Source organism: Aythya marila, assembly GCF_965140915.1.
Source record: "Aythya marila genome assembly, chromosome: 11".
Classification (NCBI taxonomy): Eukaryota; Metazoa; Chordata; class Aves; order Anseriformes; family Anatidae; genus Aythya; species Aythya marila.
This window is the reverse complement of record NC_139052.1, coordinates 13,610,760-13,671,707: the sequence shown is the minus strand read 5'-3', so window position 1 is coordinate 13,671,707 and position 60,948 is coordinate 13,610,760. Positions and strand designations below refer to the sequence as shown.

The 60,948-nt window shown below is 49.1% G+C and overlaps 4 protein-coding genes across 5 annotated transcripts; 2 read left to right on the top strand and 2 right to left on the bottom strand.

The window, feature by feature from the left end:
* The first annotated feature begins 231 nt into the window (after positions 1-231).
* On the top strand, positions 232-3,050 carry LOC309882420 (ras-related and estrogen-regulated growth inhibitor-like protein). Of its 2 annotated transcripts, XM_082769506.1 has the most exons (4): positions 232-485; positions 947-1,000; positions 1,449-1,525; positions 2,036-3,050. In XM_082769506.1, the coding sequence occupies exons 1-4, from the start codon at positions 353-355 to the stop codon at positions 2,459-2,461; spliced, it is 690 nt and encodes a 229-aa protein (XP_082625632.1). In that variant the 5' UTR covers positions 232-352; the 3' UTR covers positions 2,462-3,050. The 2 variants fall into 2 exon arrangements, with proteins under 2 accessions (XP_082625632.1, XP_082625633.1); XM_082769507.1 differs by lacking the exon at positions 947-1,000.
* A 309-nt stretch (positions 3,051-3,359) lies between these two features.
* Positions 3,360-9,089, bottom strand: PLIN1 (perilipin 1). The gene is made up of 9 exons (XM_082768756.1): positions 9,001-9,089; positions 8,272-8,326; positions 7,512-7,710; positions 7,274-7,356; positions 6,679-6,931; positions 6,219-6,463; positions 5,579-5,731; positions 4,768-5,001; positions 3,360-4,311 (listed from the first exon to the last, which is right to left on the bottom strand). Exons 2-9 carry the CDS (start codon positions 8,314-8,316, stop codon positions 3,937-3,939), a joined length of 1,587 nt encoding a protein of 528 aa, XP_082624882.1. The 5' UTR covers positions 8,317-8,326; positions 9,001-9,089; the 3' UTR covers positions 3,360-3,936.
* A 2,240-nt stretch (positions 9,090-11,329) lies between these two features.
* Positions 11,330-16,318, bottom strand: PEX11A (peroxisomal biogenesis factor 11 alpha). Its single transcript, XM_082769002.1, has 3 exons — positions 16,213-16,318; positions 16,014-16,129; positions 11,330-14,553 (listed from the first exon to the last, which is right to left on the bottom strand). The coding sequence occupies exons 1-3, from the start codon at positions 16,266-16,268 to the stop codon at positions 13,988-13,990; spliced, it is 738 nt and encodes a 245-aa protein (XP_082625128.1). The 5' UTR covers positions 16,269-16,318; the 3' UTR covers positions 11,330-13,987.
* A 527-nt stretch (positions 16,319-16,845) lies between these two features.
* Positions 16,846-27,556, top strand: WDR93 (WD repeat domain 93; the record flags this gene model as incomplete). The annotated part of the gene is made up of 15 exons (XM_082769162.1): positions 16,846-17,109; positions 17,739-17,934; positions 18,572-18,636; positions 19,230-19,312; positions 20,219-20,342; positions 21,425-21,512; positions 22,114-22,297; positions 22,485-22,555; positions 23,010-23,096; positions 23,399-23,524; positions 24,065-24,281; positions 24,976-25,036; positions 25,796-25,952; positions 26,175-26,352; positions 27,439-27,556. The coding sequence occupies 15 exons, from the start codon at positions 16,846-16,848 to the stop codon at positions 27,554-27,556; spliced, it is 2,019 nt and encodes a 672-aa protein (XP_082625288.1).
* Positions 27,557-60,948: the final 33,392 nt, after the last annotated feature.

The following is a 60,948-nucleotide window of genomic DNA, read 5'->3' as shown; positions in this document are numbered from 1 at the left end:
AAGCCGCTCTGCTGCTCCCCACAAGCCCAGTCGAGTCGGCGGGGAGGTGGCGGGGGACACCGGGGTGCCCGTTGGCAGGCGTGGGCAGGCTGCTGGGCCGCGTGCGGCAGCGCTGCTGCGGGCAGCCCGCCACGCTGCGGGATGACGGGGCCAGCCCGGCGCTGACGTGTGCCGGGATGAGCCGATCGACGGATTACAAAGTTTGGAATCCCTCCGGCTGCAGCCCCGGCCGCAGCTCCCCGGCGGCTGCCGGGAGCGGGGTGGTCCCGGCGGGTCCCCTGGGTGCCGTGGGATTTGCCGACCCCCTCGGACACGCTGCTGGGACCGCCGGCAGGGCACGGCCACGCTCGGCATGGGGCTCCGGCTGCGCAGGAGCGCCAGCTTCACCCCCGACCACCCTGCCCTGCTGGAGGTGCCCGGCCCCGCCGCCCTGAAAGCAGAAGCGAATGTGCTCGTGATGGGAGCCGACAGCGTGGGGAAATCAGGTAGGAAACGACCGCGAGCGGAGAGCTGAAACTTGCCAGGCACGGAGAAGCCTTTCTACTGAAAAATAAAAAAAAAAAGACGGAGAGCTGCAGCAGAGTTTGGAGATTAAGCTGCGGAGAGCAACCCCGCTGTGCTCTGGGACAGAGGGGGGGATGGGGCTGTGCTTTTGGGTACCAGGGAGGGGAAGCTGAACACGACCTTGCAGGCAGCAGGGGAGGGATGGGGAAGGTGTTTTCCACTGAGCTGCAGTCTGCTGGTGTGCCGCTTTGTGCCGTGCCTCTCCGCTGTTTGCAGCCCCATGGCTGGAAGGGAGGGAATCCGAGATCGGTCCCTGTAGCGGGAGGTTACAGGGGGATCACTGCCTGAGTGTGATCAGGGGCTGCGCTGACCTTGGTCTGGGTTTAAGCATGAATCCGGGAGGTTTAGGATTATTTTATGACTCTTATTCTCCCCTCTGCAGCCCTGACTGTGCGTTTCCTCACCAGGCGCTTTATCGGGGAGTACGGAGACATGGGTGAGTGCTGGGCCAGGGCCGGTCCCACTAAACACCCACTGGGGACTGGAAGGTCAGAAAGTGAGCCTGATCCCCATCCTGCTGCAGGGTTCGGTTCCTTCCCATCCTCTCCTGTGCTTCCCTAGAGCCTCTGCCTGCTCCTGGGACACTTGAAGGTCGTGTCTGTTCAGTGAGCCCTTTTTTCACTTCAGAACCATTTCTTTGGGGTGCCAAAGGCTCAGGTGGCAAAAGTGTGTATGGGCTGAGTGTGGGGTACTCATGGCAGAGGCAAATCTGCCCCACAGCCCCCGCTGCTGCTGTACAGAGAGCCTGAGGGCTGTGCCTCGGGGCTTGCAGTCTCTCAGGGTGGACACTAAAGGCTTTTAGGGGAGAAGACCTGGTGCAAGGGAACTGTCTCTGGGGTCTGTGTGGGCAAGCGTCTTTGTTCCCTCTCTTTTTTTTTTGTCAGAATTCATCTACAGCCACACCCTGACCGTGGACGGTCGGGAGATTCTCTTCCACATCTGGGACGTCCCCACCTCCCAGGTGAGAGGGCTGCACTCCTCACTCATTTTCACCCCCAGGATGAAAACCCAGCCTTTGCTAAAAGCAGCACCCACGGGCTGGGAGCCCCAGCTACACAAAGCTCTCGCTTCAGGCTCGCTCAGCAGATGGTTTGTAGGATCTGAGTCCTTTTTGCCTGCTGAGTACAGGGCAGCTGTGCTGTTTGTGGTAATAGTCATCGCAGCACGCAGTTTTCTGACCGGGGAGGACAGTGAGGCACTGATATTGTGCCTCTGGACTGAGCACAAGGTATTAATGCAGTGGGAGTGCCCCACGGAGGACCCCACGCTGTTATTACCTGTGCCAATTCCCGTCTGTATGGGAAGGGGAGGGCTCTGACTCCAGTATCCCTGTCTGGTCACCTCTGTACTGCTCACTGCCATTCCTGTCCCGATGGGCTCGGGATCTCTGCACCCTGCACTAGCAGGCTGGCATGGAGAGAGTGAGCTGGGTAAAGAAACCTTCAGAAACCCTCCTTATCTCTTTCCCTAGGACCAGGCAGATGATGGCTCCTCGGAGGAGAAGCGAATCCAGTGGGCAGACAGCTTCGTCCTGGTCTACAGCATCTGTGACCGCGCCAGCTTTGACATCCTGCCCCCCAAAATCCAGTTCATCAAGGCGGCCAAGGAGGGGCAGAGCCAGGAGAAGGTGCCCATCGTCATCGTGGGCAACAAGCGGGACCTGCACCACCAACGGGAGGTGTCCAGCGAGGAGGGACGGCTCCTGGCCCTCTCCCTGGACTGTGGGTTCTACGAGGTCTCTGCGGCCGAGGCGTATCACGGGGCCCTCATGGTCTTCCACGGACTGGCCGAGCGCATCCCCGACACCAAACTGGCCCTGAAAAAGGGTACGGGCATCCGGGGCATCGTCAAGACCATGTCAGCGGTGTTTGCCCGCAAACGAACGGACTCCCTCTGAGCCGTGGCCTGGGTGTTGCTTCTCCCCGTGCTGCCCGACTGGATGGAGCCTCCTCGGGGTGCCTGTGGAGATGGGGCACATTTCCACCAGCACGGTGGTTTCCTGCAGGAACATACAGCTCCTTCTCTGGGAAGCTGCCCCTGTGAGCAGGGAGGACACGCCACCTCCGCCCCGTTCCGTGTCCCCAATCTGTCACCTTGGCATCCTGCTGCTGACCCCGCAGGATATCAGGCCGGGTCCTTGACCCTCCCGTCCCACCCTCCTTCTCTCCGTGACTCCAGGCGGAGCCGTGCTGGTGACCTGCTCCTCCCGCCCGCAGCCCTTTGGTGGCTGTGGCCATTTCCCTTGTGCGAGTGGCGCGCGGGCTGTGCATGGGAAAGTCAGGCGCCGGGCTCGTTCCCAGGATGTGGGACTGCACCGTGCGTCTCGTAAACCCAGACCTCTGTGAGCCGGCGGGTCCCCGGGGAGGAAGGGAGGTGGGGAGGAGGGCTTGGAGGCTTTTCCCCTTCCCTGGTGTGCCTGGGAAAGCAGCGTGTAGGAAGGGGGTGGTGTGCGCGGTACAGACAGTGAGTTCTCCGCTCTGTTCTCCTCTAAAACGGAATAAATCTTCTTTGGCAGGAAGCCCCTGGCTCCTCGTGGCTGTGAATTTGTACTCCAGGCATGGGAAGAGGCACGTATGGTGCTGGGCACTGCCCGAGCATGGTGAAAGGCAGGGGCCCTCCTTCCCGCGGTGTTCCCAGCCCTTTGTGGCTCACCACATAGACCCAGCTAGCGCAGCCTCTGCAGGCACGCTCGGGGTCCCCTTGTCCCTGCTTGGGTGCCCAGGGCCTGTTTCCCCTTCCTCAACCCATCCTGCTGCTGGGCTAGCTCTGGGAAAGCAAACTGTGCCGGGGGCAGGTAGAGAAGGTTTATTACTGCAGCAGATACAACCAAAAGTAGCGGGAAGTGGGGCAGAACTGCAGAAGGGGGTCCAGGCACTCCACCCACTGTCACCGGCCTCGTTTCCGACCCTCAACAAGGACCAGGGTGGCCCAGAGCTGGTCCCTTTCTTCTTCTTCTCTTCTCCAGTCCCCTCTGCTCTCTCCTCCACCTACTTCTCCCTCCAACAGCAGCACTTTTGGCTGCCTTTGCTCTCCCCCTCCTGGCCCCAGCGCACTCCCCAGGGAAGAGCCACCCCTGGGGCAGAGCGAGGACCCTCCTGTGTCTGCGGGGGGGGGGCGTGCGTGGCGGGGACAACCACAGGGCAAAGCACCCACGGGTTCCCTATGATCTGCTTGGGCTCCAGCTTGGGGATGGGGGCTGACACGCCATCAGGACACAACCATGGATGCAACTCATGAGCATGGAGACACCCCCTGGGTGGGAGGGACGTCCCTGCTCGTTGGCACACCGATGTCTGTGTCCGTGTGGGGACGCGGGTAGTGGCGGGGCGAAGCGTGCTGTGGGGTGCCGAGCCGTGTGCCCCCACCACCTCCTCAGTCCTTCTTGAAGGCCGGGCTGTAGAGGTTGGCGTAGTAGGCCCGGCTGTACATGGCCTCGGGCCCAAAGCGGTAGGAGCCCTCGCTCACACGCCGGTTGTAGGGGGCGAAGGCGGATTTCCGCGGCAGGGGGCACTCGGGCTCGAAGGCCGGGCTGCGGTAGAGGTTGTGGCGCATGAATAGGGGGTCCTCCAGGCCCAGGAAGGACAGCGGGTGGTGGCCGCGGTACAGCCGCCAGTCGCCCCTCAGCTGGGACTTCTCCTCGGCGGGGGCGGCGGCAGGCTTGCCGTCCTCCTCCTCCTTCTGCTCCGTCTCAGGGCTGGCCTTGCTGCCCCCAGCCGCCGCCTCGTCCTTCACCGACTGCCTGCGGAGCTGAGAGCCGGCGTGAGCGGCGGCCCCGAGGGAGACCTCGTGGGGCAGAGAGCTCAGGACAGGACATTTTATCCCCACGGGGGTCCCCAGAGGAGGAGGGAGTGGGCAGCCGCAGGACATGAGGTCCCTGGGGAGGGAAGGGAGGCGGAGGAGCAGGAGGGGGGGACGTGGGCTCGGACTGAACTTTGGCATCCCTGGGAATTTGCGGTCCCGTCCTGGAGCACACGCAGGGTGAACGGTGTCCTGACAGGGACAGGAGGGCACGTGTGGCATGGTGGCTTCAGGGCTTGGTGTCACTGGGGTGTGCTCTGCCTGGGGGGTGTCATGGGGACTCCCCATCACAGGTTTTGGTGACTCTCTGGCCCTACGTGGTGCCGTGGGGGGGGCTCATGGGGAGAGCTTGGACCTAAAAGGCTTTGCAGGAGGTGGACGGGACCTGATCCGTGATAAACTCACCGGCACGTAGCTGTACAGGGTGCCCAGCAGATGCTTGGGGGCGCTGACGAGGGTCCCCCCCAGCGCATCCACCGTCTCCATGGCCCTGGACAGCCTGCGGGGGGTGAACAGGATCAAGCCCTCGGCCGCGTCCCAGGCCACGGCGGGGACCTTCTTCACGCTGGAGATGCCGGAGGCGCAGGCGCTCTGCAGGTTGTGGGCCACGCTGCCCACCAGCCCGGGACCATCCCCTGCCTGGAGAGAGAAGACACCACAGCCACTCGTGCTGGCCACCACCACCTCCCTCCTTCCAGACCCTCGCAGCCCCCTGGGATCCCACATTTCCGCTGCAGGCAGAGGCAAAGGGCACCGACCCCGACCTGCAGCTTCCTGTCCGCGTGTCCCAGCAGAGCTGCTGCCAGCGGGGAAAGTTCCCAGCCCCCGCTCTCTGTGCTGGCAGCAGGGCCCCCCCAAACCTCAATACCCCCCATCCAGGGTCCTTCTGCCCTTTTTTCACTGCTGGGACCGTGCAGTGGGGGGACACTCGGTGCCGAGACCCCAAAGCAACAACTGGGAGCTTGGTGCCGGGTTGGGGAATTGGGGCACCTGCATCGTGCCTGGCACATAGCTGTCGGATTTGGGGGGTTCAGGATTTCTTTCCCCAAGGAATAAGCCAGGGAAAGTCAATCCTCTGGCTCGTACCCAGCCCCTGGGAAGGTGTCAGAAAAGGAGTGCATTTATTTATCTTTTTGGAGAGGAGAGGGAGGATGTGTTGGGGCCAGGAGGATGCTTTGGGATGACCCCGTCTCACCGCCCTCCTGTTTCTCCGTACCTCACTGGCGTGGCTGTCCTCCTTCTTCCCCGCTTTCTCCTGCTTCTGCTCCGGCACCTTGCTCTGCCGCCGGCTCAGCCAGCCGCCCGCAGTGCCCTGCCCCTCACCGTGGCTTTGTGGTGCCTGGGGTGCGCTCGGCTTGGCCAGGCTGCCCTGCGGGGGCAAAAAACAGAGCTCGGGGCAGCCCTGGGGCTTTGGGACCGGCTGGGAAGGGGCTCTCACCGCAGCATGGGGTGGGAGAGGCGAGGCACCCCCTGTCCTGATGGTATCTGGTCCTCCCACGGGGCGTTTGGTGCGGGGAGGATGTTATGGCAAGGCCATAAATCAGCCATCTAGATTGGGAGGCAGCTGGAAATAACTCGTCCTGCTAACGTGCTGCAGGCTGTGTGAATGTGCTGATGGCACGGAGACCGCTGGCCCCGGCTCCCACTGCTGAGCAGGGGAAAGCTGGCAGCGACTGCCCCCACTGCCTATTGTGCTCTCTGGGAACATGGGAAAAGGGCTCTCGGGTTTTACCACGGGAAAAGGCGACGGAAATCCCAGCCCAGCCTTCGGTAGGAATCCCAACATTTCAGGTCCGGCCTCATTCCCGTAGCCCCCGTTTTGCTGGGGGTCTCTGGGGGGGACTTGAGGCACTCACCACAATGGGGATCCAGGTGACCAGCTCCTGCCCCTTGGTTTTGGCGCGCTGGAGGCTCTGGGTGGTTTGCTGGTAAGCGCGGTGGGAGACGGTGCTGACCAGGGCTCCGATCCGGCCCAGGGTGCTGGGGGCACTGGGAGTGCTGGGAGCACTGGGAGCACTGGGAGCGCTGGGAGCTCTGGGAGCACTGGGCTTCCTCTGGGAGATCTTTGCTGCTGGCCCACGAGTCTCTTTGGGCTTCTTATCTAAAAGCAGAGCAGCCCAGGGCTGGGTGGGGGACCTGCACCAGAAGCCTCTGGTGGCCAAGGGCCAAGCGTCCTCCCTCCACCTGCACCCCATAAACGAGCTGCCACCTCTTATAGGGCCAGGATCAGGGGGTCTCCTCCATCCCAGCCCCCCCCTGCCCTGCAGGGACGCCCCTCTGCACACCCCTTGGTGATGATTTGGGCATCGGGACTACCTGCTTCCTCGTCCTCTTCTGGCAGCAGGTACTCCATCAGCTTCTCCAGCCCGCCCAGCGCCGTGTCGACACCGGCAGCCGCCATCTGGCTCACCGAGTTGCTCCTCGTGTACCTGGCTGTGGTCTCCACGGTGCTCTTGGTCGCCTCATAGCCCTCCGCCGCCAGCTCCAGGATCTTGTCCACGGAGTTGCCGATGGTGCTTTTGGCGCTTTGGAGCGGGGTGGAGATGGTGTCCTTCAGTTCAGAGGCAAGCTGCGGGTGGAGAGATGCAGAAGAGCCCCGCTGGCCTGCTCCAGGTGGCAGGGGACAGACAGAGGGACAACGGAGACCCCACCCGTGGCCGCACCCAGGAGGGGCATGACAATTTCCTACGGCCTGGGCTGGAGGCAGCTGGTGGGGATGGCACACGGGACACTACTGACATATATCTGGGAGCTATCCAAACCTCGTGGCCAACTCCCTGCTTTGGGGTGCCCCGGAGCAGCCCCTCACCTCCAGCAATGAGCAGAGGCAGCGTGCCCCATAGGAGAAGCCCTGTGTGCTCCACAGAGGGGCTGTAGGGTCCCAGAGGCTGCTGTCCCACCCGTGACCTACCTTCTCGACGGGGTACTGCAGGGCAGGGATCTTCTCCTCCAGGTGGTCCAAGCCCCGGCAGGCCAAGTTGTTGGCTACAGTGACTGCCTCGGGCAAAAACACGAGAGCGGGCTGGTGAGAAAGGCTGGGGGCTGCGCTGGGGGTGCTGTGTGCCTGTGCCAGCACCACGGGAGGCTTCCCCTGCCATGTCCCCCCCCGTCCCCTCCCCACGGGCAGCGTTGGAGGACTCAGGACTCACACTGGGGCTCCAGCCTGCGCACCACAGGCTCCACGCTCCACAAGGCCAAGGCGCCGGCGCCCTGCACGCCCCGCTCGTAGACCTCACACACGGAGGCCATGAGCGGGTGGGCCTCCTTGGTGCTGGTGTAGGTCCGCTGCAGGCTTTCGCAGGTCGAGCTGACCACCGGCAGGTGCAGGACCCGCTGCAGCACATTCTCCTGAGCATCACAGAGGGATGGTTAGGGGCCAGCCAGCTCCCCAAAAACATCCCGTCACCTACGGGCATCGGGCACATCGCTGTGCCCACCCGGGAGCTCAGCTCCCACTGGAGGAGGAGATGTCCCCAAGCCCTATTTTGCTGCTTTCCAGTGGCAGCTCAGCAAGCAGCTGCTCAGGAAGCTGAGGGCCAGGAGGTGGCACAAGTGAGAGTCTCCCAGCCTCCTTTCCTGTGGCTCAGCTGTGCAAAACCAGCCTGGCTGCTGCTGCCGGAGGAACAGCGACCCTACAAATGACCCCACAAACACCCTTGGAGCGCTGATGGTCCCCACCTGCCCCATCTCCCAAGCATGACTGTTCTCCTTCCAGCTCGGGGTTAACTCCTGATTCCCAACTTGATAACTTCAAGCACGCCAAACGTTATCCTTTGCTCTGTTTTATTGCAGGTAAGGATAACCCACGGGGCAGCACAAGGTGCAACTAGCATCCACCTAGCACAGCCTGTATGAGCTGCCTGGCACTATCCACGCTCTGCCCTTTCCTCTCCCTCTTCCCACGCTCACCTTGGCACTTCCATCCTGCAGGGTCTGATTCTTCTTGGCCGTCATCGCGACACGTCTGCGGGCAAAGCGAAGTTCAGAGCTGCAGACAGTACTGTGCTGCCTGTGGGCTCCCTGCTCACCCCACAGCTCGGAGTGGGATGGGCTGGAGCTGGGCTGGGACACGCACCTCCCCTGGGTGCCACGGGACGTGCCATTGCCTAAGGCTTGACTTTTTACCACTTAAACCCTACAGCCAAGGGCTCCACGAGCTCCTCCCCTGCTAGCGGGCCTCGGCACCCAAGGGTATGAAGAATGGGCTGAGAGGCTGAGAGGTTGGGAGGAGTGGGGTCCAAGCAGGATGAAATGGGTTAGGGCTGGAAAGCAAGCTGAGGGTAGGCAGGCTGGGGGTAGGTGCAGAGAGGAGTGGAGAGAGGAGCTGCTGGCAGGATGAGGGAGGCTGAGCGGTGATGCTCGGGATGTGGGGCTGTGATGGGGACCGTGCGATCCCCCTGTGCACCACCCCATGGCTCAGCACCATCGTCCCTGTCCCCATGCACCCGGCTGGGCTGCAAAGCACCGCAAAACCCCCGCCTGCGCTGCTCCTGGCTTGGTGACACCCCCAAGCACAGCTCCACTCCCTTTTCCCAGCAGCAAGCTGAATGCAGGAGATTGAAGGAAGGCAGGCAATCCCTGCCCTCACCCCGACTAGTCCTGCTGAAGCTGTCCCCCCTTTGGGGACCGGGGACTCACCCAGGGTCTGCCTGTGCAGAGCAGGAGCCGGTGGCAGCGCCGTCCCTGCGTGCGGGGCCTGTGCCGGGGTGCGCGGTGCCCTGGGCACTACCACCCCCAGGCCCCACCTCCCAGCTGGGTTCAGAGCCACGGGTTGCTGTGGAAACTGGGCAAACAACACCCCGAGGACACCCAAATTTGGGACAGAAGGCTGCAAAAACGGCCCCGCTCACAGCAGGGCAGGCTGCCTGAGGTCAGTCAAACCTTGCAAGGCCAAAATCCCCATCTCCCTGGGCCCCAGATGCAGTGCTAAGCCACACTCATGACAAATGCCTGTTCCCTTATTTCCAGGGGGAGCTCTCTCTGTTACAGCATGTGCCTGCCACCTCTTTTCCTTGCTCTGGGCACCTCGGAGCAGTTTGTGCTCCAGCTGGCACGGCACGTGCTGCAGACCCCTACATGTCCTAACCCCTCAGTGGTGCTGGACTCTTCTGACCCTCAGGATCTCTCCTGGGCTGGCGGGGCCAAGACAGGGTGCAGTCCCACGAACGTGGCCTCCAAGCAGTGCAGCAGCTCGGCCTCTGTCCCTCAACCCCCGTGCAGGACACGGAGGTGTGCACCCAAGCCTGCGTGGCTCTGGGCTCCTGGAAGCTCTGCTCAGTCCTCCTTTCCTTCCAGAGAGCCTGGATTTGCTCCCAGCCCTGCAAAACTCACAGACCTGCCTTGCCTGCTGGGCTCACCCCCCAAACAGAGGCACACCAGTGCCCTGGAACAGGCACACCAGTGTCCTGGACGGGCTCCAGCGCAGCAGCGGGGTGAGTCACTGCTCTCCAGACAGCGGGACAAAGGGCAGCAGCCTGCTCACAAGTTTGCTCTCTTGGCACCGAGGCTTCTCCCAGCTCTGCTGGCCGGGCAGGGGCAGTGCCAGCCTTCTCCCTGCCTTGGCGTGAGCTGGGATCAACAGACAGCGCAGCCTTTGCCCTGCTGTGGCCTTTCCCCTTCCCCTCGCTGCGGGGCAGAGGCTGTGCCAGCCCCATGACAAACAATTTCTGCAGGCAGCATTTAGAGCCAGATCAGCCGGGTGCAGGGCAGCAGAGGTTTACACCCTTGTCTCTGCAGTCTCCTCCATTCCCATTAATATACCGTGGTTGGGGGTCAGCTAGAGCCCTAAAGACATGAGGCATCTTTAAGCTTAGGTCTGCAGGGGGCTGGAGTAGTTAATTTATTTCCATGCCCAACGGCAGGATCACCATCCCCAAATCACTGCTGGCAAGTGTCTGCCCAGTTTCTTTTTAAATAATGTCTTCCCTGCCAATCTATTTAGTGTTTTGTTTTACTTCAGTTCAAAATAAAATCACCTGTGTGATTTAATTCTCCTTTGTGGCAATATAAACGTACCTCTTGGATGGAGTTAGAGACCAATTTACTGCCTTCCTCTTGGCAGAAAGCCTTTTAGACACATGAATGCCCTTCACACCCTCTCTCAGTCACCTTTCCTCTACAAAACCAGTTCACCTGATCCCTCCCCAGAGCTGTTGGGTTTTAGACCTTTGATCATTCTTGCTGCTCACTTGGGACTCTCCAATGGCTCACACATTTCTTGAAATACTGTGCCAAGCAGGGTATAAACGCTAGGAAAGCCTTGTCTGTGAGCAGATCCCTTATCTCACGTACCATTCTCCTGTTAATTGCTACCATTATGAAATATATATGAGACCAGTAATTCAGAGGGAAATTCGTACTAAATTGTTGCCGAACGCAACGCTTTGTGCATTACTCAGGAAGTGACATTTTGGAGCTTTTAAATTTGCAAAGCTCTTACTGCAGGGGACAGGAGTAAACAGCGAGCTACCAGCAGGAGCTCAGTTTTAATGGCTATCCCTTCCCCATCCCTCCCCATCTCAACCAGAGATGTTATCCTTCACTCTCTGCCCTGAACAGGTGTTCATTATTAAACAACCACAGCAATTTGCAGTGCAGGTGTAGCCATTCATTTCACCTAGCTGTGCCTGTGCTGGGTTGAGGGCTCCAGCACCAACTGCTTGTACTCAAGGGCAGCCGGTGGCAATTCCCCAAGTGTCATTTTTCGGGTGATTTCATGTGCACTTTTACCAGGTGCTCAGATGTTTACTTCTTATTGTTTTCACATCTGAAATTGGGGTTGTAAATGAGCCTGTCAAATCTGGCTGTTGCCCTGCTCCTGTGAAAGGAAAGCCCTATAAAACAAGAGCAAACACAGGCAGTGTCTCTTCAGCAGTTTTGCCCAATTTGGAGATAGGAGAGAGGATTCCTTCTCCAGCATCTCCTCTCCACCCTCTAAATCACACACAGACACGGTGTCATTCTTAGATAAGTTTATTGCTTGTGTTCAAACAGCTGTCCTTATTCCAACTGCTGTATTAGAAACATACAAAGAAAAGGCACTAAAAGGATCTTCTCCACTTGATCATGATTCTATGGCTTCAGTCACATCACATTAAAATACATTAAATTACTAGCCTCCAGCTGGGGAGCAGAAAGGCAAGTGTTAGTGCTTAACATCCAGTGAAGTTACTCCTGTATGCTCCGTCCTGTTCTATACAGAATGGGGCGGGTAAGGCTGAGAAAGGCTGAAAATTCATTGCCCTGTCTCCCAGGTTAAGTCTGTACTTGTTAATCCACCCCAGTCCCTCCAGGAGAAACATCAAGAACTGGCTTGTGGCTTTGCATAGTGTTTGCTTGGCACAAGGGCAAAAATCCCACACTCCTCCCTCTGCAGAGGGCAGAGCGAGGTATATCTGGCCAGGGGCCACATCAGCAAGTTAATCTATTTCCCTTTACCTATGAACTACAAGGGAAAAAGAGGAATAGGCTTGCAAAACAGTGGAAGATCTATTTCGTATCCAAGAGGTCCCCTGAGAGGAATTTGTAATGCAGTTTCTTGCAAGAAGACAAAATTCTGTAGGCAAAGGGTAGCCAGACCTCCACTGCCAGGTCGTGGAGATTCTTCTCCTTTCCTTAGGAGAGGAGTTAGGAGGGCGTTGGGGTTGCTGCATGTTGGGATAATGATCAATCTGACCAAGGGAGGGATGGGTCAGACATTGCCAGCATCTCAAAGGCAAAAGGAGTAAAGGAACAAAACAACCCCATTGTTAAAAAGGGTATCAGGAGGAAGCCCTGGAAGGCAACATATCCATTATGGTCTGAACTGCCAGTACGCTCTGCTTTTAATGGTGTTCATTTCCATATTAAAAAGAAGAGCTGCTGCAGGCCATGTTTGGTCTTCAGACACACTTAATTATCCTGCTCAGCAACCTCTTTTTTCAAACCTTTCATTGGCAGCCTAAGACTTCAGATTCAAAGTGGAAGTGATTCCAGGCGTGACCACAACGACTTAGGGTAAACTGGGGCCCTGCATTATCATGTCTACTCAATTCCACAGCCCTCTCCTTTTAATAAAGGATACCAGCGTCTTTTAATTCCTGTTTACAGACAGTATCAGAAGTAATAAGAGAGTACCTTGGTCCTGGTTAGAGTAATCTCTGTTCACATCTCCTGACAGATGAAACAAGGAGTCCTTGCATCTAAAAGCAACAGAACACGCAGGCCGAGCTCTGATGAAGAAGAGCGATAATTTTGTCTCCTATAAATATGATGTGCAAATTTTTCTCAGACAGCGTACTCTGCAAAGTCAGGAGCAACAAAGACTGCATGTCATGTAACTGTGAGGCAGCTGGACACAGCGTTTCTCCTTTAACCTAGATCAGTGCCAGGCAGTCATTCCCAGCTAGGTAACTGAAGAGCAATTACGCTGTCACAGGGCAAATACAAGGCACTTTCAAATGGTAGAACCAGCGAGGGAATGCAAAAGAAATCTTATGGTTGTGATGGGAGGATAATGAGGATCAAGAAGGAAAATGTGAAACGTGAATGCCCAAATCCAGGTAATAAGCTTCTCTTCTCAAGGAGATTCTGATACAATCAAGTCCAACTCCATTCCCTTCCCTCCAGGAGCTTACGCAACTGGAAACACTCCCTTGCAGTTTGACTCAACAAGCTCCAAGACAGCCTTCTCTCCTTAAATACAGGTTCCAAAGCTCCTTATTACACTGGATGTTTTCAAGTAAAATTAAAACAGAAGAACAAGCTGCTTATCACACTGTGATTAATGTAAAATCGTTGAATTTAGACTCACAGGGGGTTGGGAGTTAAGGTGCATGTGTAATGGGAAATGTAGTGCTCAGGAGAGGTTCCAGATTCACAGCTTTGGAAAGTCAGTTCCCTACAAATCACAGCATTATCGGCAATGAGACCAGCTTTTCCCAGGCACTGTTCTTCACCAAAATCCTCAGCTGGAGAAGTCAGAGTAAGTGGCCAGCAGTCCTTGGCTCACATTAACAAAGGAGAAGAAGAAGGTGCTGATGCCCTGGGACAAAGTTGGCACTCACCAGACCATAGGTCTAGCGTCAACAGTGCGGAGATCACTGGCAGGTCAGGAAACACCACTCCTGTTATCATCAAACCACTGCCCACAGACGTCAGGATGCAGCAATCCAGTCCCATCACAACACTCAGGCTTTACTTCAGGCCATTTAAGCAGAGCTCCTAACTTGACTGAACACGCAGTAGAAAATTTGACTGCAGGAACCTTTGATTGGTGAATTCTAGCTTTCCAGTGTAAACACGATTAATTATGAGTCCTATTACCTATTGCAGTAGTCAAGGCAGCTATTTCGTAACCCCGTATTAAAATATAAAATCAGTATTTCCTTATCTGGCAGCCACGTTCCAAGTCCTGTTTCTGTTTGTGCAATATTATTCTGTCTTTCCCATTTTCACTCCATTGGGCACCAAACTCATCTGCAAAGAGAGAGGGAAGGAGCAAGGGTGGAGTTCATTTATTCAGAGGACAAAACTCATCTTGAGGTTACTGTGAGATATCTTCTTTTGTAAAGTGCCATAGGGAGAATCAAAACCTGTCAGAGGTTCAAAGCCGTCGGCTCACCACATGCCGTGCAGTTTCTCTCTGTCACTGTTTCAGCTTCAGATGAGGGCTTGCTAATGTGAGGATCCCCACCAGAGAGGAGAGGAGGCCACAGAAACCAATCACTCCTGGATTGGTCTTGTAGATCCCCAGTGTATCCAAAGGACCCGTGAGATCGCAGAGATTCTTCACCATGTCGAGCACCAGAGGAGGATGATTTTTAAGTATCTGAAACAGTAGGAGGAAAAAACCATGCACACCATCACATTTCAAACCGTTTAGTTCCTGATTTCGTTTGTCCCAGGAAGAATTCTCCTTCATCTTTCCTTCCTGTACAGCTTGCTCCAGCCTCCACGAGACCTCATACCAATCCCTGGCCAGGTTCATCAGCAGCGAAAAGTAGTAGCACTTGGTGGCCCAGTTCCGCCACTTCGGCACGTCGATGTCAGGCTGGAGTCCAACGCTCTTCAACCACAGGACTGTGTCGCAGACGAAGTACAGGGCACGGGTCAGGTTGGAAGCCGTAAGGCAGACGCGAGGAACCACGTCTGGCAGCTGCGTAGTTCTCCTGGCTGCTACCAAGGCGTGCACCGTGTTGCCCAGTCTGAACACTGCAAGAGACACCACGAAGGTTAGTGTGGCTGCTGCAGAGACACAGCTCTAGGCACGGCAACTTGGCACGTCACTGCCCACAATTCATAAACTTAACAGGCTTTGGGCATTTGTATGCTTAAACATCTTCTCCACTCTTAAGGGAATTGTGAGTTTGCAGTGTGAGAGGCTAGTATTAGGGAAGGAAGGGGCGTAAATCCCTCCGTGTTACTGTCCTAAACACAATTTTGTCAGTAGCCAGGAATCACCAGCCTTTCCTGCTGCTCCATTTTCAGTGCTTGGGTGTGCTCTGGACCCATAGCACTCTGAACAGAGCAGTGACACAAACGGAGCCTCCAGTGTCAGTGGTACTCTGCTGTGAATTTCATTTAACACTAGTCAGGAGGTGATGTTACTGCATAAACCTCATTGCCACCACGAGCTGCACCTTCCCTAAGCTTCTGCAGAAGCTGGGGGTTTACATGCTGAGCATGCTGACACCCAAGTCCCTCCTCAGCCATGAATTTGTCAGAGGTGCATATCACTCCCTGCAAACAGGAGCAGTATATTCCACTTCCAGCTATAACACATAGCAAACCCTATTTCATGCCCTGCACAGTTTAGGTTTCACCTCATGAATGTTAATACAATACCATACAAAATACTTTTAATAACCTGCTGCACTGTAACAGTGACAGATGTTGGCTGTACCCATGTTTAGTGGAGCTGCAAGCACCCTGAATTTCGGCCTGAAGCCTACCAGAGGTTTGTTTAGCACAGACAAGAGAATTATGGCTATGCTGATAAACCAGCTGGCCTCTCTCCTGGAAATTACCATACTCCAGAGCTAATTGGCATAATAAAACAAATCTATGGTAACACATTAAATCAGCGTCCTTGCCACACATATTGAAACTGCTCCAGAATTGAGTAATTGATAAGTAGGTGTAAGATCAAGCCGAAAGCACACAGGACAACCACAGCAACAAATGGCACAACCCCAACAGATGCAGGGGTGACACGGCACGAGGTGATGCATACAGTCAGAACACGAGAAAAGTAGGGAAGGGGAAAAAAATTAGTAGAGCGTAAGTGCTAAAGAAAAGTTGTGTGAAGTAAAATGTAAGAAGCCACATTGAAGGATGGTTCTTCAGAGGTGCTTTGCAGGGGATGGGGATCTTTAGTATTAAACCACCTTGCTGGGAGGACTGACAGGAGTGCAGTGAGGCAGCGGTGTGCCAAAACTCCTCGTTCTGTCCCAAAACAGGGCTGACAACTTCAACTCCTGCCTGTTAACTCACTGCTCCAGCTCTCCCTGCAGCAACTCATGGGAGAGGAGGCTGGAGGAGCGACAAATGCCACTGTAGCCGTGCAGATCCTGCCAAGCCAAGGCAGGGTAAGGATGCTGACGGCTCCGTGAGTCCACCAGAAGGGTTTTGTGTCCCCAGGAGGAGCTCGCCCCGGGGACCCCGGCACTTACTCTTCCGTCCCGAGCTCATGCTGGCTTCCAGCTGCTTCAGCTTCAGCACCAGCTCCTCCTTCTCGGCCTGTCGCTCCAGCACATAGCTCAGCAGCATGCACGTGTACTGCGTGGCTCTGCAACGGCAAAACACGACAGAGAGACGGGCTGAGAGCACGGCGGGCACCCGGGGCGAGCGGCACACGGGCCGAGCACTCACCGTAGGAGCCGCTCGCGGCCCTGGCTGCGCTCGGTGAAGTCCACGAAGCGCTGCATGGCGCCGGGGCAGCCCCGCCGGCACCGGCACCCGAACGGCGGCCGCCCCGCTCCGCCCCGCTCCGCCCCGCTCCGCCGCCGGAACCCCCCCGCTCCGGGCTCTGCTTCCCCGGCCGGGCCGCGTCGCTGCCGGCCCGTTGCCATGGCGACCGGCAACAGCGGGGCAGGTGCGGGCCGGTGTCACCGCGAAAAGCTTCCCCCCCCCCTCCTCCCAGGTTGTTTTTTTTTTTTCTTTTAATGCTTTTTCATAAATCTTATCCACCTCACTCCTAAACTTTTACTTTATTTATTTATTTTTTTTAATGTAAAATATCAGTGTCTTTGTCCCCGATATTTGCAGAGCGGAATAAAAACTAAGTAACAGAGGGGATGCAACAAGTAGAAATAAACAATACAGAGCAACTTTGCTCTGCCCATACCCAAAGGAACTCCCGTCCCTCTTAACGATCATTAACCAGATTTTCTTTTTTCTTTCCCCTTTACCTCATGAAAGTAGATATTGTGCGATTCTTCGTTCTCCTGCACCTGCTGTGGTTACTGCACCGGTGCTGTGCTCTGCACTGGGAGAGGCAGCACGATGCCCGTGCATGTCCGGAAGCATTCCCTGGAGATTCCTCCGCCATCTGAAGAGGACTGGCTGAAGGATGACGAGGAAGACTTCTTCCAGCAGGATCCCGAGCGAATACGCGATGCGTTGCCTCAGCCCTTCAGGATGGTCAACAAACTGGTGATGCTGGTTTTTGAAAATGCTATGGAAATCATCGAAAGAAGGGAGACGCTCCGAGAAGCACAAAAACTGAAGGTCCGGCCCACAAAATGCTTCCCTACAGCTGAATTCCAGGTACAGAGCCCCTTACACCAGGGATAGCAGCAATTACCTTGCCAGTTTCTCTAGTGAATATCCATTCAGTTGGCTTTACATCCTTCTGTTCATCACCTTCCTCAGAATCCACCACCATCTCCCCAATTCATTTCAAAAGGGCTGCAGTTTCTCAGCTTGTCCGACAGGTTCTGCTTGCCACCCATCTATCACATCTCTCTGAAAAGAAAGAAGCAGGTATTAAAGAGCATTAAATTCACCTTCTGCTTCCTTGGCTTGCTCCACCCTTGTTGAGCCCAGAAGGTAATTAGTCAGTAGCATACAAATGAGCAAGCTCAGCTTTGTGTAATAGTGAATATGCTGTGAGAGGTGGGAGCAGGTTTTTTTTTTTTTTTTTAATAATAAAAAAAAAATTATTTTTTAATTTCTGAGAGAAATAAACTCTCTAATTCCTGACCGAGCAATCTCTGTGACAGAGACGTGACCTTCTTCCCCTGCTCTTCTGATGAAAACTCATGCAAAAGCTTCTCCCTTGTAGAATAAATCAGCCTTTGCTATTGGTGAAAGGCTAGGAGACTATTGCTAGTGTGGCTGATGTATCTTCCTTATCTGAAATGGTGGGGTGCACACATCTTTTTCTCTCTTGGTAGGTAACTGGAACAGCCAATTGCCTATCAGTGTCTGGAAAATTCATCTTTGTTGGTCTGTCCGTGGGTCTGGCTGCCTTCAGGATGTACGACTGTAAGCAGGTCTGTGTTTGGGATGCAGTCAAGACAGAGATTTGTGTCATCCACTCCTCAGACTTGGGGGACGAGCACCACGTCCTGCTCACTGTGGATGAAATGGGTAGGTGTGACGTGGGTTTCTCTGACCTGGCTGGTGGATGGCTGGGCTCTGGAGCTGAAGAGTTGGTAGCTGCTTTATGGAAGAGTGCTAAATCAGGAGGAATGTGAGCATGGCTGTTGTATTTCCTAGAAAGCCCCGCAAAGAGTGTTAGGTAACGGGTTGTAGGGTGAGAGAGTGGCCCTAGGGCCTTGGGATTAGGAAAGGGTGTGGGTTTGGTGTCCTTGCTGGAACAGCAGAGACAGATGCAGGGCTGAGGCTGAAGTGCAGTAAGTTTTAGACCAGATGGAAAGAAGCATTGCTAGGTGTCACCTCCTGTTTGTGCTTTGTTTCAGCACCTGTAATTGCACAGCCCTGTGGTAAATAAGTTTGTTTGTTGATTCGTCTGAAAGCTGTCATTTCTGGCGGAGGTGCTTTTCAGACTGTCTTATCCATCTCTGTGTACAATCACGTGTTTGCTGGTAATGACATAAGGAAGCCAATGAAAGTTTATTGCTGGAAGCAGTGGAATATTCTTCCTTGAGCCCAGAAAAAAAAACAAAAACATAGTCCTGTCCACTCTCCTGCAGATATTGTAACAGCCCTCTCCCAAGAGCATGGCTACCATCTGTTCACTTTCCTCCTCCTACTTCTATTCCAGGGCTTGTCTCGCTCTTCTGCTTTCACAGGGAAAGCTTCCTACTCATTAAGATCTTAAATGAGGTGGTAAGTACTGATTTAATTGCATAGACACTGCGTAAGGACTAGTAAATAATCAATCATAAAGAGTACTAATTGCTCTCAGGAAATTCTGTCATGGGCAGCCACATGCTGACACCAGAGCTCATTCACTGAGCCAGGAGCATGCAGGTTGGCTGGTGATGTGACATATGCTCTCTGAGTGCCAAAGTCATCCCATGCCAACGTCCCAGAGATGTATCTGCAGCAAAAGTAGCTGCTGGAAGTCCCTGACACCATCCTATATGAACCAGAGGAATAATTCTTCATTTAGACTAGTCTCAGGGAAGTGATTTTCAGAACTAATGGCTTACATACATCTCGGAAGGACAGCCTGATGCAAGGCGCAAAGTAAACATCTCTGAGGTGCTTAGACAGAGCACGCAAGAACAGCACTAAGGGCCACCAGACCTTCCTGCCAACCCAGAGGAAACCTGAGAAACAAAACTCTAGGCACAAGATATTTTACTGGGAAAGAATATTCAGTTCTGTTCTTCCAGCACTATTGAGAACTGTGCAAGGCCGTGGAGCTCTGTGACTCAGTGATCTTGCTTTGACGCCAGCCTGCTTTTCTTTGGCAGGAAGATATTAGCAAGCGAAGTACTTGTGTGGAGGTGGTGCTGTCCTCAGGAGGTGATTATGCAGGAGTCCTGCTGCAAGGCAAGTGCAAGAACATGGTGTGTTTGATGACGGCTGTTGTGTTCTAGCACAAGGGCCATCAGCAATGCTTTTAAAATGTTCCAAGCATTCTGGGTTCCCAGGGATCCTGCTCCTAATCTTCCCAGTCCCTCTTCCAGCTTAGAGATGTGCTCCTGCCACTCCCTTTCCTCCCAAAAGGCCTGGTATGGATCAGCACTGATCCCAAAAGTTGGCTGATTGGAACTGGTCAGTGCAGTTCCCAGCTCCCATTAGGCTCAACGAAGCAGAGGCTCAGTGAAGGCTCTTCTTCTCCCCAGAATTATTTACCTCAGTTCTTTCTCTGAATCAGCATGGCTCACTTTTATGCTGCAAGTATGTAGACCTGAAGAACTTTCTCTGCTGATGTAAGCCGGACAGCACAGAGACACTTTCTAAAAACACTACAACCAACTCTCCTTGCTATACCGTTCTGTTTCATGGCAGCTGCCTCTGCCAACTCATTTGCTGCTAGCATGTTTTCTGGACCCCTTTGGTGGAACCTGCCTGGACATGTGCTGAGAATGATTTATATATGATTGATTTAAATATATATCTCAACCATTTGTAGAGAGCCAATGTGTGAAACCACGTCTCACTTCCTGCTTTACTTCAGAGGTTTCAGGTCAAATTCTCCGACTGTGTGGCTTCATGGAATTTATTTGGTGGTTGTGGGATTTTGAGGGGCTGAACTACAGGCTGTGATGTCAGTCTTAGTCAAGTATGTGAAGCCCTAAGTGGGAGGAGAGGTGGGATACATGGAGTTCACCGGGATTTTATATTTCAAAAACTCTCCACATTTTGTTTTAATGATTTAAGATAACAGAGGCTGCTTGCTTGAAAGACCTTTACTCCTTGTTTCCAGTTGCTCAACAAAGTTTCCCAATGCAGGCAGCTCAGAAGTTTGGCTGGAGGTCTACCGATTGCCCAAGGATTCCTGGCTGAAGGAGACAGAGAAGAGCTCAGGAGCTGCAGCAGGGCTGGCTTTCAGGGAGATGAGGTCAAGCTGGGCATCTGTGGTACAAAACAGTTCCACCCCTCTCCGTGCTATTTTTTTCTTATACCCTTTTGCCTACAGGTCTTTCCCCAAACCTTGCTCTTGCAGACAGTGACAGCAAGATACAGGCTGAACAAGTCTGTCAGCCCAGTGGGATGGAGCATGTGTCTCTACAGCTGCCCATCCCACATTTCACAAGGCCTTTGTGTTATTGGGACATGTTTACTCTCCCAAGACAGGCTTTCCAATGAGGTTCCTTTGGTCCCAGGGCTAGCATTCCTGCTGCTCCTCCCTGAAACCGTCAGCTCCTTTCCCAGCAGTATTGCCCCATCTGAGGAGGCCCTGTGCAAGGGTATTCCCACAGGGTTTCTCCCTTATGTTATTAGGGGAAGGTGGAGGAGCACAGTGGGAATCAGGCCTGAGATCTCCACTCAGAAATCTGGTCTTGCAAGGGCCTATGACTTGGGTTCCTGTTTTAGACTGCCTGTGAGAGGGATCTGGGGGGTTCATAGCTAAATCCACCTGAGCAAGGCAATGTCTCCACCCTGCCTCAGTTAGTTTGTTTGAACTAACCAATGCAATCACCAGTTCTTTGGCAAAAAAAGGCTGGAGCTGCATGGAGACTGTTCTACAGAGATAGTAACTGGCCTCAGTGAGCGTCCTGGGCTGTTGCAGAAAATCTTAAAAGCTGAGTCAATGCTTAACTCTCTCCTACATCACCTTCACCCTTCTAGATTTCACCTTTCCACACATAGACACCTTCTGCCCAGAACCTCCAGCTGACCCTCTGTAACACCTGCCTCATACCTCTTGCTTCTCCTTCAGCAGAGACTTTTCTGGGCATTTAAGAGCGAACTCCTCCATACTTTGTAATGGTGTTAAGGAACTAGTGATCTCCCTCGGGTTTCTGTGTTTTGGCCTGAAGAATGAGGCTAAAATGAGTATCTCAATATTGGAGGCAATGTGAGCTTTGTGTATGCTTCCTTCAGGAAGCATTCAGTTCCTATAAACTTCTGACAGGTGAAAACTTAGCAGCATTGAACACAGCACAGCTCGAGGGAAGCCACTTTTTCTGTTTTTCTGTTTGACATTTTTCTGTTGCAGGAGTCTTTTGTGTCTGCAAACAAAGCTGAGGCAAAGCTGAGTCTCCCAGTGCTGGTGCTGAAAGTGAAGCCACCCAAACCCATTACAGGTCAGGGACTGTTTCTATGCTTAGAACATGCTGTCTTCTTCAGGTGGCAAAGGATTCATGGCCATTAAGTCTACAGAACAGTCAGAAAACTTCAGTAATGTGTTCCTTAGTCCCTTCCTGGCCTATATTTATTAGCACAAATCACTTCAGTGTGTCTGAAAGTGGTTGTCATACACCCTTGGCTTCATTGTCACCAGAGAGGGAGGAGACTGCTCCTAGATTCTGGCAACCTGACAGCACCATTACTTTTGTCAATCTGAGTCCTGGATTCAGGGACATACTGAAGCTTTACAGAGAGGATGGGGAGGGAGCAGACATTGTGCTGGGATGATGTCAGGGAGAATGCCACAGAAAGGGAAGGTGAGCTCTGAGTTGCGCTAATCCCTGCCTCCAAATACTGGAAAATGGGTTAGTGATATGGAGAATCTCAGAGAATATATTAATGTTGAAATACTTGCACCAGGAAAATGCAGTGTGGTCCTCTTCAAGACAATGCTACCCTGAAGGTGGAATGGTAAAAGTGCATCTGGGGCTCTCCCACATCTTCATGGTACCTACTCCTCCCAGGGCTGTGCCTCTTTCCTTTATGTTTGCAATCTAGGAACTAATTTTAAAAGCCCTTTGGATGCCTTGAAGAAAGTGGATGATGGCAGCATGCTTGGCTTGGGGCACAATCACCTGATCAAGGACTCTCAGTGGGAGCAACACGAGGCAATCTTCCGCAGCATTTATCGGGAGTTTCTGGAGGCTGAGGGTGAGAGTGAGAGCAAGGATGAGGTTCCCAGGTGAGTGAGGGTCCCAGCCAGCATTTCATTCCATGAGTCCTCAACATGGGACAATTCAAGTGTAGATGGAAACCTCTTGCATAGCTCTGTTCCCCAGGGTGTCAAGGCAGGGGGCTAGAGCAACTCTAGAACCTGTTGCATCACTACCTAGGTATCAAGGCCTTTCTTTACTTGATTCCTTTTTCAGGCGTGCAACTTTTCATTTTCTCCTGCCCAGCTGGATCCTACAGGGGGGGATTGACATAAAAGTACAGCCAGGTAACTCAATTGTGCAAAAACGTGTTAACATGTGAAGTTTGTCATTGCATGACATTGAGCTCCAGTTAGAACTCAGTGACTCAGGGTTGGGTTGGCTCTATAAATTCCATCTTCAAAGGCATAAGTCTGGGTAAAAATGTCAGCCCTAGGACTTTTAAGTCAGTCACTGACATGAAGTCAAAAAAACTTGGCTCCATGGTTTAAAATAACTAAATGAGGGGGACACATAAGCAAGGAAAAAAAAAAAAACAAAAAAAAAAAACAAAAAAAAAACAAGACAAGGGAGTGTTTGTTGTGTTCTAGTTTGTGGGAGCAGAGTTTCTATAAGTCTTGTCAGGGAAACCATGAAAGCCTAGATAACAGCTTTCTAATTGGGGTTTTGGTGTCCTGGATTGTTCCTTTCTTTGTCCCTTGATATCCTTCTCTATTTTTATTGTCCCCTTCTCCATTCTAGATGTTCCAGCTAGCATCAGTGTGTACTGGGATGGAAGCCACAATCTCTGTTTCTATTTACTTAACCGTCCACTCAAGGAGAGAGTGGGTAAGGAAGTCTTACAGAGCACTTTGGGGAGTGAGAGTATTCAGTGGCCAGTAGCTGTCCCTCAGCCAGATCTTTCGTTATTCAGGGAAATGAGGAATGGGGAGGAGAGCTACACCATATCTTGTGTGTTAGGCTGCCATTTGGATTGCAGGGCTCTGTGTTGTACCGGCTGACAGAATCCTGTCAAGAGACTGCAGAATGGTTCATGTTTTATCGGGAAACTGGAAGCTGGTATGATGAGAGAGAATGTTCTGCACTTTCTTACAGTTATCCATCTTCCATCTTCCTGTCCTTCTGTTTAGATGCTGATCTGAAACCTGATGTTGTGTGGCCATGTGCAGCTCCAATTGCGTGCTCAGCTGTCAGTTCCTGGTACCTGGCACTGGCATGTGAAGATTCAGCAATAACTATTTGGGATAAACACCTAGGTGAGCTTGCCTTTTGGTACTGTGCACTGAGATCACAATGGATAGATATTTCCCTTCCTTAGGAGTGTGAGGCTCTGGCTTGGTGTGAACAGGGAGCTTCCAGTGAATTTACAAGCAAATCTGAAATTAATTTGGACTCGCTTGTTCATGGGATGCTCTGCCAGAAGTTGCCAAAGCAGCCTGACTCTGTAGCCCTGACAGAACCATTCCCATGCACAGCAATGCAGCGGCTGTGAACTGCTGCAGCGAGGACTGACTCCTCTCTTGTCTTGAAGCCAGTAGTAGCAGTCCTCTGCAGGACAGTCACTGCTTTGCCACTGCATCCTCAGGCTATCTTTGAGGCTGTTGTGGCATCATAGTCCAGGCTGTCCTCAGTGGAAGTATCATTCTGCCATGATGCATGGTTCTTCTGGCAGAAGAGTCTTCTGTCATCAAGGCTATTCTGGTAGCTTTTTTTAATTATTTTTTTTCTTCTTAAACTGCTGCCTTTTAATTAATTAATTTATTTATTTGATTAATTTTTATTTAATGCCTCTCCAGGATATCCACTGTCTGTGACTGTCATGCCAGAGAAACGTCCCATACGTAGCATCCACTTCCTGCAGAGTGCTGCAGCTGCCAGCAGTGAGACACCTTGCCCTGGTACAGATCCTCCCTCTCCAGCCGTGGAGCTTTTAGTGCTGTGTACAGATGGGTCTTTGTATTTGTTGAGAGCATCCAGGGCCAAGAAGCCCAGCATCACGCTCCTGGCAGACAGGTGAAGTAGTCTCTGATAGATCTCACTCCAGACAAGGGAGCTGGGTTATAGTGCTCAGGTCCATCAGGGAGGTCCAGATCTCAGTGGGATAGAGGAGATAGAGAGCTTTCCACTGCCTTCACCCAGATAGCTCTGCCACGTTGCTGTCAGCAGCAAAGATGGTTTTGCTAGAAGTCAGTCCCAGTCCTAAAATCCAGTGGTTGTTCCAGAATGATGACTATTCCTGGGCTCTGTGCATTAGAACACAGGGGCTTGTAGCACTGCTCTAGGGCTGATGTTCAGCTAGCTGTGTCTCTGCCAGGTACCCAGGGCCCTTCTCTCTACTGTCCTTGCCATAGTAATGTCCACTTGGAAGTCAAAATAAGCATTTCCTGACATATTTCTATCAACTTGACTTTCACTTATACCCTTGGTTTGAGGAGAAGAGAGGCTGCTGCTGCTCTGGGAGCTGTGGTTTCCTGCCTCCATGTCAGGCAGGGAACTTGAATCTCCAATGTAGTTCTTGTGCAGCTATGCACAAGACAGGCCTTGGGGGTTCCTGCCCAGGAGGAAGCGGCTTTGTTTGTGTAGGGAAGGGACTTGGCTGGAACCTCATGCCAGCCCTTGTAGCTTATATCGCCGTTGCCATTATTACAGCCTCTCAGTACATGTGATATGGATGAAACAGTGGCATAACCCTGAATCTGTTTTACAGGCCTGAAGATCCAAATCTTGCTGTCACTGCAGTGGTGCCTGTCCTGGCATTCCCCAGTGCTGTGAGTATTGCTGCCAGGTTCTTTAAGAACTGGGTAAGAGCACAGGTCCATCTGGCCTAGCACCCCCTTTCCAGTGATGGCTGTAACTGGGTGCTTGGAAGAATAAGAACAGTGCAAGCAGATGTTGCTGTCCTCACATTCTTTCCCAGCCTCCAGCTATTTTCAGCTCAAGGACTTCCTGCACTAGTTACAGTTCTGCATGTACCTTCTAACTCTCAAATGATTTCTCTTCCTTTATCTTACTTGGTATCCCCTGGTAGCTTTCCCTTGTTCTCTAATGACCACTGAGGTGGGAGGCACTGGAGGCCTGCACATGGGAGGGTCCAGCTGCAAAAATGAGAGGGTCTGGCTGTGAAGCTTCCAGGATCAGGGTCAATACAGGAGGGCATCACAGTGGGAAGTTGTAAGCACAAGTCCAGACAGACCTTTCAAGTAGCCTCCAAGTTTTCAGGCTTGGGGAGAAAAGGACTAAAAGCCTTTCACCAGAGCCAGCCATGTAGAAGACTGCATCTACTTAATTTCTGACTTGTCCTGCTGCCCCTTCCCAATCCCAACCCAGCAATTCTGGTCCAAGTTCCCTGCACAGCCTGTTCTTGGCTTGCTGTGGTCCTATGACTACTGGGCAAGCAAAGAAAACAGCATCATGGTTGGGGATGTCAAATCCTCAGTGTCAAGTCCTGAATGACATTCCCTGCCCTTTCCAGTAAATGCTTTTCACCTCTCTTAGATCCACCTTTAAGTCTCAACTTGCTGTTTCAGGCCCTGGTTTTCTCCTGGGATGGCACGGTGTCCTTGATGAACACTGCCACATCGCAAATGGTTTGCTGCTTCAGTAGTCCACCTTCTCATGCTGTAGCATCCCCCTGGCAGCCAGTGTTCACATTGGATACTGTGAATTGGTGCCTGCTTCTTCGAGGTGGGTATCAAGATGCAAAGTGTGACTGTGCAGTGATGTGGCAGCGAGAGGGCAAAGGACACTGCTGGGCTGTGTTTCTTGGCAGACAAATGTCTGGGGAGGGCACAGATTCTCACAGCATGACCTCATGAGTTTGTCTACAAGAATCGCTCAGACCTGACTAGATCTTGTACAGTGGTATATCTCTGCTAAGAGACCTCCACTGTTCTTGTCTCTGTCTAGGCGACGAGCAGCAGGCAGATGCATTGGCACAGAGCAGAGCCAGTCACAGCACCATCTTCCTCTTTTACTTTAACTCCTACCCACTGGAGGAGGCTTTCCCAAAGAAACCAGATTTGCCTTTCAAGTCCTTACAGAACCTGACATTGTTTGAGAGATGTAACATGTTCTTGCGTGATAGGTAAGAGTCTCCTTCTGCCTGATAGGTAAGTGCATTGATGTTAGCTGTGGCATTGCTGAGGTCCCAGCAAGGTCTCACCTTAGAGCCTCTGGGTTCTTCTGTGTACTGTGACACAGACTTATGTCTGGATAAGGTTGATGTTCAGCTAGTTGGATCCCTGCCAGCCACCAAAAACACATGCCCCTTCCTCCTCTCCCTTCTGTCATCCATAGAATAACTTGCAACTGTATGTCAGGATGCCTGGGGCAGGCCTCTCCTTCCAAGAGGACTTGCTAGTTCTAAGTTGTTTTTGTACAGCATAGGATGTGCAAGGTTGTTGGATAATACGATCCTTGCTTAACTGTTGTCGTCTTCCCTTTGACCCCATAGACAGGCAGAACTGGGATCTCTTTGTATGTTGCTGCTCACCTCCATTCCTGGGTTAATTCGTTGCTTAAGTAGATTTATGTTGTAGGTTTCTTGGTTTGAGAATGTCCCTGGCACCCTCATGACAAGGTTGCAGCCAGAGCTTAGCTGATGTGCTGAATTCATGCTGTCACTAGATGGCAATGTGACATCTCTTATTGGATGACTTTTTCCTTGAATTCTTACCTGGAGCCAGTTCCGTGTCAGTGACATTCTTTTTGTTCTTATCACTATGCTTTAGTTCTCTGATTTGAAGTGGGACAGGTGGGTATAGGTATGACCTTACAGGGCTTATTACCTGGTAGTCTTTTCTGATTCCTTGTCTCCAGGGTGAATCCTGTGGTGTTCTCTGATTAGTTAGGGAGAGAAAAGTAAAAGTTTCATCCTATGCCACCAGTTCTGCCCCCGCTTCTTAAAAAGATGGAGAGCAGACTCTTGTCTGCCTCATGCCAGAAACACTGTTGAGACATCACCTCCCTTCTGGGCACTGAGAGCTCAGGCCAGAGCAGATCAGATATGACTGCAGTGAGACCTGTGTCTACAGACTGTCAGGCAAAGAGAAACACAGAGGCTCCTGCTATGAAGAGCAGCCCCAGGGACCCTTGGGGAGCCAGGCTAGGGTTGTGTGCGCATTGGGAGAATGGCAGCGACTGTTCTAACTCCCTCTTCTTCCCCTGCTAGTCAGCAGCGCCTGGTAGGACTCGAGGAGCAGTTGCCTGAGTACTGGAGTCGGCTGCAGGCACGAGCATCTGCCATGGACAAGGAGAGTCAGAAAATAAAGGGACAGAAGAAGCCATAGTCAGCCATGCATCCTGAGGACCAGGCTCTGCGCTATCCTAATTCTACAGACCCGTGATCCAGCACTGATATTTTAACAGCATCTCTATTCAAATCTATCCTGCTGCTTTCCAGCCTGGGGCAATTTGTTATCTGAACTATCTGCTTGTCTGCTACAGCCACAAGGATCTGCTCGCGACTCTCTGCTTATCTAACCTTCAGCGTGTTCCAGCAGGGTTCAGCTCTTCCTCATTGGAAATCAACACGTCTGATGGAAGAGTCTTCAAGTAGGAAAGAACTCTTACCAAGGTGGTAGGTGAAACAACTATGTGCTTCAGCTAAGGGTTTGTGCTGGATCTCTGAGTCCTCTCAGAGACCTGGAACATCAGAGCAATACGGTATGTTACAATGTCCCTCTTTAACAAAGCCTTTCCTCCAATAAATGTCTCTCATACTTCACAAGACTGGCTTTTTACCAGACTCTGATTTTCTGTCCTTCTGTTTCTGAGGCTCACCAGCATGTGTCATCTTCTGTTCTAACCCAGATGGGCAGGCAGCAGCATCCTTGTGCTCAGCAAGGGATCTGGTCTTTTCAAACTAGGCAGCAAATCAGCCATGAAAGTGGGCATCCCCCAGAGCATACAGGGTTGCAGGGCTAAACCACAGTGACCCTGCAGAGTGCTTCAGGTCTGACCTGGGCTGCTCCTTAGTCAAGTTGTTTCTTTTGACTTGAAAGAAGGAAGATTTGAGATAATACTACTTAGGATTTGCAGTCTGGAAATGTTCACACGAGATCACTGGGTTAAATTCAAGCTAGGATTGGTGTTTGAGCCAAGTATTCATGTCACTGAGGAGCAGGACAGAAGCTGGGGAGTTCAGAGAAGTCAGTGCTACGCTGAGCCAAAGACAGGCCAGGAGCATAGCCAAGCACACAGGTCAAAGGCCATAGAGAGCTGAAGCATCCCTTCAGCAGCACAGGACAAGGAAGTTCTAGGGGCAATGCAGGCATCCAAGCATATGTTTCTTGATCCAGAAGTTCTGCATTAAGTAAGTAGCTTGCCTTTTATAAGCAAAAACCTGTGCAGGCTCCCTGATCAGTCTTTCACGGTCAGTGTTTTCAGTCCTGTGGCAGTATCTAGATGTTAGTTTCAGAGTTTGATTTCTCTGTCAGGGGCTAACTGCATTTTTGCACTGGGTGTCTTTGCTCAGGGCAGTCAAGGGTCTTCTGGAACTTGAGGGGATTTAAGAGAGGTCAGTTAAAATGTGCTTTCTTGAGCATCAACAAAATATCTCTGCCTGGCTCCTGGCACTGTGTAGAAGCTGTGCTGTTACAGCTGCCACCTCAGGAGGGGTTGTGTTAGTGTGCATGTAGTAAAGGTTTATATAAAATCATGAGAAAGCCTTGGTCTTTTTACAAGCAATCATGCTTCCAGGGTTACTGTCTAATCCACAAAGAATCTTACAAAGCTGCCAGCAACCATTCCTGTGTGCAAGGATGGGCTGTATTTTTTCCAGGTCTCCATCTAGTGATTCCCCCAAAGGTTCAGCAAAGCATCAATACATAGAGCCATGGATTCAGCACAGATTGAGCAATGTAGACACTCCCATGCCAAAGTCCCACTTCAGTTTTTCATAGCAAATTGTCTTATTTTGAATTGAGTTTTGATGAGAGGTCTCAGCTCTTCTTCTGGAAATAAAAGCAACCAGTCTGTTGAGGTAGGAAGCAGGAGAAGCACTCCATTTGTTTCACAAGTTTCAGATGCCTGGTTTTGCTCTGGAGAAGTGCAAGTTATATGAATTGAAACTTTCCAATTTTCTAACTTTGTGAAGGGTTTTGAGGGCCACAGTAAAGTCCTTTGTGCTGTCATTTTCCGTCTGCCACAGACTACAGCTCCACAGCTCATCTGATTGTTATGGATATTGATACTGGGTTGTGTGAGCACTTGCCATCTGCTTCAGCGCAAAGTCAAGCTGGTTAGCTCAAACTACCTTCAATGCCTATTTAAACCGAGCCACCTGGTTTAGCAATAAAGTGATCAAGGAACAATCCTTGATCTTTTCCTCTGTTCTTGCTGTGGTGGCAGTAACAGCTAAATTATTTGGTTTCTATGGTAGTTTAAGAAACAATGGACCTTCTGCCATATCTGGGCACAGGGGATTACTCTGGGCAGGAAATCCTAGTTCTGCATTGCTTCCCGTTCCGCAGAGAGCCAACACAACTACTGCGTGTCTGCTTGAGCAGCACTAGATCTAATTCTTACTATTTGTGAAAACGTAAACGGTTTGGGGATCTGTGCCCTCTAATCATACCCCTCCTGCTGCCTGCTCAGAAGTGGAACAGGGCTTGCCTAGCATCCGTAGAAGAGGCAGGACATTATCTGCTAAACAGTTAGATGTACTGTGCACCCACCAGTTTGTGTGTATTCATTTCAAGATGTGCTTGTTTGTTTGCAGTTTGAGTTTACTCTAAAACCCTAATCATGTGCTTGGCCAAGATAACCAGGAGTTGGCAGGCTCCACAGAGAAAGGAAAACAACAAGCAGCTGCGGGAGGCTGATGAAGAGTCTTTGTTTTTCCTCATGACTTCAGCAGGGGACCATTTGTTTGCTGCTTCTTGAAGGGATACAAAAAAAAATTGGTATGATCAGCGTGTTGACATGCGTGTTGGTGATGGAGCTGTGTGCTGAGCTCCACAGCATGTTCTGGAGAGGATCAGAGGCTCCTGATTGCTTAGTCCAAAGATGATGCCCTTGCCAGCTTTTTTTTCTTTCCTAGTCACTCTGTGAGCCTTAGGCAGCTGTAGATCTGAGCCAATTTAAGCTGTTTTGATGCTGGAAATTATAGAAAGGTCTTTATGATAGAGATACAAAGGTGAAAATCAAAAGATGAAACTGCTAGAGTTTTGGCTGGGCCAAGTCCTCACTCAGTGACAAGTTCGGTGAACTCTGAGTTGCTTCCTGAGTATAACAGGAGCAAGCGGGCTCTGCATTTTAAAAGGAAAAAAATATTTGGATTGAGAAAGACTGTGTGCAGGAGGAAGAGGAGCCCAGATCCACAGAGAGGCGCTCGAGCAGCATCATTCCTGCTGAGCCAGGTTGCTGCCCAGCCATGCAGAGATGGTTTCTGTGGGAGAAGAGGCTGTTCTTTAATCTCTCTAAATTATCTGCTGTTCTCTGCAAGAAGCCAAATGTCATCTTATTTCTTCACATGCTTGCTTGTGCTGTGGAAGCAGAGGAAATCAGAGGCCGATCTGATAACATTCTGCTGCTCCTGAGAGCCAGCAAAGGTTCGGGCTGCTTGGGTGAGCCATGTCTGTGGGGCTGTAAGGAGTGTGGTCCTACAACAGGAGTACTGTGTGCTCTGGGAGCTGCGTTCCTTGTGCCCATGTTGCCAGCCTTGATTCAACAGCTTCTGTATCCCTTACTGCCTCACCACATACAACTTGAAGCCATCCCAAGGAGGAATCTGCAGCAATCTCTGTGTGCTATGTGGGGCAGATAATGTCACTGCAAGGCACTGAGGGACGGTGCCAGCCCCAGCAAGTGCTGGTTTTCTGTTTACTCTGGAAGCAGGGGCATAAGCAGGTGTAGGGGCAGCCCTACGATGCTGGGCCTAGACACAGGGGAACCAGGCACTGCATCCCATTCCTAATTGCTCAGTGCCCAAACCAGTGTCACCTCATTCCCTGCAATGCCAGTTCCTTGTACCAGGCCACAGTTTCTCTTCGAGTCCAGGCTATAGCTGGGGATGTGCTGCTGAGCCAAGCTACAGGGATTATGCTAATAATCTCTAATGCTTTGTGTCAAGCATCTCAGTCTAGTTTAATTTTGGGTTTCTGCCCAAATTAATTTTGGGTTTCAACCTTTTCCCGGGTTGTCCAGGTTTCTGTCCCAGCTGGTGATTATCTGGTGTTTCTGGTGGTGCTCTAGGACCTGGTACAGAATTTCATGTGCACTCATGGGCCACGGGCAGCCTGGCTCTGATATCTTTTATACATGCTTTACCAAGAGCATGGCCAGTGACTAGGATGAGAAATCAGCTGCGTTCCTGAAGCCAAAACACAGGAGGAAGTTGGCTGAGCCTGGCTGAGGGCATTAGAAGGAAGAGATTTGCATGATTACTAGGGTGATGCTGGGTTCTGGCAGTAACCCCGTGGATTTACGGGCACTTCACATGGACGAAGACAGACAAGGCCTTGCTGTCAAGAGCTTCCCTCTATGTAGGCCAACAGAGCAGCAGCAGAGGATTTGTCATCACAGGAGCCCGGCCTTCACGTGGCACACCTCTGTGCAGCGACTGCTGCCTCGGCCCCAGGAAAGGCCATGGCCATGCTCTGAGAGGAGCGGAGGCGAGTGACTCATGTCACTGCTGGTGCTGCAGGAGGGCATGTACAACATCTGCGTGGCAAACTGGCCTGGGCTGCCATGTCTGAAGCGCTTCTCCTGCCCCCAGCTCCTCAGACTGAACAGCCGTGGGCTTAGGAGCTTGGTGCCAGCCCAGTGGAGCAAAGGGCAATTCTTCTTCATACATGGGGCTGGGTTGTTGTCATTCAAGGGTCAGGGGAGAGGGGAATAAGTGTGTGATGTGAGGAGGTGTGCACAGGAAATGGAGCTCTGTATGGGGAGAAAAACAAGTCCCGTGCTGAGCTATGAGGAAGAAACACTAATTAGGCAAGGAGGAGGAACCTGCCAAGCTGCAATCCTGACCAAACAATCAAATAAGAGTACAATATAGCTTCGTAATGCAGAGTAAACACGGTGTAGAGGATGCTTCCGAATTAATTCCAGTTTGAAACAGTGATCATTTAAAAACATCCGGCACCCTAATTTTAAACCGCATGTCACAGACTTCATCACAGCCTGTGGTAAATCGTCCCAGTTGTTGATCTACCTGTGTTGTTCAAAACTGCACCCGGTTTTTCATCTGAGTAGGTCACGTTCCAGCCTCCAGTCCTTGGACCTTGCTGGATCTTTGTCTGGCAGCTGAAGAGCCCACCAGCAATAGGTGTGCCTCATGTTTGGGGACTTACAAGCCATGTGCAAAGCTGGAGTGGGGATGCTAAATGCTTCTCACTGTCAGTTCCGTGGCAGTCTCCTGGCAGATCCTGCAGCTGTGATGGCCAATGTGACAAGGCTAAACATCTGCCACGTTGCACCTTCCTGCCATTTCAGCAGCCCTTAACCTACACAGTGCTACTTTGCAGTGAGGAGGCAGTGGATGCTATGGTTTTGCCATCTCTCTCTCTCTTTTTTCCCCCTCTTCTTGTGTTATTTCTGTGGAATTTTATATTTTAGCAGTTCATATTCCTAAAAATATTTCTGCTCAAAGCCTCGCTAGAAGGTACCTTGCACTGGTATATGTTTGTGAAGGCTGGATTTTGTTGATCAGGTTTGTGGACAAGCATCCTTCCTGCAGATTAAATCAGAGCCGGTGCTGCTGAGTGGAGTAACAAGAGGTAAAGCAGGTATAAGTGATAAAAGGAGGAAGCCAAGAGTTATTTTGCTTTGCTGTGATCACTTTAATCAGTAGTTTTCAGGAACAAGTTGTATTTTTCTTCAGTGCACATTACCAGTGTTGTAAATCAACATTCCTCTGGGATCAGAAGGGCTGAGGTTATTTTCTTGTGGGAACCAGAGTGAAGAGATAGACTTGCACGTTTCCTTTATAAAATTAATTGGAATCAAAAGCCTTCCTCTGTAAATTCTCCACCTCTTGAGGGAAAGCCTCAAATCCAGATCTGGATTTTACACCTGCATCCCTCTCTGACTACACTGATGCTAATCTTCCAGATCTGGGAAGAAAATACAGAGCCTATCTCTGTCATTTAGGCTACCTGTTTTGCATGTGCACTTCCATTTAAGACTGTCTTAACAGTTTCTCTTACTGAGTACATTAGGATAGTCTCATTATAACATAATTATTTTGCTGAAACACATGCGTCTTGTTGCCTCATTTCAGAGCTTCCTGAGGAAAAGCGCTAATGCAGTTTCATTATCATCGTAGTGACAACTGTTTTCCCATCCAACTTTGAATTTACTTTCATTCTTTGGGAACAGGGCAACTGCTGGAGCTCCTCTCCCTTTTTCAAAGATGACATCCTGCAGTTAGGAAGTATTAACAAGGCACTGGGGTAACAGAACAGCTGCACAAAAGGCACATAATCAAATATAATGAATTGTTGGTGAAAAGATCAGCCAATTAATGCTTTCAGCTGCTGCAGCTCAAAAAAAAAAAAAAAGAAAAAAAAAAGGCATATTTCTTCCCCCAAAGGTAGATCGAGCACTGTTATGAATTCCTAAAAGCCTCTTTAGAGAATTTAAATGCACCATCCAGCTTGAAGCTGTGGACTCACGTAGCATTCCAGCAATAATATTTTCCCAGGGATGAACTGTTCCTGAACGGAACAGCCACTGAAGTGTATTTCATATGGGAGGGATTTCAAGTTAGCAGGGGCTTATAGTTATATAAGTAAGGTAAGTATAATCTATCGGAAAGCAAAGTGTTTTGCCAAGAAGCTTGAAAAATCCTGTGAAAATGTTTTCAAATTTTGAGTACAAATCCAGTATTTTTCGCTTGCTTTTATTATCTAGTTAGAGGTGCAGTGTGAAGGAAGAATAAGACATTGAAGGAAGTAAGTTGTATTTTTTTTTTTTTTTGTTTGGCTCAAAGGAGAAATATTGCCATGTTTTGTTTCATTCATGTAAAAAAATAAAGCCAACCTTTTTGACTGAAATGGCCTTCTGAGCAAAATCTCATTTCACTTAGCCCCGTGCACATGTTCAGTGTTTTGGGAAAGAATAGAGGCATGGTTTTCAAGATGAGCCATGATCTTGGATGCCTTTATGTTATAATGTTCAACTAGAGCTCCTTCAAATGGACTGTGGTTTCCTTGCTGTCACCAGAAAGCCTTCTTTTAGGATTTTTCATTTGAGTATAAGATATTTGACTAGAAAATACATTGAAGATTTGTCTGTTATTCCCTAATAATGAAGAAACAACAAAAATTTCCATTGCTCCATTATGCAACAAAATTGCAGTGGGCTGAAATTGTGACCACCTCTGTGATTGTAGTGCCTGCAGCCTTCCTGCCAGAGGTGTGAGTTGGTGACAAACAAATAGGATGGGCTGGAAGAAAAGATGCAGGGACCTGGAAGTTGCCTCCTACTGGTGGCATGTTGCCAAAAAAGTAAGGGGGAACATTTGAGCTAAAGCTGCTGGAGACTCAGAGACCTTCTGGGCAGGATGCTAAGGAGGGCAGGGAGCTGCAGGACTTTTTCTTTTTGGGAGCAAATGCCTTTTATGCAATCCTTTCAGACCCCCTCTTGGCTTCAGTGCTCTCCCCATCACAGTGCGGCTGATTATTTGTGCTAATGTCCTCACCTCTGGTGAACAATATTGCCGCTATATTTAATATGAATGAGGGTTATTACAGTATTATCTGGAAGGAGCCATGCCCATTATAGGTTGCTGTGTATCTCAAAGCTAGTTTTAATTAAAGCTGCCGATAACTTTTGAGGTCTTCTGGAGTGGAAGCAGAGGACCAAGGTGCTCAGGTGGTTTCACTTGATTGTACAACTAATTATTAGAAGGGAAGAACTGGGTTCACTGGCAGCTAAACCCTGCAGTTCCTATGCTGGCTGTGAGTCCATCAGAGCCTGGCCAGGCTGGGCTTCCCAACACATGGGTGTTTTTGGGACCAGGACACTATCGTCCACAGAAGATGTTCCTCCACTCCACATCCTCATCTTGACCTTATTATGAGCCAAAAATATCTGTGTTTGGTCAAACATCCTGCGAGTCAGAAAAAAAGAACTGGCTTTTCAGCAGTTGCTCACTCTGGATTAAACACAGGGTTTTCCTTCTCTGAGCAGTGCAGGATGTGTCCCCAACACCTGTGTGGTGTTGGTGTGAAGGATGCGATGGGGAGAGCCCAGCATGGCCCCGAGCTCCAGGAGATGATGTCCCAGGAGATGGGGACATCACATCTGCTCTGCCACTGAATGTGGCAACATGGGGTTGTGCCTCCCCTTACCTGCAGAGAATAGAAAAGAGCCTCACAAGTGCAATATTAAAAGACTGAAATGAACATGCAATTAGAGATCAGAGAAGCCTTCTTACAGGAAAGTGCTAATTAATCCAATCAGAAGTGCCTGCGTCTGTCTTTTCCTGTGCACATCAGAGTTCAAGCTTTTGATAGTCACAGTGAACTTTGAAAATCCATTTTTGCCCAGTACCTGATGGTTGGTATAAGCCATGTGTTTGATCTCACAATGGGTTTTCTCTATTCACCTTGGCCTCCCAGGCACCAGTACACTTAATATTGTAATCACTACCTGCAGGAGAAAATCATCCCAGATTTACTCTCGTGGGAGATTTAGTCTCGGATTTGCAGCCTGTCCCTTTTCTCAGGGTGTACAGGCAGTCCTGCAGTATTGTGTGATGTGAATAGGCTGGAACAACACCAAGTCATCCATCCCATTGCTGCAATGATATGATTAGAGGCCTCTGTAAGCAGCCCTGTGTATACTTTGGCTTTATTTTGATACCTAATCAGTTCACATTGAATCAGAATTAGCACCATAATACAAGGGAAAAGACAGCATATTTGTCTGGGAAAATACAGGCAGGCAATGATGGTATGTGTGAGTGATATTCCTTCTTAATGGTGCCATGAAACCATTTTTTCTCAGTCTGGAACTTCAGTCTTGTTTTCCTTAATAGCCAGTTCTTTCACTCTGTTCTCCTTCTTCAGCCTTAAAGTTATTTACAAGGTACTTCTAAAAGTGGGTGATTTAGGCTGCTCTAATGCTTGGTTTGTTTTTGTCTCATCAAATTGCCTGCTGACCTGCAAGCAGCGGCCAAATCAGACTGAAATTAAAAAGGTGGTGGAATATGCCCCAGTCTCTCCTCAATCAATACCAGCCTAAATTACTGCAAACCTGGAGCCATGGTGCATGTAATACATCATTTTGTAACCCCATAAATTGCTTTTAGCCAGTCTCTTCTGATTTCTTTTTAATGGCCTTTCAGCTAAGATCAAGTGTAGCATCAGTTTCACATCAGCTGTGTACCCTACCCAGGGACTGCCTTGTGTTGGCACTGGGATGATCTCAGCCAAATTGTTGTGACTCCTCGATGCTAGTCATTTCTGAGCTGCCCCGAGATGCCTCCCCGTGGTGAACTGCACTCAAAGAGGCCACAGCTGCCTGCAAATCCTGCCCTTGTTTATCTCCTTTTAAAATAAGAAGGAAGAGAGGTGAAGAGGAGGTGGCTGCGGCCTCCAGTGAGCGCAGCGGGGCTGCAGTGCCCTGAGCAGGGCCTTGCTCCTTGGCCATCCCTTTGCTTGCACGGAGTTGTATGAGATGTGGAGAGCAGGGGCCGAGCCTGTCCTCCTCCTGAGGTGGCCTGAGGATTGTGTGGGGATGGAAGGTCCTCATCATCTTCTCGCTGGGCTGCTCTGATCCCCAAACCTGCTGCAAATGTGGCCCCAACCCGCCTTCAGAGCAGGCGGCTCTGCAGCTCAGCTACAGCCATGGTGGGCACTTGGAGAGCGACTCAATCCCCTCCACTGATCCTCCACCTAGGATGCCAAGTCTTCTGTAAAATAAAGTGTATTCCACCCAGGCTGGTTTCATGGGAGTTATCAAGGGCCCACAGAATAAGAAATTGCATCGCCTTCATGTTATGCAAGTCCCACTGTGGTAGGCCTTCTGGGCCATGGCTGGCTGGGAAGAGAAATCAGCTGGAGGCCTGCTGCTCCCCCTGTCCAAACATTAATTGAAAAAAAAAAAAAAAAGTTTTCCTCTAATTTAAGAGACATTTCTCTCAGACTTAACCCGAGGGCTGGAGGTCAGATTTGCATATCAGAAATATCAAACACCCTCTCCTTCTGCCAAAACACAGCCCCTTTAAAAAATACTTAATTGGAAAAACGTGCCTGTTATCAGAGGACAGAAATGCAAATGCCCTATTTCAAGCTGGCATTTTAGAATGAAATTTTCTGTTTTGGTTTGTTTCTAGTTTTCCCATGGGAAATGCCAACATTTTTCTACTGGAACCGAGGGCTCCATTCAAATGACTTTAGTTAGGAAGAAAATTAATTTTCCTCTTGGGACAGTCACAGCATCAATCTCAAAGGAAAGAAAATGCTTCTGATGCTCCAGGAGAAAGCACTGTGTTTTCCCTTGCATGGCAATGCCCAATGCCCCCTTTACTGCTCAGCCCCTGAACCAGCTGCTTATGCCCTTGCACATAAAATAAAAGTGCACAGGGCAGCGGGTGGTTTTGGGGACACACGTGGGAGCTGTGGCAGAGCAATTCTGGGTTGCTCTTTGCCCTCTCCACCACCATCTCTGGCCACTTGTGGTTATACCTGGGCACCCACAGAGGTCCCAGGAATGAACTTTTGCAAATGACCATGTTGTGGAGAGCCATGAAGATTTTGTACATCAGCTGCATGAACTAACACTGGGCTATAGGACTGAGAACTGAGGCACTGGAGTCACCCAGCCCTTGATGTTGCTTTGAATTAATGAACCCACTAAGTTGCTCTTCTCTTAGGGACAGATGCTGCTTCCCTGACCCCTGTGGAATAACATTTGCTCCACAAAGAGCAGCCTGGACATCAGCAGGACTACCTGGGGAATAACTGCTCTCCTGGTCTTTATTTTAAAAAGAAAATCAGATGGTACCACAGGGCATCCCAAAGGCTCAGAAAGCAGCACAGCAGTTTAATGGGGCCACAGGGTGGCATCCCACAGGGTTCCTGGGATGGGGCCAGAGGTCTGGGTAGGGTGTACCCGCTCTGGATGAGAGAGCTGCCTAAATGCTTTGCAGCTCCGCAGATTCTCAACAGGGAGCCTTAAAGCTCCTCAGATCTTCTGTAATGAAATAACGTGCACATCCAGCTGCAAAACCTGTGCTGTAGGTAGGCAATCCCCAATTATGTGAGACTGCAGTGTTTTAAACTTTCTGTTAATAATAATAAAAAAAACCCTCTTAATTAATAGAGTCTGTAATAGCGACACTGGCATAACAGACCAAAATTTGACAAGAGGAATTACCTCAGCAGAATTGTAATAATGAACTTTTGTGCAGATCACAATACTGATAGGCATAATGCACTGCATCTGGTTTCAATTTGCTTTTTTGACCTTTTGTTGAAAATGAATTTTAATAGGCAATTGACTTAAATAATTGGTATGTGTTTGAATCAATCCTGGAACGTGATGGCTAAGTGGTTAAAATAATTGAGGTGTATGAAAGGGTTTTTAAAGATTTTTAGATTCATATCAGAATGATGGGGTTACAGAGCTCGGCTCCATGGCTGCAATATGACTAAAGCACTGTCTTTTTCCATCCCTTGGGCATTACTACCATTTTACCTCCCAAAGTCTTCCCAGCAGTATTGCAGGGTGGGTGTTTCTTCTCTTTGCCAGCTCTGGGAGTCTGAATTAAAGATCTTTAACTCCTTGGAAATTACAGCATGTTGTTGCACACCTCAGTTATTACCAACCCATCCTATCTGTAGCAAGGTCTGTTCTCCTTTTCACACAGCTCAAAGGAGCTGTGACAAGAGCTACATTTTGTGAAAGCACCTGAGCTGTCAGGCTGACCAATCCTGCAAAGCACAGAGATCAAAGTCTGCTTGTGGAACCCCTGTAGGAGGCTAGGGTAGGACCTTCCAGGTGGGGATGAGGAGCTTTTCGTGGTGCATTGAATCCAGACCACCTGGAAATCATTTAGGGCCATGAGTTTATAAAAGGCTCTTCCCCAGCTCAAAGTGAGGCTGTTGGTCTGCAGGATGAAGAGTTTCTGTAGAGGAGAGGGTGGTTGGAGGGGAAGAGGAGCTGCTCAGAGCGTGGATTAAGGTCAGTGGGTATCTGCTCTGCTTTTTTTCTTGAACAGCAGCTTTGCTTTGGGGTTCAGTCTCAGTGTGGGATGCTGAGGAGCAGGAAAGGACTTATATTTTGGCAAACCAAGTAAGAAAACAGAGCTATTGGAGTATGCCATAGCAATCTGCTCCTTCAGGGTGCTCATTTGGGTGTAAGCTCTAGCAGTTCAGGCAGCTTTTAGCAGAGCTGCTCCAGCTGGTGCCAGAGAAGTCCACTGTTGACCTGGGTTTGCAGTAAACACCCAGGAGGCACTTAAAGATGTGAAATGCAATTTTGGTTCCACTAGAATGTGGCAATGTACTTCTGTGTCCTGGCACAATTTCTCTTCTGATATGTGCTTGCCCTAGGGACAGAGGAGGCTGAGCTGGTTAAGCTGCCCTGCTCATTAGGGTGAGCAGAAAGGGAAGGGCAATAGTCTTTAGTTGTTGTGCTCCAAAAAATGCCTGCTCCTTTTCTTTCTCTGGCTGCAGAGAGATGACACTGAGATGTATGAGAACGTGTTTTAACTGATCAGGAAAGCTTAGAATAAAAAAAAAAAAAGTAGCAACTACATAATGTCTTGAGCTGTTGGTTAATACTAGGCAATTAAGCCACCCCAAGACTTCCTGGTGGATTTGAGGGCAGGTCAGATGGGCTGGCTACCCTGATACAGGGGTAGCCAAGGGAAGGGTCAGGGTGTTACTGGGGACCCCAGGCTTTGCAGTGAGTGATGCTGATGTGCTCAAGATCAGCATGGAGAAACCCTGTGCTCCTGAAGTGCATCCTCTGGTGAGGAGAGGAGCCTTCCTGGCCAAGGAGGCACCTTGCAGTGCTTTGCTCCATGCAGACCAGCATCATTCAAGCATGGTTTTGTTGTGTGGTGTTCAGCTAAATTTAAGATCTATTTAGGAAGAGTTGTCCCTATTTTTAGCCCAGCTCGGTTCCTCAATCTGCTTTTCTGTGCAGCTGCACATGCAGCTGTACTGGGGTGATGGAGGGAGCAGTGCAGGGTTGAGGACCAGGGATGGATCAGGAGGGTATCCTGTGCCTAATTCAGCCCTGGGTGGGGGCTCTGAGCTCCCTGGGGTTTGAAGTGGGGGGAAAGGGTAAGAAACTTGGTCTCTGTTCTTGGTACGGCCCTGGGAAGGAGGAAGCTGCTGTGGTCATGCTCTGCCATGCCTGGCACCAGCATCTTGGCTCAGCTCAGGCTGGGTGAGGCTCAGTCCCACCCTGAAATCCTGGGAAACCAGTGCTTTGAGTGTAGGATGGTGCCATGGTGCTCTCATCCAGCTCCCCTACAAGGAGGTGTAAACCTGGAGCACAGCTCCTGTCTTGGCTGAACATGCAGCAAGCTGAATTTGGGTGGCATCTGGCTCCAAACATGACTTCCCTCTTCTCACCTGCTCCTAGCCTCAGAGCTGCACTCCCAACAGTAGATTGAGCAATGACAACAACATCCTTGCCTGTATTTTAGCAAATACTTCATGCTTTTAAGGCTTTTTACCTTATTAAACCAAGCAGGCAGGAGCTGAAGGGCTGCTGAGGAGAAACCTGTTTTGTACAGGTTTTTTAAAAGTTGCAAATTCCATAGGTTAGAAAACATTTTTTTGCTATATTTGCTCTCAGAATGGAGTGGCTGCCAGCTCAAACATTTTTGTGGTGCTTCTGTAAATAAGGCTCACAGGTAAGACTGATACAGCAATCTATCATCATGCCAAGTGGCTGCTCCACTCTGTGCCTGCAATTTGATCCCAGTGCTGAGTAACTTCTCCAATGTGTAGGGTGAGTAGTCACAGCTTGTTTTCCTAGGGTATCCCTTCTCTAGAAAGGTAACCCAAATCTTTCAATCAAAGCATATTTCTGCTTAATTACTGCGTGCCACGAGCCTTTCAGTGGCCGCATTTCCCAGATGTGACAAAGATGAGCGTGGCAGTGGGCAGCAGGTGGATCTGACACTGATAGAAAGGCATGTGGGAAACAAATTTACCCTTTTTTCTTTAAGTAAGTGGGCATCCTCAGCGGTGTATCTGTCATAGCGCTGCTGCAATAGTCTCTCTTCAACAGTCTGAAATCTGTTAGGGTTTGGGGGTGATGGGGTAGAAAAAGGAAAAATGTCTTGGCACTGTTGAGCAGGCTGGGAGACCTCATTCTGGGGTGGCATTGGCAGTGTGGGGGAGCCATCTCCTGTGGGCATCAGAAAGCAGCCACTGCACTTATACACACATCGTGGTGCTCAGGTGAGTGTTGGCCACCTACTGGGAGCTGCAGCTTTCAGGCCTTTTGCATTTCTCCAGGCAGAATTGGTTGAACTGCTGTGTCAAGGTAATTTTTATAAAACGCTTTCTGCAGCTATACATTATGTACTCAAACCGTTCCCCAGCGCTCAAGCAGTGCCTGGAGGAACAGTGCCTTCTGGAGACATCATTTCATTCCAATGTCTTCTGGAAAGTTCATTGCTGCCTTGACAAAATTCAGTTTTTATTAAAAATGATTAATGTCTAGAAATTTAATCAATGCGTATTCACGCGGCAGCAGCTTTACTATAATAGTTTGATTTTAAACAGCTTGTGTCCTGATGCGTGAGGTGCATTATATTATTTGACAGCAGTGACATTTATATTTGTAATTACTAAATGGTGACAATCCATTGGAAAGCCTGCCCCACTTGAGGGAGCAAAATGGATGTGACAGTGCGGCACCAAGAAGCACAAAAGTCACAATACATCAGCGGATCCTGAGATTAAAAAGCAGGGAATGACAGTCTCCTCCCAACAAAAGCACAGGCGCCTTCCCAAATAAATTGCTGAGTTCTAATTATTTCTTTTGTGTTTGTGAAATATTCTCCTCCTGCTTGTTGCCTGACACCGTTACCTCTATCCTAACACAGGAAGACCCTGAAAGCAGAAATGTAGTGTGCAGGAGTCATGGGCCTCTTGGGGTTTCATTACTGAATGCTGAAAAATTGGGTGAGTCAAGCTGGGATAGAGATCCCAAACTTGATATAAATCTTGAATTGGTCAGGGAAGATGTTTGGAGCTGCTGTTTTTAAAGCACCAAGATGTAGGATAAACTTATCAGCTGGTGCAAGCTATTTTGGAAGCGGCTTTAGCCTATTAACGCTCTGCAGATACAATCCCTTCCCTGCCAGAGGAAGCTCAGTATTTATCCAAGTGCCTGAAAAACTGGGGTAGTAGGGAAAGGAGATATCCTCAGGCCTGCTGGTAATTAATAGGGCTTATCTCCTAGTTAAGAAAGAGCTGTGGGATGAGAGTTGCTACCCAGATTGTGCAGATATAGTAATCACACAGTTTTAAATGAAATTCATAACTTGGATGACTTACGTCATCTGCTCAGGTGCCTGGTGACACTGGGCTGAGTTTGTCCTTGATGTCTGTCTCCTTCTTGCACCTGTAAGATCTCTCAGGGCACTTTCCATGTTCTGGTTGGGGCTCTGGCCTGTCCACGCTGCAACCAAGGGGAGGACAAGACCTTGTGGGGTGTGCTTAATGAGCAGAAAACCCCTGAAGAACTGCTCCTGTAGAAAACCTAATATTTATTTCCTTTCTCTTTAGCCCTCCAGCCACTCCTGAGGTGGTGCCCAGCTGTGGGGTTGAGCACCTGGCTTTGGTGTGAGAGGCACACACAGGAATGGGTTTTGCCAGATGTGCAGCAGTGTCTTGGCCAGGCTCTTCCATGTCAGACATTAATTATTAGGGCAAAACACAAGTATTATCCTCATTTCACTGTGGGGTCTGACAGGGTGGTCTTCAGAGCTGGTGGGGGTCAGCTGTGAGAAACTGGGATATGGACAGCCTGTCTCCTGGCTGGAGCAAGCCCAGGGTCTAAAGATAGAAGGTATCTGGGATGCTGAGGTCCTACACAGAAAACAGAGCACTGGGACTAGGGATTAGTGAGCCCCTCCGGCCTCTGGGACTCAGGCACAGCTAGGTCAGAGGCTTTATTCTTAATTAAATCTTTCATTACATTAATCCAACAATGGCAAAAGCAGAACAAGGCTTATGATATCCTGCTTTGTTTAAATAAAAATGCCATCAAAAATGTGACCTATTTGTTATCCTGCGTTGGGCTCTTCAGAGGAGAGCAGAAACCATCTTTTAGATGAGACCGAAGTTTTCCTCCCCAAGAGTTTTCCTAGTTTTTTTAATCAAACTTTGCTTTCAGGAATGATCTATAAACTCTACAAGTATTTATGTAAAAAGAGGTTCATAATTCAAAATGAAGAAATGAAATATTTAGGTAAGATTAATCCTGAAGGCATCATTGCTTCAGCTGTGTAATCATTCATCTTATGTCATGGGCATATTTGTTTGGCTACTAACTTTTCTTTTGAAAAGTCTTGTTCCAGGGCAGCTTAAAATATTAAAGCGGGTGCAATGGGAACAAGTTTTGGATAGAAAAGGATAACAGTATGGGGATGGAAGCTGATAGCCTTTAATCCAAAGGTAAACTGGCATAATCTGGCACAGGAACAAAAACAATTAAAATTGCCCTGTTTTGAGAGCAGTCTCCGACCATATGTGCCTACTCCATGCAGCTCTATGGGTTGCTGTCTGCGATGTCCCTGGGGAGGCAGCAGGATGCTGCAGTCACATCATCCTGCCTGGGGGAGATGCTCGGGTGGTTCCTTTCATCTTGGGGTAGACAAAAGCTGCTGGGACTAAAACTGCCCAAATGGCTCCTTTGCTGCAAAAAAAAATACTGTTCTGGGGGTAGCGTGGTGGAAGAAACACAAATACTTTCTGTATGACCCCAGAGACGGGTGTCCTGGCTTAGAGCTAGATGTCCTGTGGCTGCATATGTCTCAGGACCAATTATTCCAGAAGCTGCTCCAGGTGAAGTTCATCTTGATTTACCATTAAGGCAAACACTGGCTTTCTACTGCCTGTGGTCCCCCCAAAGCTGAAAACCTAACTACAAGACAGCTGCTTCTGGTGCCAGTTGGGGAAAACCCACCTCAAAAACAAGGGGTGTGGGGTCTGCTTTAGATGCAGTGCTGCTGACTTGCTCCATGCCTTCCCTTCATTGCGTGGTGGGTCCCTCCATCCCAGGGGTGACCCCGTGCTCCTGTGCTCTTTGGGTTTGGGGCCACCACGAAGCCCTCCTTGCTGTGTGGCTGCTAACACCAGCAAAGCATTGCTGTGCACTTCTGCCTGTGATGCTGTTGTGCCACGGTGAATTGCGGCCAGGTTCGTTAAATGAAATTGAATCTCGAATGTCCCGAGGCTGAGAGATATTTTGCTTACTTGTCTATAGTATTTCCAGACCTTAAGCCTGATTGCTGTTGTGGCAACCTTGAACTTTTGCTCTTTCTCATCTCGCAGCTAAAATGATTCAGTCTGGCAGGAGGCTGGTAAGGCACTGAGCTGCTTATGAATGCATAGCTTGTATCAATAAGGAAAATTAAATAATTCCTCAAAACCACACAACATGTCAGTTTTGCCACAGCGTAGTGTGCTGTTCACTTTTTGGTTGACTTTTTGTAGCTGAAGTTTTCTTAAGATGCATTGTGGAAGTGATACCCTGCCCCATTTGGGGGTTATGACACATGGGCTGAGCAGGGAGGCTGGCAGGGATTAGTCCTCCAAGAGAGAGGTCCCGTGAGTCCTGCTGGCAGGCTGATAAGGAGTAGAAAAGATTTAGTGAGAAACTTGGTGTAAAACCTGTGTGTCAGGCAGGTGGAGCTACATGGATCTCCCAGGTGTTGATTCCCACCTTGGGGCAATCATAACTCAAGACAGGGCTTCAAAAGAGCAGGGACATGGGGCTCACAGGGATCAGCTGCAGCACTGAGCTCAGAAACTGTTCAATAAATCTCTACTCCAGAAGAAGCGCAGAGCATCCATCATGTCCCTGCAGGCTTGGGGAGTAAAGTACAGAAGGTCTTGGTCATGCAAGCTGTAGCACGAGCTGCCCTGTCTGCGTGGGTCAGCTGTGCTGCTTGGAAGTCTGTGAGCTTCTCAGGAATCAACTTTTGCATTTGAGCAGGGGAGAGGACCAAAACATTTCTCTTTGTGGTATTGATCACTTGCCATGGTCCTGCAGTGAATTGGAGAGGGCTGGGAATACAACAGTAACATCAGATATCCCATTTCTTCTCCAGACAAAAAGTGTGCTCAAGTGTGTGACATGGGAATGTTCCCCTTGTTGTTTGTGGTCTGGCTAGTTAAGTGCTAGTTAAGACTAGCAAAAAAAAAAAAAAAACCAAACCAAAACAAAAAAAAAAAAAACAAACAGGAAGCCTGGCAAGTGCTTGTTACACATCCCAGCCCTTTTCCAGGCCCTTTGGGCTGAGGAAGCTAGGTAGATCCCAAGGATGCTGGCTTTCCTCACCTAAACACCCTGTAGTGCTTGTGCAGTTGCCTGTAGTCTATGTGAGGTCCTCTAAATGCAGGTAGGATTAATTGTGACTATTTCAGTTTGATTTGTCTTTATTCTGTGATTGCTACTGCCACAGAAAATGTGAGCTTCGTGACTTGAATTTACACAAATTTACAGGTATCTGCCCCAGGACCTTCTCAAGTTTTAACCTTTGGGATTATGGCAGTTGAAGCACCCTAAATTTTCTCTTCCCTACCTTGTCTTGCATGCTCTCATCTCCTCAGCATTGTGGTGCCACCTCCTGCTTCCCCAGAAGCCTGGATGTGAGGTGTAAATAGCTGGGCTTTACTGTATTCAGAGCAACCTAGAAGGAAAGCAGAGGTCCTGTGAAATAGCAGAGCTGTTACTGCTGTTGGGATCCATCAGGGCAACCTGTGGTAATGAGGCTGCTGCCTGATGGTGATGAAGTTGTTCGAGGGTGGCTGGATGGTTTTGTGCCCATTTGAACAGTGAAGTTGCTCAGAGCATGAAAGCAAATGAGCTCTCAGGTGCTGTGCTTCTGATTTATCATTAGCAAAGAGCATCCCGGTGTCAGTCCCACAGGGGAGGTGGCTGAGACCAGTTGGCCGTATTTACAGCCTGTGCCACTCTGCAGCGAGCCTGACCTCTGCTCTGTAGCAAAACCTTCTTGTGATTCAGGGTTGTGCTGGAGTGGAGATGAATTAAAGGCCTGAGGGTTTTATCCGACTAAGTATGAATGATAAAATTGCGCTGGCATTCCTGCAGTTGTATAATTTAACATAAGGTTCATTTAGTTTGATCATGCCCCTGAATTTTTAATTTTTCAATGCTAGATTTATTTCCCTCCTTCCTTTTCTTGAAAAACTTGTAACTGTTTCATGGAGATATTCTGACAGCTTTGTGGATATTACTAGGGCTCTTGGTACCACAGAAGTTGCTGTCTGGGGGTCAGGGGTAAAGCAAAGGAGCTGAAGGCTTGTGAGCATCTTGGCTTGGGAAGGGACCCCAGCCCTGCTCAGGGGACTTGCAAGCAAGGTGCTGCTGCTGGGGTGTGCTCAGACCACCTCTGGGGAAAGGTGGGCATCAGAGGAGCAGTGAGATGATGTTATTGAAGCAGGAGCAAATTAGGTGCAGAGCAGGCAGCTACTGGCTGTGCCTGTGCATTACGAACTCTGCAAGATTTGTCCCTCTCCTCCCATAGGAAAGCTCTTCCAGCCTTGCTTCTTCTAAGGCTTAAGCACTTAACTGACCAAAGAGTTTACTCAGGAAATCATATGCAAAGTTCCCCTGGTGCTTAAATGTTTTATTGTCTTATGTTGCCAGAGGAGACAGGCATCACTTCAGATCATGGGACTCAATGCAAAACCAGGCAGGGCCTGATGTTAATCTCCCTGACCTAGTCACAGACAACTTGAACCCCAGTCTTTCATTTACAAACCCAAGTGAGATATTTTAATCTCCTGTTGAGAGATTAGCTAAACATCCATGCATTTTTGTACCCGTTCTGTCTTGAATTTGGGATGCCTGGCCCTGTCCTGATTTTCAGGTTCCCTACTGCTGTCTGAGCAGTGACACTAATCTCCAGCTTCTCCTGGGCAGATCTTCTGTAATAATTACAGAAACTCATTAGCCTCTCTGGTGGCCCGTCACATCATCGGCTTGTTCTCCTACCAACAAACACACAAAGGTTGTTGTTTTCCTGGGGGCTATCTGCTAGACTCTCGTCAACTATAATTCACAGGAAAATATAATTTCTATCTCCTCCTGTCCATGGTGCTTTCCCTGAAATGAAGGCATACTGGTTTCAGGATCTTTGCAACTTACAGCCCCTGTATTTCTGAGAGGTATCTCTGCAGCTGAGAGGGTGAAGGATATCAGGTTAAATTTGGTATTGTCCAACAATTCTGTTGGCTTAATAGCTAATCAAAGCAGCCGTGTTAATGTTGTCTGGCTGCCCTGCATAGTAAGAAATGGATGGGTTAGTTTACAGATGATGCTTCTGTACTGATGTTTTTTTCACTTGCAGGGTCTGTAGGAAAAACCCAGAGGAAGAGTCTGGAGGGAAGGCTGCTGTGGGTTTCCAGCATCTTTGCTTGGTTTGGAAAACATCTGATTACCCGACAAGGGAATTTGATGGCATCAAGGTGGATCTGGGTTTTACTGCTGTTAACTACCCTTGGCTGCTTGGAAAATTTTTTTTTTTTGTGAAGAAAAATCAGAAAGTGTCTCTGGTTGGGGTAGCATGTTGTAATTGTAGGGACCTGCATGGAGCTGTCTGTATGTGTGTGTGATCCAGTTTGCCCGTCTGCACTTCAAGCTGTCACAGCTTAAAGCTCTTTAAACACCGGCAATTGGTTCTCCAGTCAAGTCAAATGAAAAGCAAATATGTTGTACGGTTACTGTTAGCCAACTACACTAGCTAGTGATTTCTGAAGGGTCAGGTCAGGCTGTCTTGGGCACTTAAAAGTGGCCTCTCGGAGCAAGCCACAGCTGGGCTTTCCTTGCTCTGGGTGAAGCAATGCACAGGGCATCATCTCTAATCATCAGGTCAATTCCTGTGAAAGAAAATCTGATCAAACCCTTAATTTATCTTCAATTGATTAGATAGCAACAGCATGTTGAGAAGACACTTATAAAGACCACTTCAACCTTAATAAATCCCAGAGCAAAAGACAGCTCTTAATTTTCCAGTTGGCTACGTAGAATTTGTTAAAGCCATATTCTGTGGAAATTGGTTCACCCTAGAGAGCTTCCAGTCGATCATGATGTGCCTTAACAAAAAGCCTCAGTGAAGCAGCAGATGAGCACTGAGGTCCTGAATGGCTAAGCATGGTAGGTGGCCTAAATATTACTTATTAAAGCAATTATTAGTGCCTGTGTGAGTGATACAGCTGCTCTAGAGCATTCAGTGGTCTCTGGAAAGGAGACCTTGGTACCACAACAGGAAATGTTAATTGATTCAGCCAAGATGGATATGCTCTGAATCTGCAAGTTTCTCTAACTTCCTAGGTTTATTCAGGAGTTTAAAATACATTTATTACTTTATTCCTCTACCAGCATCTTGCTACCCAAAGTGCAAATGGGGCTGTGTGAAGTGCCTGGTCCTCCCCACTCACGTGAAGACCTGCCAGCATCTGAGCCTGTTCACAACTTCCCAAAAGTCAATCCATGTGAGATGAAGCTGCTCAGGACACAAAAAATTACTATTTTTTAAAAATTTCTGTTGACTGTCATGCACAAAGTCCATTTTCACTGACTTCAGCAAATTGTCTCATTCCTTAGTGGAGCAATCACTAGGAATGTGAATGTTCAAGTTCTTCGTGACTTTTTTTTGTGGATGTCTTGCTTTTTGCTGCTGTCAACTATGTTGTGACCCTTACAAAGGGGCATACCACAGCGTGAGGGCAGGTGCTGTGGAAGAAGAGGGGTGCTTTATGCATAGGTATGATGCAGGCACCTTCCAGCTGCTGTTCTCAATCCCAGAGCCACGCAGGGCTGCAGTATTTGTAGAGCAATCCTTTCAATATTTGTTAAAGCTATCTATCGTATTGGGTAGGGCTTCCTTTTGTGTTGAAATAGTTACTGAATGTATGCACAGAGATGTTTCCAGTAGGATTATTGTATAAAGCAGAAAATAAACTGAAGAGCTTCCCACCTTGGAAAACAGGATGGATTTTTCTTTAATTCCTAAAGCATACAGAAATTAAGGCTATTCGTAGTGGAAAACTTCTTTCCTTGCAGGGGTCAGTTCTGGTCTTCAGGGTCATTTTTCACTGATTTCAAGGAACATTGGGTCCTAACTTGTAACCACAAACTTCCTGCTATATAAATTGTGAAGTAATTAAAATCTAGACTGTTTATTTCTGGGTGGACACTATGGACTTGAGATACTGTAACTGCTGGGGGGAACATCTTTTAATCAGCTGTAGTTTAGCTTTGTTCCTGTTTAGGATTAGGGCTACTACCAGCCTCCTACTTTCCTGATCAATTTTGCTAAATCCAAGTGGAGAAGTGAAGGTAGTGCATGTTCCTCCTGATCTGGTGATTGAAAAGATGAAGAGTGCAGGTGAGCACCCATGATAAGAAACTTAATCCTAATAAAATCTTTAGGTGAACTGTAGCATGGCCTTGCTTCTGTCTTCAAAGGGTCTGTGGGAGGGGAAAAAATGATGGGATGGAGCCAGGACCAGGGAGTTCTGGCCAGGTCCTGGCCTGTCATCCTTCCCCCTCATGAGCTGGGTGTTCTCAAAGGCAAGCTGGGAGCACCAGAGCAGCTTGCCTGTACTGCAAGTATCACCGTAATGAGAGCGCCAATTGTCCTGGAGTTATGCATAGATATGAATTAAACTTTTTTTCATTAAGAATAAATACATTTCTAGCTCTTGTTGTGAGAAACCTTGAGCTAAGTATAGCCTACAGCATTTAAACAGACGGTGGATGAAAATAATGCAATGGATGAAGCTTTTTAATAATGATTCTTAGGGCTTAATTCATGACTTTAAAGCTCTTGGGGTTGGAAGTCGGAGGACTCCCGGAGTCTGAGGCACATCAATAACAATAATGGCCTCTCTATGGATTGATGAGCTCAACAGAAAGGAAAGAAACCAGCTGTGCTTGGTAATGGTGGCAGATAAGTCACAACTTCTGAGCCAGGAGAGTTTAACAGGGTATCTGGACCTGGTGCAGGTGGGCTGTGATTCTCAGCCAGGCTGAAAACCTCCACATCTCCAGTAAGCGTGCATGTCCTTAAGGAAGGCAGGTGTCAGGGATGGTGTCCAGGCCCTTTGCAGTGCCCCCAGCTTGTGCTGTGGTCCTGGTTTGTGCTCTTCAAACTCCACGTGCCAGATCCATTGCCCAGGGGTTGTCTATTGAATTCAAAGGGCTGTGTTGGAGACGTGTGGAAGTCAAATCTCCGGGCCTAAATGATTAATGGTAGGGGCTGCAGATGCAAATCAGTGAATCTTGTTCTGAGAAAAGTAGTAAGGCAATATATCCTGGCTGTCAGGACAGTGGTAATTCAGGCAGGGCCGCTATTGCTGGGCTGGAAAGCTGTTCCTTTCCAGCAACCAGCCATATGAATCCTTACTCCCTCCTCATCTGAATGGAAGGAAAAAAAAAAAAGGCACCAACCACCCTGTTTAGCAGGCAAGTCAGCTTTCCTGCAGCCTGATAAATACTCCGGGCTTGATAGTCTTTCTTCCTCCACAGAAATGCTAGTAGCCATTTGCCAGCTGTTTGCTCTGACCCACAGTCATCGGTGTCTATCAACACGCTTTTTCAGAGGTGACAACACAAGATCTGGCGGCAATCAAGTAATCTGCAGCACTGCCCCAAGATCTATTAGACAAACCGAGTGAGGCAGGAGCCAGGGCTGGAAATTGCCTTATGCTCCAAACCTTAACTGCAAGAGGTATTAAATAAAAAGGGCTGAAGTCAGATAAAACAACAGGGGTAAGCTAGACTGCCTAGACACAGCTTCTACAGGAGCTTTCAGGCTAATGTTGATTGGATTTAAATGAAAATATAGGAGGGACACGGAGCCCTAAGTGGGCTGTTATGTACCTTGCAATAGAATCAGAACAACCACGCGTTCTTCCAGCTCATTTTCTCTGGTCAGGTTGGTTTGGTGAAGGGTTTGCATGCTGGATGAGGCAGTGCTGTTGCTGGGGGCTGCCTGCATGCAGCCAAGTACTTCTTGTGCAGCTTCTGCTCTGTCCAAAACCTCTGGGCAGTTCTGCTCCCATGCACAGGGCTGAGCTGGCCCCTGGGTGGGCAGCAGGGTTGTTGGTATTTGGGATCTTTGCATGTACCATCAGGGCTTGGTCCAGACAAAACTTCTGGTTGGTAAAAGACCTGTACAGGGGAAAGGAGTTTGTGCTGTGCTGAATGCACAGAATTTTTCTGCACATCCCGTAAATATTCTGCAGCAAATAGCAGTGGCTATAAAACAAATGTATATGATTTTGTTATCAGCAAAACACTTGTGCTGTCACTTGAATCCTCCTCAATCAGAAACTTTGCCAAAGCAGCAATTTTTTTTATTGTTGCAGCCGACAAAGTTTCTTGGAAACAAAATCACACTCCAGAATTAATAAACGCTGATCTGGAAGTTCCCGTTCAAGGGGATGATTTGCTGGGCAGGAATTCAAATTCTCGGCATTGTCAGAGGCAGCTTGTTCTCTCCTGAAGCACGAAGCGCATCCCTGTGCTGCTGTGAGGCAGCACCTGTGCCACGAGCGGCCCCCAGGAGCAGGGTGGAACAGGGTCAGCTCTGCAGAGTGGCTGGAGGCCCTGCTGCTGGGCATGGCTCGTTTGTTCAGCATCTGCAGGAGGGAGGCTCAGCTTCTTTCTTCCTTTGCCAGCAGCTTTGGTACAACCTAGGAAAGTGGCTCGTTCCTCCAGCTTTCTGCAAGCTTTCTTCAGGTGGCAGTTTTTGGGATCAGTTTCTGTGGAGACACGTGAGCAGGACAGCAGCACAAACAATGCATTTTGCTGCAATCTATGTCGAGTTTTATTTTATTTTATTTTATTTTTTTCAGTGACTGTAGCCAATTCCCACTACAGAAGCCTAGAGTGTTCCTGGTGCTCAGTGCACTTCCAAACCCATTTTTTTTCCTGCCCACCTCAAAGCTCTTTGCACTGTCCCCATTAACACTGCCTTTAGGAGCTGACTGGCATGAAGGCAGTGGCCCTTCAGCTGCCACAAGCTTAAGGCTGAAATATCTGTTTTCTGTCTGAATGTGGAGCTGGTGCACAAGGCAGGGTGATGTGTCAGGAGCAGGGTGTCTCCTGCTTCTGTGTGGCAAGAGATGCCTTTAACAAGGCCCCTCTCTGCTTTTAAAAAATTTTGGTGGCCAAAAAAATAGGTAAAATAAGAATACCCAAAAACCATTGCTCTAAGGGGAAAGTGATGGGTTTTTATTGAAGCTATTGGCTGTTCTGTGTTAGACTCTTAATGAACTTGAGTCTAATTGTCTCTGTATTTAAGCCAGCCGGGTATCTACACCTGTAATTAGGTGGTCTCAGGCACAATTACTTTCTCAGCTTTCTTCAGTCCTTTGCTCTGTATGATCCCAGGGATGCCTGGTCAGATCAGAAGCCCCTGCAGACCAACATGGTTTGACTTGAGCTGTCTGCTGGTTTGGGTCTTGGACTGTTCTTTGGTTGCAGACAGGGTCTCCCTACTGTAATGCCAAACCTGTCTGCCTCAGAGTGGTCTTTTAACCCTTCCTGCTCCCTCTCTACCAACTCACCGGGTGCTTTTTGCAGCAGATCTTCATACTGGCCAGTGTGGACAAGCTGGCTGAGCCTCCTGGTCCACCAGCTGCAGGCACTGACTGCCAGCTACTGTCACTTGGATTGTGGCAGAAATTAGTTTGCATTGGTAAGGTACAGAACAAGACCAGGTAGTGTTGCTGTCCCCTGGACACCCACCCCCACCCCATGCCTTCCCATCTCCCAGGTAGTTGGAAGGTGATGGCAAGCAGCTGGGCTGGCCCAAAGGTGTGAGCCTGCCCCCTTGCAAGGCATTAACCTCAGCATGGTGAGACGTGGCAGGGAGGAGAGAGCTGCTCAGCTGGGCTCTAACAGTGCTGAGCTACCAGAGCTTGTTCAACAGCCACGGGAGGTTTCTTTGGCTTAAGCTTGCATCACAACTCATTTTCCGGAGTATCTGCTGGAGAGCCCTTGAGGTTATGGACTTACCTCAGTAATTCTGCTCTGAACTGCAGAGGACGCATCTTTGATTTCCTGTTTTCGCTGATGTCTCCTGTTCCCTTCTTGCTCTCCCTGATAGCAGAACTGGCTGAATGTAGGCTGGAAGGATCAAAGTAAGCTCCTGACAGGCCTGCTCACCTTGAGGGGCTGGTGTGCTCCATGCACCACGAAGGTGCTTCACCTTGTGGCTCTCCTTTCACAGTGCTTCAGGTTGTTGAGCCAAGCTCGCAGCAGGATTGGCGAGGAACTGCACTGGTGGCATTGCCTCTCTGAGCTCCCACACCTGACAGCAATAATAACATCCTTGGTGGAAGCACCAAGGTCCCACCTCAAGGATGGAGACCAAGGAAGCTGAGCTTGCACAAAGAACTTTGCAGATGAGGCCAACATGTGTGCAGGGACCTGTGCTGGCAGGAGAGGCACCGTGTCTCGCAGTCACACCCTTATCTTGTGCTTGTCACAGCTCCTGTGTTCTGCAGAAGCACTCAGCAGTTCTCAAAATATTTGCCCTCCAACAGCTATATATCAAATAATCCTCGGTAGCATGTAGAACAAACACATCCTTGTCGAGCAAATGAATCCTGGCTAAATTGCCTCGTTTCATGGAGTGGTACAGCAACAGCCACCAAACTGAACAGCCATTGCTGCTTAATTCTTGGCTGATGAATGAGCCAGAAGATTGTTTTTTGGGTTATCCTCATTTTTATCCTTTCCATCGTATTGCTTCTAGACCCATAGCCTACAGCAGTAGGTTAAGGAAAAAGCTCTTCCGAGATGCAGCAGAGCCTCTGGAAGGCACAGCACGTGCAAACAGTGAGCTGATGTCTGTATTTTGCAGAGTAATCTGTACCGAGTGCTCTTGGCACTGGCTGTTTGTGTTAATTGGGCATCACTGCTGGAGCCCTGAAAATGCCTCGAAGACACAATTCTGCCTCACAGCTTTTCTCTGTTCCTGTCTCATCTCCCTGACTTAAATGGCAGGAACCTGTAATGGTGTCGTGATGTCTTCCTGAGTTGCAAAGCCTTTAGCAGTGCCTGTCAAGTTGTCGGCACTGAATAAGGGCCTGTCCTCGGGGGGTGAAGCAGATATCCTCCACCTCCCTGCCCAGCAAACCCACTGCTGAAATTTGGGCAAAACAGCTGAGGGATGCAGGGGTTTGGACGACTTCCTACGGCTTCTGCTGCTGCCTGGGACCACTTTTCCTGCTGCTGCAGATTCTTCCTTCCTGTAGGCAAGGCAAAAGGACAGATGAGGCGAAGTGACTATTGATTTGAGTCTTGTTAGCTCTTCTCTGCCTTTCTCTGGGGCTGTTCAGTGGCCCTTTCTAGGATGGTATTGCCCTGTTTGAAGACCTGTTCCAGTTGATGGCATCTCGCCTTGACTCCTTGTCCAGCTTTAACGACTTGGGCAAGATTACACCAGGCTAAGGCTTCACACAGCTGACAGACTGCCCTTGTCCTTTGTGTGCTGCTACTGACTGCTAATGCAGTCTGTGCAAAGGATTTTTCTTTAGAAAAGGCATCAGGATGCTTTCAAGTGTTTGTGTGTAAACAGGGGACATGCCGTGGTCACCAGCCATCCAGCTCTGTACTGCAACTCAACCAGTGGTTGTGTAATGTGTACAGAGGAGACGGATTTATCAAAAAAAACTCTCGATTTGGTCAGTTGGTGGCTGTGTGGGGAGCTCTGTCCCATAGCAGGGTGGAGAGGGGAACCCCAGGACCTGCGTGTGCTCAGCAGCAATCCCTGATATGCTTGGGGACAGGACAGGCAGCAAGGGGAAGCCCTCTGGATAGAAAGGAAGAAAGATGAACCCTGGCCCTCTACACATACACCTTATTATCCATCCCTTATTTTAAGAGCTCTTTGGAGCGGTAGTGTTGCTCAAGAACTGCTCTCACTAATGTTGGCATTAATTTGAAGGAAATGCTAGATTACATCTCCCAGCAGCGGGTTTTAATTTTAAGAAATATTGTACTTCAACCTATCAGAAGTGCTGTTTGCATACAAAACAAAAATTAAGTCCAGTGAAACTTACTGAATAAGCACTAATTACTTCAAGTTCATTACGTGTGATATAGGTTATTTTCAAGAGAGCCTTAACTGAAAAAGGAGCTGGAGACTTTTAACCGCTTATCTGCCAGTCCTGGCCAATTACTGGCTGGAGACAGAGCTGAAAAGGGTTAGGTTAAATATCTTTTCACTGAAAAAAATAACATGCAGAATATGGAGAGCCTTGTAATATCCTTGTTTCAGTTTTCAGAGAAGATTCTAATCTGATAGAGTAGGAGATACTCCTGGAGTATGATTGCCTCATCCAAAGCCTTTGAAATCAGCAGGGCTGGGGTGGGTAAGCTGGGAGAGCACCCAAAAAGTACTGCCATTATCCATTTCAACTCATTTGCCTGAGCACCAAAGTCAGGATTTTATCAAGAAAGAGTTTTGTCTTGTGCAGAACCTCTCCTCCGACACTGAGCACCTCTGCACCTCCCTGCAAGGGGTGCTGAACGCAGAAGGCATCTCGCTGCTCTTGGGCTGAGCCTAGGAAACTGGTTGGACTTGAAGGCACCCAGCAATAATGCCTTCTTCCAACTTAATCTCCAACATTTCCAAATGCACTTGTGCTCCTCAAACCCTTTAAACATGCTTAAGAAATGTGAAGCATCTTAAGGACAAACTTATTATTTTCCATTATTATAGGGGTTTAAATCTCCCTCATTCCTCATGTTGTATTTTCTGCAAAGCCGTTATCAGCCTTTGCTAACTTACTAGTATTTAACATTTCTGTGGCTTGTATTCTTGCTTTAAGTAGATCTTGCTTTCACCTGACTGGTCAACACTTGTAATTTTTAAACTCTGGTCCTGTTTAGCACTCAGAGCATGCCTGCGCTGCCTTGATCCCTGATTTGGCACCGGGGATGAACCGCTGGCACCTCTGTCGCACTGGTAGCTGAGCTGTTCTGTAAGGCCATGAGTACCCAGCCCTCAGCAGACCACGGGCTTTTGTCAGGGCTCAGAACAGCTCTCAGTGGTGCTCAGGGCAAATGGTGAGGCTTGCTGGGGGCACCCAACCTGCTGTTGCGCAGGAGTTTGCGCTGCTCCTGCTCTCCGAGCCGACTCTGAAAGAAATGTTTTGCCTGCCGTCACTGGGCTCCTCATCAGCACGATGTGCTGAGTAAGAAAAATGTAATTCGCCATATATTAGGAAGAATAAGCAATTATCCCTTGTCAATTAAGCCTTCAATCAGTGCATATAAACAGCTGGTGATGCAGAACAGTCTTCATTTAAAATTAGCGAACCTTTTTGGAGAGCTTGTTAATTTCCATATATTTACCAAATTCCCTTCCTATAAAAATACTGTGTCTTCTTTAAAAATCTGTGACTTAATCCTCTTGGTCTCCGGGGCAAGCGAGGTATTTTTAGGAGTGACTAATTAGGGAACATGTGGAAATGGGGAGAGGGGGGATTTTAAAGCCTCTCTGAAAAGAGCACTGTCACTTGAAATGGTCGGGTGACGGCTGCTGGTTATTATGTGTCGCCAGCTGTTCCTAGCTTGGACAGATGAAGTTGGGCTTCATCTTGCTGAGAGCTGCCCCATGTGCTGGGACAACCCACGGGCAGACCCCAAGAGGCAGCAGAGGTGGCATTGGGTGCAGGGGGATGCTCCTCGGTGAGGGCTGCTGATAAGCTACTATTAAGGCGAGGCATAACGTGCATGGCAGTTCATTTTGGCTTTAATTTTACTTAATAGTTCATAACATTTAATCTCGGTGTTTAACTAGCTTAAATAGAATGAACATCTTGTGCGCTTTTTATGTTAATTGGCAATATTTTGCTGCTGACTGCTCCTGTGCTCTCGGTCCTGCTAAAGCTTTCCCTTGACCTTAATTGATGCTCTCCAGGCCTTCTGCTGTGACACAACAGAAACAGGTTGTTTCTTTTCTTTCTTTCCTTTTTTTTTTTTTTTTTTTTTTTTCTCATTACTTCTGATGCAGAATGTTCACCAAATAGTGGAAAAACTTGGATTTCCAAACATAACTGCTTCAGATCACCCGAGGTTGTGTACAGGCTGCAGAGCTGAGGGGAGGGGGAATACTGCAGATTTTCCATGACTAATGTGCTCTATCTACCCAAAGAAGTTAAATTTATTTTGCTTTGCTAAATTGCTGCTGTTTTAGGCCAAAATGGACTTTACCAAGGAGTGGAACAAATGATACCATTTTGAAGGTATGTGCAGTGGATAGCTTGGGAAATGGTTGGCTTTGGGGAAGACACAAAATTGAATAAACTGAGGCAGCTATCGGAGTCTGTTTTGTAGGGAAAATGCCCTTGACCCTCGCCACAGCGCAGCAGTAATTCTTCTCTTCCAGTGCAGGTGATTGAGAATTATTTTTCTCATCTTGAGGGATGATGGGTGGAACAGCAGCAAAAATCCTGTGCATTGTCTGCTGTCTGATTGAATTTTAGTCAGAGAACTTTCCCCTGTCCACAGCCCCTCTTGCCTGGTGCTAATAAAATGAATGGAGCACAGTAATTCACCCTGTCTGTGCTCCCCTTAATAGACTACATCATATTAGAGGGTCTAATAGGTACTGGGAGCTCTTCTGTATAACTCATCAGTATGCTTATGGAGTGCGTTTTCCCCTCACCTTTCTCCAGGGTATCTGTAAAAGTACAATGCAGTCTGTGCTCATCATTAAACCAGAGGTAGTAGGTATTATTGCTTCTCCAGGGACTGCAGAAGTACTGGCTGTGTAAACTCATTTGCACCAGCCAGGGGTTAGAGGCCTAGATCTGAACTTCAGCCCATCGCCAGAGCTAATGTCTGGCGATAGATGCTGATGGCAGGATGATTGATTGACTGAGCTTAATTTCTGCGGTGGCTGAAGGATAAGGGTAGAGAAAGGAACGTGCCCGTCTCACAAATTGCGTGTTATTATATGGATATAGATATATAGATATATGGATCACCTGCTGCTGCTCAGCTTATCGGAGAAATAGAAATATGAATCCATGTCAAACAAAACCAGAATTATTCGTGCCCCTGTCTCTGTTTCTTCTTGCTCTGGATGTAAGAGGCCATGCCTGGGGTGGGACACGTCACCTCTGTGAAACCCGGTGCCCACAGAGCTGCTCCCTCCTGCTCTCAGTGCAGGGTCTCCTTGCATGCTCTGCCCTTGCCCTGTTCCTGCATCGTCCATCCCTCTGTGCTGGGTGTTTAGGGGCCCTTCAGCTTTCCTCTCCTGCCAGGGGAAACTCATGAATGCTGAGGCATTTGTTCCTGTGAAATTAGTGTTTCTCATCAGCCAAGTTCTGTGCAGCACATGGATGAGTGATACCCAAGCACTTGTCTGAAGCTCCAACAATGCTATTACTGAAACCTCAAGTGTGTGTTTTGCTTGGCTCTACCCTTCAGATAGGGAAACTGGGCAAACCTCTCACTCCTCATAATCCTTAGAGAAGGGACATCCCCGTGGCACCAGGGAGGTGTTGGTGGCACCTCCTCCTCCTGCTCTTCCCTCCACGTTTCCATCTGATGAATAGAAATGCTTAAAGCAATGTACTAACTTGCAGAGTAAAACAATTAATTGCTGCTTCCTGGCCCATGAGTGAGCCCTAAGGGAGCAGTGCCATGATCTTCCATCCAGAGGTGCAGCTTGGGGGAGCTTAGGAGGTCTGATCTGCGGTGTTGGAGCTCAGCTGGATGGGAGAAGCACACAGCACGCCAGCCCATGTTATTTATTCTCCACGGGAAGCCGTGTTAACAGAAATGGAATTTATAGACCCCTCTGTGTGTTTATTTAAGCACATATCAGCCTCTCCCCATTTCTGCCTCTCTTGTGGTTTGATGAGGTCCCAGTTCTGCTTGGACTCTGGGGCAACCAGCTGGCCGCTCCATCCATAATGTCTCAGGAGCAATAACGGGAGCAACTGCAGTTTAGCAAGTGTTAACCATGCTCTTTATTGAATTTCGTTATAGCTGCGCAATTAAGCTTGGAATAGTAAGTTACGGTTAATGTGTTTATTAGGAAATCTAGTGAACCAAAGCAAACATATCCATATCTGATCTGACAAAGTTATTTTCCACCAAAGTTAATTAAAGAAGAGAATTCCTCCTGACTTATTACTTTTGCCTTGCACCTTAAAAGCAGGTAATTTCAAACTGATTGGATTGTTAACCATTCTCAACAGAGAGCAATTCTTTCTGCAGGGGTTTCCCTGCCACACTGGGACATAGCTGGGGTTTGTATCTCAGGGGCATTGTGCAGCTAAGCAGGACTGAGCCTGGTGCCAGGTAGCAGGACAGGGAATGTTTTGATGTACAGGGCAAGCAGCGAGGAAGGGGCTTGTTCTCTGAAGCCAGGAGAAAAGCAAGTGCTGTAGAAGCACTTGGGGCGAGATGAAGCCAGTTTGCAGACTTCTTAAATGTGCATCTGCCTAGAGACAGAGGTTTGCAATATCTGTGTTAAGGTAAAAAGCAGTGAGGAAGGCTTCTAGGCACGTATGTTGGTTCCTATTTTCCTTTTTTTTTTTTTTTTTTTTTTTTTCCTAATGATATCTCTGTTCCAATAAAATATACCTTCTCTGGAAACCTTCTGTCTCCCTTATGCTCATGGACCTGAGGAGATTTATTTATTTATCTCCAGAAGTGCAGAAGTGCCCCATAAAGTGATGGGTAGAGGCAACTTTGACACCCACCACCTTGCTGCAGCTGCATGGGTGCTGCTCAGCTCGGTGGGATGGATGTGGGACAAGCCAGGGCTGCATGCTGAGGGGGCTCCAACAGCTGGCAAGGGTGAAATGCCCCAAGGCAGGCTGTTTGGTGCTGCTCTTTTGCTTGTTGCTTGGTGTTTGGGGTGAAATAGTAAGAGACTGGTATCAGTTTTCTTGTCTCCTTTTGAAATATGTGACTTTCAGCAAATAAAAATTGCCTTCTATGTGTTTCTGAGCCTCTACAAGTAGAGCTGATCTTTCCCAGTGAGCTTCCGAGATGCTGTAAGACTGAAACATTTGCAAGCAAACTTTGTTTTCTGGAGACCGGTGCAGAGATACTGTCAGCTCTGTCATACTGTCCAGCTTAATACTGCAATCTCTTTAAAAGCTGTCATTGCATCTGCCGCCTGTTAAGCAAGAGTGATATTTTTTAATAGTGAGAAAACTGATTACTTATTGTTTGAATGTCATCTAAGATTAAAAACTTTATTCAATTACCTTCTGAATGGTATCTCGGTATGATCTGATATACGTGTAGTAACGTGAGCTGATTTGATTTTCCCTGGCTGAAATATTCATCACAGGAGGTGAAAAAAAAAACACAAAATATTCTTCAGCAGTAAATTAGTATTCTTCCCCTTCTCATAAAAGATCAAATGCTTGTGGTACTCACATATTTCAAGCTGGCTAGGATTCAAATTGTGGATGGTCTTGTGAAGTTTTCTGTTGCCCTTTTTAAGGAATAGCTG

Excerpts from the sequence above, each read along its gene's own strand:
- PEX11A (XM_082769002.1), bottom strand. The coding sequence starts at position 16,268 with ATGCAGCGCTTCGTGGACTTCACCGAGCGCAGCCAGGGCCGCGAGCGG. Across the intron at positions 16,130-16,212 it reads GGCCGCGAGCGGCTCCTACG|AGCCACGCAGTACACGTGCA; the intron begins GTGAGTGCTCGG and ends TTGCCGTTGCAG. Across the intron at positions 14,554-16,013 it reads CATGAGCTCGGGACGGAAGA|TGTTCAGACTGGGCAACACG; the intron begins GTAAGTGCCGGG and ends TGTCTCTTGCAG.
- LOC309882420 (XM_082769506.1), top strand. The coding sequence starts at position 353 with ATGGGGCTCCGGCTGCGCAGGAGCGCCAGCTTCACCCCCGACCACCCT. Across the intron at positions 486-946 it reads CGACAGCGTGGGGAAATCAG|CCCTGACTGTGCGTTTCCTC; the intron begins GTAGGAAACGAC and ends TCCCCTCTGCAG. Across the intron at positions 1,526-2,035 it reads GGGACGTCCCCACCTCCCAG|GACCAGGCAGATGATGGCTC; the intron begins GTGAGAGGGCTG and ends CTCTTTCCCTAG.
- PLIN1 (XM_082768756.1), bottom strand. The coding sequence starts at position 8,316 with ATGACGGCCAAGAAGAATCAGACCCTGCAGGATGGAAGTGCCAAG. Across the intron at positions 5,732-6,218 it reads TCACCTGGATCCCCATTGTG|GGCAGCCTGGCCAAGCCGAG; the intron begins GTGAGTGCCTCA and ends TTGCCCCCGCAG. Across the intron at positions 4,312-4,767 it reads CCCTGTACAGCTACGTGCCG|CTCCGCAGGCAGTCGGTGAA; the intron begins GTGAGTTTATCA and ends GCCGGCTCTCAG.